The sequence below is a fragment of the Muntiacus reevesi genome, chromosome 5 (genome assembly GCF_963930625.1).
Source record: "Muntiacus reevesi chromosome 5, mMunRee1.1, whole genome shotgun sequence".
NCBI lineage: Eukaryota > Metazoa > Chordata > Mammalia > Artiodactyla > Cervidae > Muntiacus > Muntiacus reevesi.
The window spans coordinates 125378562-125447138 of record NC_089253.1 but is presented as its reverse complement, the minus strand read 5'-3'; the positions used below and the strand labels follow the sequence as shown (position 1 = coordinate 125447138).

General features: G+C 58.4%; 3 protein-coding genes across 7 annotated transcripts; all 3 read right to left on the bottom strand.

Moving 5' to 3' along the window:
* Window positions 1–12011: 12011 nt before the first annotated feature.
* Window positions 12012–22718, bottom strand: TNNT2 (troponin T2, cardiac type). Of its 4 annotated transcripts, XM_065937303.1 has the most exons (14): window positions 22642–22718; window positions 19573–19622; window positions 18810–18935; window positions 18041–18106; window positions 17670–17705; window positions 16795–16828; window positions 15735–15795; window positions 15401–15517; window positions 14930–15007; window positions 14454–14572; window positions 13430–13537; window positions 13003–13093; window positions 12487–12527; window positions 12012–12251 (listed from the first exon to the last, which is right to left on the bottom strand). In XM_065937303.1, the coding sequence occupies exons 2-14, from the start codon at window positions 19580–19582 to the stop codon at window positions 12206–12208; spliced, it is 933 nt and encodes a 310-aa protein (XP_065793375.1). In that variant the 5' UTR covers window positions 19583–19622; window positions 22642–22718; the 3' UTR covers window positions 12012–12205. The 4 variants fall into 4 exon arrangements, with proteins under 4 accessions (XP_065793375.1, XP_065793372.1, XP_065793374.1 ...); XM_065937300.1 differs by lacking the exon at window positions 22642–22718 and having other exon boundaries at window positions 19573–19789; XM_065937302.1 differs by lacking the exon at window positions 22642–22718 and having other exon boundaries at window positions 13430–13539; window positions 14462–14572; window positions 19573–19789.
* A 2717-nt stretch (window positions 22719–25435) lies between these two features.
* Window positions 25436–41910, bottom strand: LAD1 (ladinin 1). 2 transcript variants are annotated; one of them, XM_065937298.1, is made up of 10 exons: window positions 41301–41910; window positions 31057–31191; window positions 29432–30077; window positions 28945–29055; window positions 28615–28658; window positions 26888–26960; window positions 26667–26804; window positions 26338–26424; window positions 26039–26119; window positions 25436–25866 (listed from the first exon to the last, which is right to left on the bottom strand). In XM_065937298.1, the coding sequence occupies exons 1-10, from the start codon at window positions 41336–41338 to the stop codon at window positions 25861–25863; spliced, it is 1359 nt and encodes a 452-aa protein (XP_065793370.1). In that variant the 5' UTR covers window positions 41339–41910; the 3' UTR covers window positions 25436–25860. The 2 variants fall into 2 exon arrangements, with proteins under 2 accessions (XP_065793370.1, XP_065793371.1); XM_065937299.1 differs by having other exon boundaries at window positions 26039–26113; window positions 41301–41907.
* Window positions 41911–49564: 7654 nt separating this feature from the next.
* On the bottom strand, window positions 49565–59163 carry TNNI1 (troponin I1, slow skeletal type). Its single transcript, XM_065936383.1, has 8 exons — window positions 59081–59163; window positions 56330–56363; window positions 54051–54092; window positions 53458–53589; window positions 52152–52241; window positions 51045–51221; window positions 50698–50807; window positions 49565–49799 (listed from the first exon to the last, which is right to left on the bottom strand). Exons 4-7 carry the CDS (start codon window positions 53581–53583, stop codon window positions 50700–50702), a joined length of 501 nt encoding a protein of 166 aa, XP_065792455.1. The 5' UTR covers window positions 53584–53589; window positions 54051–54092; window positions 56330–56363; window positions 59081–59163; the 3' UTR covers window positions 49565–49799; window positions 50698–50699.
* Between the last annotated feature and the right edge of the window lie 9414 nt (window positions 59164–68577).

Genomic DNA, 68577 nt, shown 5'->3' with positions numbered 1-68577 from the left:
TTCCTTCTCCACCATTGCTCACGGGCACTTAATATTCACAAGGTCAGCGGGCTGTAAGTGAAAAACCCCTCCCTCAAATGTTCTAGGAGAGGTCATCAGAAAAACATTGAAAACAGAGCAGGCGTTCAATAAGACAATTTGAATAAGTAAGTTTAATTCACACTGTTTTAAAGAATCACATGCAGCATTCGTGGCTGATCCATGTAGATGTATGGCAAAAACCACCACCATATTGTAAAGTAATTAACCTTCAAAAAAAAAATAAATCAAATTTTAAAAATCACATGCAAAGATGCCAACATCACTAAGTATGAGAGATATGTAAATCAAAACTTCAGTGAGGTGTCACCTCATACCGGTCAGAATGGCCATGGATGGAAACTCTACAAACAGGAATTGCTGGAGAGGGTCTAGAGAAAGGGAGCCCTCCTACACTGACACTGAGAACAGAAACTGGGAGCAGCCACTGTGGAGGACCCCGGGCAGGCTCCTTAGCATTGAAATTAGAATGCTCCCTAACACTATACACAGAGATAAACTCCAAATAGATTAAAGATCTAAATAAAAGGACAGGTACTACGAAGCTCTTAAGAAAAAGAGCAGAACACGCTTTGACATAAAATGCAGCAAGTACTTTTTTGACTCGCTGCATAGAATCATGAAAAATAAAAAGTAAACAAATGGGACCTAATGTTAAAAAGTATTTGCACAGCAAAGGAAACCATCAGTGAAAGAAAAAGACAACACTCAGAATGGAAAAAATTCTTGCAAAGGAAAATACCCGTGAAGAATTTATGTCCAACACATACAAACAACTTGCACAGCTCAATATAAAAAAATTCCAATAAAAAATTAGCCAATGATCTAAATGCACATTTCTCCAAAGATGTCATAGAGATGGCCATAAAGCACAAGAAAAGACACTCAGCATCACTAGTTCTCAGAGAAAGGCAAATCAAACGTACAATGGGGTATCATCTCACATTGACAAGAATGGCTGTGTGAAAAAACCTAAATAAATTCTGCAGAAGGTTTGGAGAGAAGGGAACCCTCCTACACTGACTTCAGGAATATAAATCAGTATACCCACTAGGGAGAACATTATGGAGGTTCTTAAAAAACTAAACATAAAAGAACCAAGAGACCATCAATTTCCTGCCTAGGTGGAGATCCAAAGAAAACCAAAATTTAAAAAGCCACCTGCACCCCAAAGATCGTGGCAGCACTAGGTACAATAACTGAGCCACAGAAGCAAATATACAAGGACAGATGGATGGATACAGAAAAATGGGATACATATACACGATGCAATATTAATCAGACACAAAGAAGGGTGAAATAATGCCACGGTACTAAGTGAAGTAAGTGAGAAAGATTGAGACGAGTGTCATAGGTTATCACTTCCGGTGGAAACTAGACACAGACACATGTGAACTTCTTTACAAAAGAGAAACAGCATCACAGACTTAGAAAAGAAATGCATGGATACCAAAAAAGAAAGGCAGAAGGACAGGGAGCAATGAGCTGGTTCAGATCAATATATACACTTTGAAACAGGAGCTGAAGGGCTCTAAACAGTCACAAGTCTAACAGGGCTGTAAATGACACCTGCCCTCAAGAAATGTCCTGGGTAAATCATTGGAAAAGAATTCCAAACAGGGTCAACTTTCAAGAGGTAAATTGTAATCACAAAGTGTAAAATAAAAGCACACAGAAAGATGCTCCACATCAATAATTATTAAATCAATGGCAATCAAAACCACAATGAGGTGTCACCTCACACTGGTCACAGTGGCCATCATTGAAAAGATCTACAAAGAATAAATACTGCAGAGGATGCACAGAAAAGGCGACCTTCCTACAGTCTTGGTGGGAATGTAAACAGTGAAACCACGATGGAAAACAGCATGGAGGGTCCTTGAAACACTAAACACAGAGGTATCATACAATCCTGCAATCCCATTCCTGGGCTTAGGTCCAGAGAGGATCACCATTCAAAATGACACGCGCACTTTGACTTTCAGGGCAGCATTATTACAACAGCCAAGACACAGAATTCACCACTGACAGAAAAATGAAGACCATGTGGCGCATCTATGCACTGGAATACTCCTCAGCCATAAACAGAGAGGAATACTGATACTGGCAGCAGCAAGGGTGTACCGAGAAATCATCATCCTAACGGGGTAGATCAGGGAGCAAAAGACAGATACCCTACAGGAGCACATACAGGTGGAACCTATAAATTCACCCCAGAGAACTGGTGTACAAAACAGAAACAGACTCGCAGACAGAGAACCAAGCTGTGATTATCAAAGGACAGTCAGAAGGGAGGGGCACATTACGAGTTTGGGATGAAAATAAACAAACAAATAGATACTGGGTTGATAATGAAAAAGGACCAACTGAATACAAGAGGGAACTCTACTGGACAAACTGTAATAACCTATCTGAGGGAAAAACAGAAAAAAAAATAGATATACATCTATGTATAACTGAATCAAGTTCCTGTACACCTAAAGCAAACAAAATATTGGAAATCAACTCTACTCCAATATAAAATAACAAATAAATTACAAATTAAATTACCTGAGCTTGGTCTAGGGGAAACCAGACAGTTGTGACCCTATGAATTGCATATGTGATATGCTACGATATTAATATGACACCACCAAAGGTTTTCACTCAGCAGAACACAGAGCAGCAACCCATTCAAAGGTGCCTGACGTCATGTGAATGCAAGAAAATTAAGAAAACTGACTACAGGTTAATCAAGGCAACACCCTCAATTCAGATGTTGGAAATCTCATCAGGGACAAGACACTGCAGGTAAACAGCAGATATGGGGTCTCTGGATACAGGATCCTGACCCATGTGGACGGGGTGAGACCCACACCATCCCCATACCCTGTACCTGGAGTGGCATGACCCTTGGTTAGGACACCACGTCTCTGCTTGTTGGGTCCTTAAGGCAGAAGTGAGTGGATTTCTGTAAACTCCTGGGATGGTCGAAAGAAGTGCAGGGTCAGTCTTCTCTCCCCACAGTTGTCCCAGAATAGTCCTCTCCTTTCCCTTTGGTTCTGTGTGATGTTAACTACTTTTTCAGCTGTCATGATAATGGTGACCACACCACCTTGGTCTGGCAGGCTCAGTGCTTTCTCATCCCACTGAAGTATTGAGAAAACACACCACACACAGGCTGGGAGCCGAGGGGCAGGTCTGCTCTCTGCTGAGTAAGGACCGTCGACCAGAAGGAGGTCCCAGCAGCAACCTCACTTGCCCTTTGGCTTTTTGCCTGATCCACGTGCCCTGCAATCAATTCACCAGGTGAAGCTACCTCCCTACTCAACCTGAATGTGCTGGTAAATTGGAATAAGTACCAGGTAGCCCACCTGAGGAGTCTCCAGGAACCCCAGACCCCTGAGGAGTCTCCATGGGGGTAAAGAGGCAAACAGGCCCATGCCTGTCTAAAGTGAATACTGTAAAGCATTAATTCCTAAACACAAAAGAAGCTCATGTGTATTCTTCCCTTCTTCTTAGCTTTGAAGGTTTTCAAAATAAAAAGTTTAAAAAAAAAGTTAACGTAAATGGATTTTGGTTCATGGTACTTTCTGAAGTCATTCCACAAATATTATGAGATGTAAGAGATGAATGTAGCTATTTCATGTGTCCACTGACAGAAGAATAGACAAGCAGACCATGGAGCATCCACACAATGAATGTTGTTCACCCTGAAAGGAAGGCGATTCTGACACAGGCTGCAGCGTTGATGAACCCTGAGTGCATTATGCTCAGGGACATAAGCCAGACACGGAAGAACTGGTGATGTCTGAGTCTGCTCATACAAGGCCTAGAGCAGCTGGCTCCACAGACACAGAAAGCAGGATGGTGGGTGCCAGGGGCTGTGAGAGGGGAATGGGGACTGAGTGTCTCGTGGGGACTGTCTCAGTTTTGCAAGATAGAAGTAGTTCTGGAGATAGCGGTCATGGTTGCACACCAGTGTGATGGACCCTGAACACTTCAACAGGGATTAAGATGGCAAATATTACGTGTATGTAACCACAAATTTGTAAAACTTAAAAATAGAAAATAGTCCATGAATGCAATAAGATGTACAACTTTCCTAATAATTGAGGGATTGAAACTATAAGAATAAGCTATGCATAAACTTGCCAGACTGGCAGACAGGAAAATCACAGTATCAGATGCCAGACTGGCAGACAGGAAAATCGCAGTATCAGACACCAGCAGGACACGGAGCAATGGGAAGCCTGGTGCCGCAGGGGTGTGACCACTTCTGAACCTATCCAGCCTCAGACCACAGGGTCCAAGCACACACGGCCCACAGTGCTCCTCCAACCTGAACACAAACCCACGAGCACCACGCCAGGACACACAGGCGTGGACTCTGCACCCTCAGGAGCCAGACCCGAAGCCAACCTAAAGGATGCCATAAGCAACGTAGAGATGAAGCATGCAAGCTCAGATGAGGGAATGCTCCAGAGCTGCCAAGTCAGTTTGTGTTTAAAGTTAGAGTTAGAATTATCTTTAAAAATTTTACCCCCCAGATGACAGAATCAGGGACACATTGCTGAGCCACCCAGGGGGCCAACCAGCACACACGCACAGAGCAGGGCTGGGTGAGGCCAGACAGCATGCCCGGGGGACTACGCGGACAAGACCACCAGCTCAGGGGCGGAGGACAGCGACCTCAGGCTGGGGGAGCAGGCTGCGACCGGAGAAGGCGCTCCTGGGTGTCTGCTCGTCCTGCTCTGTCTTGTGATCTTTATGATTAATTGTATACGTGTATGCAGTGTAATCCTTACTATATAATTAAGGCTAGTCATTTTTCTTTATTAAAAAGTTCAGTTCAGTTCAATTCAGTCCTCTCAGTTGTGTCCAACCCCATGAATCGCAGCACGCCAGGCCTCCCTGTCCATCACAAACTCCCGGAGTCCACCCAAACCCATGTCCATTGAGTCAGTGAGGCCATCCAACCAGCTCATCCTCTGTCGTCCCCTTCTCCTCTTGCCTTCAATCTTCCCCAGCATCAGGGTCTTTTCCAATGAGTCATTCTTTGCATCAGGTGGCCAAAGCATTGGAGTTTCAGCTTCAACATCAGTCCTTCCAACGAATATTCAGGACTGATTTCCTTTAGGATGGACTGGTTGGATCCCCTTGCAGTCCAAGGGACTCTCAAGAGTCTTCTCCAACACCACAGTTCAAAAGCATCAATTCTTCGGCACTCGGTTTTCTTTATAGTCCAACTCTCACATCCATACATGACCACGGGAGAAACCATAGCCTTGACTAGACAGACCTTTGTTGGCAAAGTAACATCTCTACTTTTTAATATGCTGTCTAGGTTGGCCATAGCTTTCCTTCCAAGGAGTAAGCATCTTTTAATTTCATGGCTGCAATCACCACCTGCAGTGATTTTGGAGCCCAGAAAAATAAAGTCAGCCACTGTTTCCACTGTTTCCCCATCTATTTGCCATGAAGTGATGGGACCAGATGCCATGATCTTAGTTTTCTGAATGTTGAGCTTTAAGCCAACTTTTTCACTCTCCTCTTTCAATTTCATCAGGAGGCTCTTTAGTTCTTCTTCACTTTCTGCCATAAGGGTGGTGTCATCTGCAAAGGGGGTCTCCCAAACAAAGTAGAAGGGGACCTTCCTCTCACAGGAAAGAAATGAATGGTTTCTACCCGTGAAATCTCGATACCGGGACCGCGTCCACCACCAAGTCTGATGACAACACGGTGAGCAGGGCGTGGGCACGGCGCCCGGAGGAGACCCCGCCGGTGGCCGCAGTCACGCTTCTCAGGAGCCCCGCGCGCCCGCTTCTCGGCGTCCTGGGAGCACGCTCCCGGCTGGGTTGCTCCGGCATAGCTCGGCGGTCACCGTCGCTGGGAGACAAAGAGGCAGCATGCAGAGAGGAAGGCTGGTCTCAAGCTGACCCCCTGCTTCTGCGGAGATGCCGCCGCGGGCCCTAAGGGAGGACGGCGAGGCCAGGGACCCAGCCTCACGGGCGCTTCAGTCACAGGCTGCTGGGCTCTGAATGATGCCGGCACTGTAAAAATGTCGGTGCGTAACTAATCGAAAATAATTAAAAACCGGGCAGACTGTGAAGAAGAAAACTTCCACGGTGAGTTCCACACACACTGTTTAAAACAAAAACCGTGAAAACGTGCTGCACATCACGGATTGTTAGAGTGCAAATCAAAACCACAAGGGTCACTCTGCACCTTTGAAAGGCCGTCCTCAGCCTACAAAGAATAAACACGGCGAAGACGCTTCGGTGGTGCTGACGGAATGTGAATTCTAAGAATCATTATTGAGAGGAGCGTGGAACTGCCTTTCTTTTATTTGGAAGACAAACACTGATTCCAGCGCAGGCCACTGGAGGACTTAAAACGTGCTCTGCTCAGGGCCTCCTCGTCATCACACCACCAAGGCAAGAGGGCGCGGAACAGCAGGCCCATCTGAAGCTGCCGGACAGCCGCTGTGAGGGGCCTGAATTCCTGTAAACCTTATACAAACACAACACTGGAAATCAGCTCTACTTCACTATAAGATCAAAATGAAATTACAGGGGGAAAAAAGAAAGAAACAGAAAAAGGGACAGGAAGAAATGCTTGCGACGGTTTTCCATAACAACAACATCAAAAACCGTGTGATGGTCACTCGATCTTCACAAGGTCTGCTCGGCTGTGAGTAAACGACAGCTGTCCTCAAGAAACATTCCAGGAGTGTTCATCGAGAACCAGTTCTAAACAAGGCAGATGTTCAAGAAGTCATTGGCAAGAGATAAGTTTCACTCACACCCTTTAAAAAAAAATCACAGGAACTTATGTCAACATTGTTAGTTATCTGAGAAATGCAAATCCAGACTGCAATGAGGTGTCACCTCACACCTGTCAGAATGACCGCGTCGAACACTCCACAGAGAGCAGCGCTGGAGAGGGCGCTAGGAAGTCAGTCTGTAACCAGAACGGTTAATTTTGAATTAACACTGGGTCTGTTTCTGCGACTTTAACCCATATCTTGCGGATATTGTGGGTGTATATAATGGCCTGCCTCAGAGAGACAACCTGGCCCTCCCACCTGTGAAGGACTGTGAGATTCTTGAGCTCTTTGTGTGGCAAACGGCGCCCCTCACCTGCTTACCGCTCGGAAATCCACATTTGGAGAGGACAGAATCACAGATAGCTGTGGCATCTTTGTTTGTTGATATGACAGAAGATGTTCCATTTCACACCACCCATGAAATAACTGTAAGGAAATAAAACTAATACATTCCACTGCCTAAGGCTCGCCATTCTAGGAGATACTTGCAAGGACTTAATGGTCTTTTTACTTTGTGTCCCCACCTCCCCTGTCTCTCATTCGGAGAGCTCCTGGCATCTAGGCCCCAATAAGATGGCTGTTAGGAGACGCTAGTCTACCATCTTCTCAGTCAGCCAGCTTTCCAAATACAGCCGTGCTTCTTGCCTCAACACCTCATCTCTCACATTTATTGGCCTACAGTGTGGCAAGCAGAGTGAGCTTGAACTTGGTAACAACTGGGCGTGCCAGTGCGGGAGCTTTGCTGCTCTTGGCTCACCTCATTGAGACGGGATCCTAAGCAGCTCCTGGACCAACTGTTCTGGGAGTCTTTCCCTCGAGATTCCCTGAAAATGGTGCCAGCTGCCCCCAGCACGTCGCAGTTGTAACAAGGATCTGACTTAATTTGTAGGGTTACGTCTACCCAATTCAATAGCCAGCTCATTTGTTTGTGGTTTGTGTGCCCCTCTGTGTTGTAAGTTGATGAGCTTGGGTTTTGTAGGGTAGATCACTCTGGTGTGCACACTGGGAACATGTTCCTCCCTCGCTTAGGACTTTTCATTTTTGGGATGAGCCAATTTGGTTGAGGTACCCCGTTTGGGGCGGGAGGAAGGTGTTGTTTGGACTATCCAAGTGGGAACTGATTCATCTGGGAGCTAATTCTTGTGAGGCAGGACTAGTCTAGTTGGAACTGGTTCATTTGTTTTGTAGGGTGAAATTTATTTACTTGATTTGGGAGCCAGATCATCTATACCATTGGTGCTGGACTTTGTGCTGTTTTTCTTGAAATTTGTCTACGTCCTTGTGTCTTGGTGTTACAAAGCTTATAGAAATGGGGAGTACTCCATCTATCCCAAAGGAAAGCCCTCTGGGGCATATATTAGATAAATGGGCAAAATATAGCCATTAACCTATGACTAAGAAAGATATAATACTGTAATGAAGTGTGGACATAATATATTTTAGGATCAGAAGAGTGAAGACACCTAAGTGACTCCCCCAATTATTATACAATTTCATGGTTAGAAATGTTCTGCAAAATAGCAGGAAAGAAAGATGAAATTCCATAAACAGAAGCATTTATGCTATTACATTATTACATCAGGAGAACAAGAGTCGAGGACTGCTGCCTTGTGGGGCAGTGACCTGAAAGGAAGCCCAAGGGAAAGCCCACTCCACAAGGGGAGAAGGTGGGAGTGGGGAAAGGTTACGCCAGAGCCTGAACCCCACTGGCTGAGCAGGCTGCGCCACCCATGTCCTCAGCATATTCACCGCTTTCCTTGCCTCCTGTTTACACTGCCGATGGGGAACAGACAGACGTTTCATGGAAACCCCCGAGTCACAGGGACCTGGTCGGGTGTCACTGTCCCAGACCCGACAGGGCACCCAGTTTGGCCTGGGAGTCACTTCAGCAGCAGGGTGACTCCCCTTGCGCCGAGACCCCAGTGGGCCTTAAGGCAAATGGCCAGCCCTCTGGGTTCCTGCTGACTCACACTCCTTTCTCCGCCTTGGATTTTCTTACCTGAGAAACCATATCCTGGCTCACCAAGAGGACCCACTCCGCACAACTGAGCATTTCACCTCCATATCTGCCATTCACCACTCCACTTGGGTGGATAGTCACACGCTTATGGATTTGACATTAACTGAAGAGGAAAGAGGAGAATGCAATGGCACCCCACTCCAGTACTCTTGCCTGGAAAATCCTGTGGACGGAGGAGCCTGATAGGCTGCAGTCCATGGGGTCGCTAAGAGTTGGACACGACTAAGCAACTTCACTTTCACTTTTCACTTTCACTCATTGGAGAAGGAAATGGCAACCCACTCCAGTGTTCTTGCCTAGAGAATCCCAGGGATGGCGGAGCCTGGTGGGTTGACGTCTATGGGGTCGCACAGAGTCGGACACGACTGAAGTGACTTAGCAACAGCAGCAGCCGAAGAAAAAAGAATGGTTATTGACAAATTTAGGGAGGAAGCGCACCAGCTCCATCTGGTGGATCTGAGTGCAACTCACGAAGCTGATTGCAGTCTCCACTGTGAGCCCAACTGGGACCCTAATAGCGGGGGCACCCCACTTCTAGAACATTATGGATGTATTTTAATGAGTCTTCGAAAAGGAGTGCCCAGATAAAACAGCTTAAACAAAATTCAGGAGCTAAAACAAGAACCAAACGAAGATCCATCAGAGTTTCTAGAAAGGCTTTATCAAGCTTATAGGCGATACACAGGGGCACACTCTGAGGCCCATGAGAACATGAGAATGGTAAATATGACCTTTGTCAGACAAAACACCCCAGACACAAGGAGGAAATTACAGAAGCTAGATGGTGCGTTTGTAATGAAACTTTGTCTATTAGTAGAAATTGCTTTTAAGGTATTCAACAATAGGGAACAGTGCAGAAACAAGATGAAAAACAGAAGGCGGCCCTTCTGGCAGCACCCCTGAAGACAAACAGCCTGAAGGAAGGTCAGCCACCGCTGGGGAAGGAGCAATGTACTTAGTGAGGAGAAAGGGCGTTGGAGAAAAGATTGCTCTAAACTGAAAAATAACAAAGGGAAGGTGGGAGCCTCTCTTGGTGAGGAGAGGAACACTCTTGATGATGAATGCAAAGTCTGGGGGCTCCCTTGGACTTAAAACGTCTGATCTTAATTTCTCCCAGGAGGCCCAAGTAACACTGACAGTGGGGAACAAGTTGATTTGACTTTCCAATAGACATGGGTGCCACCTACTCTGTGGTAAACACGGAAGCGGCACAGAAAACATCCCAGTCTATCCGGGTCATGGGGATTTCTGGATAAGTAAAACAACTAAACATTTTTACAACCTCTGGAATGCTAACTAGGGGATCTTACCCTTCCACATAGCTTCTTATATAAGCCAGAGGGTCCAATTCCCCTTGAGGACAAGGTCTCCTTTGTAAATTAAACGCTCAAGTAACCATCTCACCAGAAGAGCTTGACATCAGGGTTCTGCAGGAGCATGCCTTGAGCCTCCAAGTGGCACTCATACAAACCCCAGGAAAGGAAGCAGAACTCTTTCCCCCTGAAGTCTGCCACAAGGTAAAGTCAGAAGTGTGGGCTGATGGCACTCTGGGGAAGGCCATAAATGCAAGACCAGTATAAATCCCACTAAAAATGATGCTGGAACACCTAATTTAAAACAATATCCCCTGAAGCAAGATGCCCAAGAGAATCCGGTCAACTCTGGAGAAGTTTTTAAAAACAGGACTGATTGGACCTTGCAGGGCTCCATATAACACCCCTATCCTCCCAGTAGAAAGCCACTCAGGAGCGTATTGCCTCGTTCAGGACTTGAGGGCTATTAATGAAGGAGTTCACGGCTTACACCCTGCGGGGCCTAGTCCACACACTCTGCTCACAGCTGTTCCCGGAGAACACAGTTGGTTCTCAGTCCTGGACGTGAAGGATGCTTTCTTCTGCACTCCTGTTGCAGAAGAATTGCAGCTGCTGTTTGCCTTTGAATGGCAGGACCTGGAAACACAGCCATTCCAACACTACTATTGGATGATCCTGCCTCACGTGTTCAAAAACTCCCCTACCTTGTTTGGGGAAACGCTGGCTAGGGACCTTAGAGACTTAACGTTGGATGAAGGACTTTTGCTCCAGTATGTGGCTGACATGCTCATGGCAAGCCCTACACACGACTAGTATCTGAAGAATACTGTCAGGACCCTGAACTATTTGGCCAAATGTGGATACAAGGTCTCCCAGGAAAAAGCCCAGATATGCAAACATGCCACATATCTGGGCTTTGTCCTCTCCCAAGGACAACTGGACCTCTTGCCTGACAGAAAGCAAGCAACTACAGGTTTGGGAGCACCGAAGATCCGCGGACAACTGAAAGGTTTTCTGGGAACGGCAGGGTTTTGTCCGATTTGGATCCCAAATTATGGGCTCACAGGGAAGCCCCTGAGACACTGAAGGGACATGACCTTGAGCCTCTTACTTGGAGTAAAGAGGGCCAAACAGCCTTTGCGACAATAAAAAGGAACTTAGTCTCAGATCCAGACTTGGACCACCAGGCCTAAAGAAACCTTTCAAACTGTATGTCCACGACACATTAGATAAGCCTTGGGGTGCTAATCCAAACCCTGGGAAATGTCCCCCAACCTGCTGCCTACTTCTCAGAACAACTAGAACAGCCTGCCAAGGGCTGGTCTCCTTGGCTGTGAGCTGCGGCAGCTACTTGTGGCACGCTTCAGGACTCTGAGAGGCGCGCCCTGGGGCAATCCACGCTGTGTGCGCCTCATCGTGTCCTCCATTTGCTGGAACAAAAAGGGGGCTATGGGCTGCCTTCAGGGCAGTACTAAGCCATTCTCCCTGACAACCCCCGTGTGAGACTCCAGCCCTGAATCCAGCACAGCACTCCTGTTTAATGCTGCGCCCACAGGTCATAGAGCTGTGAACTCCAGCGGACCAGACCTAGCAGACAAGCCCCTGGCTGAGCCGAAAACAGAACTCGTCACCGACGGACCCGGCTCCGTGGACCAGTGTCAGCATGCCAAGGTGTGCAGTGGCGACCCTGACACAGAGGTGGAGGCAGAAGCCCCGCCCCGGGGGCTCAGCTCAGAAACCACTGCCTCGACAGGAGCTCTGCACAGCCCCTGGGGGCCCGGTGCCCCTGGGGCCGCCTCCCCCTGAAGAGAATAGACAGGAGTACGGGGGGCGCAGTGCTTTTATTATGACTGAGGGTGAGGAGCGGGCACAAGTGCAGCTTCCAGCCAGGCCGGCAGCTCCGGGTCTGCGGCGGGGGACGGCAGTGGAGGGGGGTGGCTGTGCAGGGTGCAGACAGTGCAGAGCAGGAGAAGGGGGTTCAGGAGCGGCCAGTGAGGAGCAGGTCCTGGAGAAGGAGGCGCCGTTCTACTTCCAGCGCCCGGTGACCTTGGCCTTCCCTCGGGTCTTGGAGCTGCAGGAAGCAGGGCCCAGTCAGGGGGGACGGGTGGGGGGAAGCCTCTGGGGGGTTTGGGGGTGCTGAGGGCCGACAGACAGGGGCAGGGGCACGCTGAGTTGCCTGTAGAGGCTCAGCCCAAAGCAGCCTCGTTGGGGGCAGGGGCCTGACCACAAGAGTGGGGAGGGGCCGGGAGACCTCAGGGGCTAGGGGTTGGGGGGGAGGCAGGGAAGGGCTGGAGTCAGACACTCACACTTTCTGGTTGTCGTTGATCCTGTTTCGGAGAACATTGATCTGAAAGAAACAGCGGGAAGAGTAGCCCAGGCACCCCCTGCGCTCGGGCCCAGGTGGCCTGGGGAGGCGGGGGTCCCAGAGGCCCCGGGGACTGGGCGGGGCCAAGGGGGTAAGCGGTCCTTCTGCCTGCCTTCTGTGAGGCAGGGACCCTACTGCCTCTCCCAGGACCCACATGGGGCCCCAGGTGAGCAGTGGGGGGAGTGAAGGGGCCAGATTGCTGGTGAGCCCCTGACTCCACAGGAGGCCTGGCCTGTGTGATGGGTCCTCCCGTTGGACTCACGGCACTGAGCTGCTGCCACAGGCCAGAAGTGGGGGCCCTCAGGGCCGGATCCCCAGGAAGTGTCTGCTCACCCCCAGTGACCCTCAGGCTCCAGGAGCACCGGCCCCGGCAAGGGCAGGGAACACCACCAGACAGGCCTCAGCGGGTGCGGGGAGACAGAGGCTGCCGGTGGGGGCGCGGGCAGCAGCCGCTCACCTCATATTTCTGCTGCTTGAACTTCTCCTGCAGGTCAAACTTCTCCGCCTCCAGGTCGTAGATGCTCTGCCACAGCTCCTTGGCCTTTTCCCTGCACAGGCCGGCGGGAGGGGTGGGCGGTAAGAAGGTGCCCGCCTGCCTGCATCTGGATCCTGACCCCCCAGCCCTGCCCTCCTTCACCCACAGGCCCCACACCCTGGCTCGGCCTGCGCAGTGCCCAGCACTGCAGGCGGACGCCAGTGCTGCCAGGACAAAGCCTCGGGACGTGGAGCTGGGGAGCCCTGGTGGGAAGGAGAGGGAGCCGGATGCCCCCTGCCAAGAAGCCCCAGGCCAGCCTCCCGAAGCCTCCGCGGGGAAAGTGAGGCAGCAGCACCCGGTGACACGAGGCAGGACGCCCCCTGGATGTGCAGCCCCGCAGGCGGCCCACCTCAGCTGGTCTTCGTTCAGGTGGTCGATGGCCAGGACCTTCCTCCGCTCAGCCAGAATCTTCTTCTTCTTCTCCCGCTCTGTCTGTCTCTTCCCACTTTTACGCTCCGTCTGGAGAGAGTAAGAAGCAGGGGAGGAGCTAGAGAAGCCCTGCCTTCCCTGCATCCCCAGGCCTGGCAGGGAGACAGGCCTGCCTGCAGCAGGGCCCATGCTCATCTCCCTGCTGCACACCCAGGCCAGCAACGCCCGGCCTCCCCAGAGACACTGCACCCCCCCCCCTCACTTCCAGCCCAGCACGTTGCCCTCCCCAGGCTCCCCAAAGGAGAGGAGAAGGACCTGAGGACCGGAACCTACCTGGGCCTGCACAGCGGGACAGCGGGAGAAGAGCCCCAGAGAAAGACAGAAGAGGCGACAGACAGAGGGAGGGACAGGGACGGAGTGGAGACATGGAGGACAGGCGTCAGCCGCCGCAGGCAAGCCTGCTGCTGGACCCGCAGGTGGGCAGGGCCCTGCTTGAGGGTCACCAGGAGGCAGGGGGGCCCCAGGGGCTAGCCGGGTCCACGGCACAGAGAGTTCAGCTCCCCCTTCCCCTCCCTCCAGGAAAGGGGGGAGGGGGCAACCACACTAGGCCCTGGGATGGGCCCTAGGAGGAAACCAGCCCACATCCAGGCAGCACTCAGCTGCTTTCCAGGGTAGTCTGACCATCTCAGAGCAGGCAGACGGCACCATTAATGCCATCCTACAAACGGAGAGAAAGCCTCTAGGCTGCAGGAGGCCACACCAGGCAGACCTGAGATGGGGCTCCAAGCCTGCGGGCTGCACCAGCCGCCGGGGGCCAGGGCTGGGAAGAGCGCTGGTGCTCTGGACTCGTGGGAGCCCCCAGACTGGCAGCTCCTCCCAGAGAAAGCCAGCCGGGCAGAGCCAGCTCAGGGTCTGGGTGTGAGGACGCGGTCTCCCAGCGGTGGCTGGGTCTTTCTCTCCCGAACCCCCTTAACAGCACGTGTGCGCAGCAGGAGGAGCCGGAGGCCCCCACCTTCTGGATGTAGCCCCCGAAGTGCATCATGTTGGACAGAGCCTTCTTCTTGCGCGCCTCGTCCTCCGCCTTCCTGCGGCTCTCCTCCTCCTCTCGGCGGGCACGCTCCTCCTGGTTCCCGCGGGGAGAGAGTGGGTTACGCTGGGGACCAGACGCCCTGGTCCTGAGTCTGGGCCAGCACTGAGTGCGCGCCCGGCACAGGCCTGGCGCTGGAGGTGCCCGGCGGGAGAAGAGGGTTGAACAGATGGGCTCCGATTCCCGAGGGTCTGCTCCCCTCCAGGCCAGAAGGCCCTGCGGTGGGGGCCCACCTGCAGCAGCGCCAGAGGGGGCTGAGGGGCTCAGCTCCCGGGGGCGCGCTGCGGAGGGATGGGGCGTCTGCTTAGACACTCCGGGCATCTCTGTCTCCTCCGCTGTCAGAGCCGGGACAGCGACCCTGGGCCCCGCGGACGGAGACCGGCAACCACTCACCGCCAGGCGCGTCTGCCGCTCTTTCTCGCGCTCGGTACGGATGCGCTGCTGCTCCGCGCGCTCAGCCCGCCGCTTCTCCTGCGGGGGGGGGACCGAAAGAGTGCGGTCACTCGGGACGGACCTCAGCCCCCGGAGAGCGCCCGGCGGCCTTCGCCGCGACCCCTGAGTGCCCACCGCCCCCGCCCCCGCCCGTGTGGACGCCACCCTGTGCTGGGAGGTGGAGGCCAAGCTCTGTGGAGCAGGAACGGGCGGGGCGGAGGGGCTGGGGGGTGGAGGAGAGAGAATCCAGGCTCAGGGGAACCGAGTGCCCTCCATCACTGGGACGGGGTTGTGCCCAAGGGAAGGGAGGTGGGGGCGGAGATGCCGACTCCCCTCTGCCCTGGGGGATGGGGGAGGGAAGAGAGCGCGGGGCGGGGCCCTGAGGGCTCCTACTGGACCTCCTCCCAGCAGCCCAGAGGGCGCAACACCCACGATCCTGTCTTTGAGGGAGACCAGCTCCTCCTCCTCCTTCTTGCGGTTCTCGAAATGCGCCTCGATCAGCGTCTGCAGCTCGTTGAGGTCCTTCTCCATGCGCTTCCGGTGGATGTCCTGGGGGGGGTGCGGCGGCACTCAGAGGCGACCCCGCCCGCAGGGCAGGAGCGAGGCCTTGAGGTCGTGGGAGCAACTGGGGTCGAGCCCAGGGTGCTGTAGAACACGGTGCCCCTCCCCCTGTGTCCTCCCCCAAGCGTGAAGGCGGGCGTGGCGGGGGGGTGGGTGCTGAGGTCTTTAATGGGGCCGGGGCTGCCCTCCTTGAGTCCGCACTCACATCAAAGTCCACCCTCTCTCCATCAGGGATCTTGGGTGGCACCAAGTTGGGCATGAAGGGCCTGGTGGGCAGAAGGAGGGGTGAGCACCAAGCCCTCCCTGCACAGAGGGGATGTGATACGGGGGTGGGCAGGTCCCTCTCCTCCCTGCAGAAAGGCCGAGACCCAGCCACCCACACGATGACACCAGCATGGTGCCCACCCGGGGTCCCCACGCCCGCTCAGGACTGGGGCGCCTACAGTGTCCTCATGTATCCTCACAGTTACCTGGAGTGGAAACCACTCCTCATTCAGGAAGACAGAGGCTCAGAGACATAAGGCTTTGCTCAAAATCATGCAGCCAGGAAGCAGAGAGGCTTGGCTCTGCACCCTGGCTGACTCCAGGAGCCCGGGAGGCAGTGGTCGGCCTCACACGCCTCACCCACTCGCTGTGGGACTCCAGGATGGAACACTGAGCCCTGCTTTCCTGTCTGCCATTGGGTGTGGGGGTCTGAACCAAGACACCACAGTGTTTGCTCCAATGAGGGGATGGGAAGGGGCTTGGATTGCCAGGCTGGGCTGCTTTTGGAGCGTCTCCTGGACTGTGTGCTGAGGCACCATCAGATCGAAGGGCTGGCATTTCCGAAAACCCGCCCCTCTGCACCCAGAGCTCCCACGTCTGTCTTGTGTGGCCCTTCGTGACCCTCTGAAGCCACATGCCTAGACTGACACACTTTCACTGCTTGGTTTCTCCAAATTTTCTTCCCCCAGGTCCTCCTCCAGCCACCGAGGACAGTGTCCCAGCTCTCCTGAGGGGTCCATGGCTAGTCTATCCATTCCCTCTAGATGGACATAGTGCTGACTGTAGCAGGGCAAGGCATTGGTGATGGAATGTGGGTGGTTTTCAGTCATCCCATCCCCCTACCCCACACACCCAGCAGAGACTCTTATGCAGTGCACAACCTATACATGGTGGTCCGTGCCTGCCGACCGCAGCCTGTGCCCACTGTGCCACGTGCACTTCAGTCCTGTCCCGAGGGTTCTCTCTCATGGGCCTTCTGCTCCCAGGGCTTCACCACTCACCTGGGCTTCGGCTTGGACTCCTCCACCGGGCCATCTGGAGAGGAGGAAAGCACGTGAACTTGGGGTTGGGAGGCTTGGATCTGGCCCCACTGTGCCCCTGATAAGCGGGCACCCATGAGCCTCCGTTTGCCCATCACTAGTGATTCCCTCCCGTCCCGGGGCTGCAGGAGCACCCAGAGAACTAAGCTGCAGAGCTGCAAACCCCAGGCTCCACTCAGGGCTGATACTCAGGAGGTCTCAGGGACGGACGCGAGTGCACACAGGGCTCTCATTCAGCAGTGCCTGCCACACAGGGAGGAGGGGTCGGGGACATGGTCCTGTGGTCCTGGCCCCAGAGTCCACGCCTAAGTCTTTGCCTCCGCAGTCACCCCCCGGACCTGAGGCAGCTCAGGACCAGGAAGCTGATGGGTGTGACTCCAAGCCCCACCGGCTGTCCCCCTCTGGAGGTGTGACTCGGGCCACCTGGGCCCCTGTGAAGGTCAACAGTGCCCACAGCAGTGACCCACCCCATGGGCCATCCACACCTGGGATCTCAGCCCCAGACACCCCACCCTCCTGTGGTTCACCCAAGCTGCAGAAACCTCATGGACAGACATGATGTGACCACTGCCCTGACCCAACCTGGCCCTCTCCCCCTGGGCACCCCCAAGGCACTTTCTCTGGAAGGAGGGGCCCAACCTGCAGACACACACGGTTCTGTGCCTGCCCCCCCAGGGTCTCCCCCTCCCCCCCAGGGTCTCCCCCTCCCCCCAGGGTATCTCCCCCTCCCCCCCTCAGGGTATCTCCCCCTCCTCCCCAGGGCCTCCCCCCCAGGGTCTCCCCCACAGCTGCAGGAGGGGCTTCCCTGCTGTGTCCCAATGGCCAGCAGGCCTCACCTTCAGCCTCTCTACCTTCCTCTTCTTCTCCATCTTCTGAACAGAACATGAGAAAGGAGTCATGGTCCCGGTTCTGAGCTCAAGGCTCTGCCAGTAGCCCCCTGTTCCCCCCACACGTCCTCAGCCAAGGGGGCCCTGCAGGGCTCCAGGTCCAGGATCCGCCTGTGCACACCTGCTGGGGCCAGGCCCGCCTGGCCGAAGGAAGCAGGTGTAGCGTGTACTGACGAGGCGGAGCCCGGCCTGGACAGGGGGCTGCCCAGGTTGCAGAGCATGGTCCAGGGTCCTTCCCGCTGCCACAGGGATGACGCTGTGTCCCTTGCCACCCCAAGCTCAGGCGGCCCCCTCCCCCCTCGCTCCAGGAGGGGCCTCACCTGCGGTGCTGGGCTCCCCAGCCTCAGCCTCGCCTCCAGCCTCCTCTTCCACCACCTCCTCGTGCTCTGGAGAGGTGAACCAGACAGTGAGCAGGCCTGGCACAGGGAGGTGTGGGGCCCAGTGATATCCGAGGTCCCAGTGAATCTGGGGTGACCTGTGTGGCTGACAGGGGCCGCTCTGTTCTTGGTTTAAACCAGAAGCCGCAAACTGGGGCCCAACGGCCTGCAGACCGTTTCTAAACAGAGTGTTCCTGGAGCGGCGGCTTCAGCAGGACCGGGGGCCACAAAGCCTGGAACGCTCCGTGTCTGCTCCTTCAGGGGAAGTCTGCGCAGGGTCCTCCTGTTTGAAACTTGCCTCTCTGGGGCTAGAGCCCCCTCTGCACCTGGAGGCGCCACTGAGGTGGGGCCGCCTCTAGGCCCTGTGTCTGACTCAGCCTGCCTCCCCAGCTTGTTCTCTGACATCACGGCACAGGGTCAGGTAGACTCAGGCCCTGAAGCCCCTTCCTCAGTGTCTGGGACCAGAAAGGACCCATGTGGGTGAGGGGCCGCCCAGCATGCGAGAGGGCCGGGGGTGGGGGGTTTCTATTTTCATCACATGCTGGCAGGGTGTGGCCCCCAGCCTGGTCAGGTGGTAGAGCAGACAGGCAGCGTGGCCCCAGCACAGGACTCTGCCCGCAGATAGCCAGGTGTTCTGGGGGGGCTTGGATCAGCTGGGAGCAGGGGGTGGGGACAGGCAAGATGCTTCCTGGGCGACCCCTGACCCCTGTACCTTCCGCGGCTGCTTCTGCTCCAGGGAGGAGGCGTGAGCGCAAGAGATGAGAGAAGAGACAGTCAGTTTCCATCCAGGCCGTCCTTCCGCCCAGTGAGAGTCGGGGTGTGCTTACCTTCCTGCTCCCTGCAGTGTGAGGGGAGACGCTGTCAGGAACACAGCACACACATGTACACACGCGTGCACACACCCCACGGCCTTTTCCCAGAGACGTTTGCCCCCGTGCTGGGTCCTGGAGTCCGCCCACCCCCCACCCACAGCCCAGTCCGGCCCAGCTCCGTTCAGCTGCCTCCACCCCAGGAAACCTGGCGAGTGCTGGTCCCTGGGCTCTGCACAACCCCTTCCCCGTCCACCCGGCCCAAGTCCACAGGCACAAGTCCTCCACCCATCCCCAAGTTCTGCACCCTCAGTGCCCAGGAAGGGGTCTTCGGGGTCCAAGCTACACCTGCAGTCCTGTCTGCCCTGGGCACTGCCTCCCCCAGGGACGACAGACTGATGGGGTGCAGCGTGCCCCCCTCCCTGGCCCCCAGGACAGGGCAGAGGGCAGGGCCGGCAGCCCCCGGGGCCATGATGCCAGGTCCAGGGAGGGTTTCTGGGCACAGTGGCTCTGTGGCCTCTGGGTCCTCAAGGAAACTCTCTGGTCTTTTCTCAGGAGGCCCAGGCCCCAGCCCCCAGCCCAGCCCATCCCCTAGCTGGAAGCAAGGGTGCAGCTCTCCCCACATCCCTGACAGGTGCAGCCCCTGCCCAGCACCCCAGGACTCACTCATATTCATCCACCGTCTCTTCCACGTCCGACATGGCCTCCTCTTCCCTCTGCAGAGAGAGAGACAGTCCGGGTGGGCAGAAGGCCAGCCACCCGGCTCTGCGGGAAGCACCGGGCCTGCCATCCCCCAGCCCTGGACCAGCTGCCCCGGGCCCATGCCCCTGTCAGGCAGAGACGCCATCCAAGCGGGGCCAGGCTACAGCTCCACGCCCCTCGGCCGACTGCCGGACAGCGGCTCCGAGTCTCTGGCCTGCCCAGGCCTCGCCCCCAGGAGCGGCTCGGTGACAGGGAGGAACCCGCAGGGTCAGCCGACACCCAGGGCCCACAGCCACAGGAAGGGGCCGCTGCGTGCAGTTCCGTCTATGAAGCTCTCAGCGCCACCACGGAGCAGACACGGAGGACGGAGCGGGGCCGAGGGGCCTGTGGAGGCCGGAGGGACACGCGGGGGACACGCAGGGGACATGCTGTTGTGCTGGTGGCTCCACAGACACCCAGGTAAGCGGACGGGGGCTCACCCTCACACACAGTCACACACACACAGCACACCCCAGACACACACCACACATGGGGAGTGCGAGCTGAGCAGGGAATCCAAGGAGGACCACAGATGAGGGAGGGCCCACGTCCCAGCCCGTGTGGTGGTTCCCTGGGGACCCTGGGTGGGTGTGGGGTCTGTTCATCTCTCACAGCCGCCGTCTCTACGAAAAGCCCAGCTCTGTGGAGCTTCTCCAGGGTGTCCCCCATGCTGCACTGGGAACAGAAGCCAGGACCCAAGCTCCCCTCTCGAGGCCTGTGGGGAGGCAGCCCAGGGTCCCACACAGGGAAGCATCTTGCTGTCCCATCACTATGAGCACAGGGAGAGGCCAGAGGGGTGACTGGGAGGCGGGCCTGGCTCGGAAGGCGAACTCCACGCCCAGTGTGTGTGACTGTGGGAAGACCGTTGGCCCCCTTTGCCTCAGTTTCCTCTTCTCCAAGGGGAGGAAGGCTGGGGTGAAGGGAGGCTGCACCCAGCACTGCAGCCACCAACCTGTGACTCAGGCCACAGTGACGATGCCCTGGACGGGGTGCTGATGCCCCCTCACCTGCCCCCCATACCCCGCCCTCACAGCTGAGACCCAGCCAGGCAGCCGTCTGCAGACGTGCCGCGAGCCCCAGCTCTGGCAGATGGCATGGTATCCACCGCAAGGCAGCCCCTTTGAGGCTAAGAGGTGCTGAAGGAGCCCCGCTAGCAGCCCCAGGGGGGGACACCACCTTGGGCGGCAGCCTCAGGCTGGCAGCTCTTCTGAGTCTGCTCCCAGTCATCCAGCCCTGCTGGGTCAGGGCAAGCAGACCTACAGCAGGGCAGGCAGAGTGGGGCTGGCAACGGGGCGCATTGGATTGAAACTGGCTCCCCTGGGTGGGGGTACTCATCCCAGAGAGTATCTAAATGGGGCCTGGGGGAAGAGCGGCAGGGGGACAGCCCCCAGCCCAGGGTGGGTAAGGACTGGCAGGTCAGCACTGCTCAGAGCCCCAGGGGAGCAGTCAGGCCAGGGGCCTGAGCCCCGGGAAGAGTCTGTCACCCTGGGGTGCAGAGAGGCCTCCTGGGAGGGGATTGGCCAGCCTGGGATGCAGCTCTCACACTATCTCCTCTGCAGCCCACCCCCCTGCTGGCTCTGAGCCCCCACACGGCCCTGCAAGCCCCCCTGCTCCTGCAAGCACAGCTCCTAAAAATAGAGCAGCTCAAGAGGCAGGTTGGGGTGGGGGAGGGCTTCCAGGCCAGAGGAGGCGTCTGAGATTGTGTCCAGGCGCTGGTGGCAGGAAGGCGGGTGGCTGGAGGAGCGGGGGGGGCCTTCAGTTGGGAGAAGGGCTGGAAGGCCCACACCAAGTCCCCACCCGCCCTTTCTAGCACGTCGCCATTACAGCCAAAAGGCCAGGGTCACCTTTCTTGGGGAATAAAGCAGAAACCTTAGAAGGCAGAAAGAATACTGGCCGTGCTGTCAAAGACCCAGGTTTAACACCCAGCTTTGCTGTGTGACCTTAGCTGAGTCACTTAACCTCTCTGGGCCTCCATTAACCTATCCATGAAACAGAAGAGCGGAGGCCCTACCCTCAGCCCTGTGCCCGGCAGGCAGCTGGACTCGCCCTGACCGCAGCTGTTGGCCCACCCACAGTGCTGGACCAGGGCAACGCGATCCTCCCAGATTCCTCTCCTGCACAAAGACCCAGGTCAGAGGAGGAATTCGGGAGGTCAGGCCTCCCAGCTGCACCCTGACAAAAATGAGCCTCAAATGCCCATCTCCAGGAGCCAGCCCCCCGTGTCCCTTCAGGAGGGGGCAGTTCTCCCCCCAGAGCTCCAGCAGGCACTCTCCCCAGGGGCGTGGGGGGTGCGAGGGGCCTTGGGCTGGGGGCACTGGACTTAGGATTAACACCCTGACCCAGGGAGCCAGGCCCCCCCAGGAAGCAGGTCTCTCCATGCCGCTCAGCCCATGCCCTGTCCGGGATGGGGCCCAGCCCTGTGTCTGCCTGGAAGGGCCTCCGGGGTCCCTAGTCCCCTGGTCCTCTGGTGGGCAGCCTTTCTCAGCAGTTCTGACAGCTTCTGAACCCCAGGGAGGAGAATGTGGCGGCGAGGACTGTTCTGACTGGTGTGGGCACACACGGCCCGGCTCTGCTCCCCGGGGAGAGGGGAGGACCTGCCCAGGATGGGGAAGGGGCTTCCCGCCTGGAGGGAGGAGGCGCCCGGAGGGGGGTCCCCAAGGGTGAGAGCATCATTTCATTTAGAGGCCTGGCAATTATCTCTCCATCCCACAAATGAGGCAAGAGACCCAGGGAAGGACAGCTATTCACCCAAGATCTTCCACCCACCCCAGGCCTTCAGTGGGAGGTCTGTGACTCAAACCTGAGTCTCCAGCCTCCGGCTAAGGGTCGGCTAAACTAGGCTCAGGGATTCATCTCCCTGGCCCCGCCCTTTAAAGCTCCCGGGGAAGGGGGCCTCTCCCAGCTCCAGCGCCCTGTCAGAGTGGACGCTGACTTGGAACAGAGGACCCAGACGACAGGACACCCCTCTGCTCTTAGAGTCTGCCCCAGTCTTACCCAGAACAGGAGCTGCCAACGGGTCTTGTGGTGTCTGCTCCGCCTCGCGGGGTCTGGGCGAGGGCAGGGGCTGGACAGGCTTTAAGCAGGCCCGCGGCCCGGCGGTGAGAGGAATGTGCGCAGGAGTCACGCCGGGGGTGGCGGGGGCAGGGGGAGGGGGGGTGTTGGCTGCTATTTTGGCAGGTGCCGGGGACAGGGCTAAGGGAGCGTGTACCCCAGGCCATATAAGCCCATGTGGTCGTCCAGTTGCTCAGATAAGCTATTTAAAACCAGGACAGACAGCAGGGGACAAGAGGGAGCAGGCACATAACACAGGCCAGCTGTCTGTCCTGAGAGCCCCGATAAAGTGGATGCCAGCAGTCGGGAAGGCAGGCTGGGGGCAGGGTGGAGTCAGAAGCTCAGCTGTGGTGATGAGTGGACAAGGATGCTTCTAGGCTACTGGCTCCTCTAGAGGGTGAACATCCTTTGTAGGGGAGGCAGGCTCTGGTGGCCTCGGCGAGCACACCTACAGAGCAATCTGCTTGCCCCCCAAGCCACGTGACAAGCCCTCCCCACTGGGCAGGGAGTAGACCCACTGCAGGGGATCAGATTCAAGGTCGAACTTCCAGCCAAGAGTGAGGTTCTCTTCAAAGAGGCAGCTGGTTGAGTGAAGGGGCAGGGAAGATGGTTGAAGTTCACGCCATGATGGCTTTAAAATTACGATCTGCTAAACCCATTAGATTACAAGGTCCACGTGGCCAGCACCCAGGGGCCTCGCATTTGCTTGCACGCCTGTGTCTGCAGCCTCCAGCACAGCGCCTGGGTCATGGAAGGGCTCATGACAAGACAAAAGAAGAGGAAGCAAACCTGGGGGAGGCCTGCTTTCTGAATTCTCAGGGCCACCGTCCTGCCTGACTCCCCCTGGGCCCTGAGCCCCAGCTGTGCCAAGGGCCAACTGTGGGTGATGCACACTCCTCTCCATGGGCAAGGACAGCCTCTCCCCACTTCCCCCCTCGCCTGACCCACATCCCGCCCCACCTCAACTTCGCTGCCTGGGAAGCCCCAGGCCCCATCCGTCACGCGCTCCTCACCCGCTCTGCTATCGACCTGGCCCCGTCTCAGCTGAGGCTGTCCTTCCATGATCCCTGGGGGCCTCTGAGCCCAGTGGCCTGAGTCGCCTCCTCCAGGCTCAGTGGCCCTTCCCACGCCAGCAGATCCAGGGTGGGACCGGCTGAAGACACACCAGCAGCCGGCACCAGGGGACAGTGAGCAGCCAGGCCGCCATCTGCTCTCCTGGTCTGGCCCCCGGGGGCACAGCCAGGCTTTGTGTCCTGGCCCGAAATCTCCTGCAATTTAGGAACTGCTTTTCCTACGGCTTCCCTTAACTTGAATACTTCGGTGAGCACCTTGTAAGCTCAAAAGTCCTTCAAACAGGACAGAATTTGCTTGCGTGGATGCCTGGGAGAGGGCTCTGGCACCCGAGGCCCCACAGGAAAAGCCTGCAGGTTCCTGGCACCCATGGCCTGACTGTGTGCAGCCTCCAGGGACCGTGCTAAGGCAGGATGGACTCAGAGCGCAGGCGGCCGTCACTGCAGCTGCCACAGCTGGCCTGCCTCGGACGCTCTGCCCTTGCAGACGAGGTGAAGTCACCTCCCCGAGCTTACAGCAGAGGAGGGACGAGAATGCAGAGACGGTGTCCTCAGCCCTGAGGGCCTGTGCTGCCCCCGCAGGGAGCCGGGCAGCCTCTCCACGGCCCCTGTCAGGCAGGTGCCCAGGCTGCGTGCTGTCCTCACACGTCACCCTGAGGTCGCCCTGGGCGTGCATCCCCCCCAGAAGGGTGAGTGCAGGGCCTTCGTGTGTGTGATGAGTGAGTGCAAAGGGGTGGGCGGCGTGGTGCTGCCTTCTGCACCCTGCCCAGGCAGCCGCGATGGGCACCAAGGGCTCCCCCCGGGGACAGCAGCACCAGATGCCCAGACCCCAGGGCCAGGTGGGCCAAGACCCCTCGGGTCCCTCTCAGACCCCCATGCTGGAGGGAGGGCTCTGCTGTGCTGGGCAAAGCCCCCGCCACAACCTTCCCTAGTGGAGCAGGCAGGCGCTCAGCACCTCTCCGTCGCTTGCTGACCAAGCTCCTGGTGGGGCAGCCCAGAGCGGGGCCTGCCTCTCTGGGGGCGCCCAGCCCAGCCCAGCCCTCCTGGCTCCGTCCAGCAGCTCCAGGGTTGCACGTGTGGTGGTGGGTGGGGGTGGCCGGCCAGGGCCTCCGGGTCCCACTGCCCCCAGCTCCAGGCGGGCATGGGGCCAGCCATGTAAGACCCCCTGCTGGAGGCGGGCCAGTCTGGGCTCACAGGCGGGGCCCCAAGGCCCTTCCGTCCCTGGCCCCAGGACACGGGACGGGAGCCTCCCTCAGGACCAGGCCCATAGAGGGGCTGGGGCAAAGCGGGTGTGGGGTGTCACTGACTCCAGAGAAACCCACCTGAGAGCAGGATTCTAATGTTAGGTCTAGTGATGGGAAAATGTGTGGACCACACACACACACACACACACGTACACCCCACACATACACACACCCTCAGCCACACACAGCATGCAGGCTGGCTCCGGCTGCTTTGGTCTAGACTCAGCTCAGCATCCCCCTGGCCCACTGAGGGCAGGGGAGCAGAGGACCGGGTTTGGGGGCAGGTGTGCAGGGCTGTGGCCGCAGAGGCTGCTGGTAGACCAATGCCTGCCCCCCTTGGGCCCCTGCAGCCAAAACATTCTCCTCAAGCCATTCAGTCTCCACTGAAAAGCAAAGCTTCCAGAGGAATTATTTTTAAGGTATTATTGGTCACACCTGAGAGTGAATGAGTTTATCATCTCTTTCCCGAGAGTGGGGAGAGGGCACAGGACGGCTTGGCTAGAGCAGCAGGTGGGGCATGAAGGGGAGTGAGGCAGGGCCTGGGAGGGGTCGGCACAGCCCCTCCAGCCTGGCAGGCAGCGCAGGGACGGTGGGGGCCAGCCGGGGAGAGGTGCACAGAGACACTGGTGCGACCCGACGGCCCCGGAGGAAGAGGAAGAACAGGAGTCCACATAGACAGGGTGGCAAGGCTGTGTGCAGACGCACAGTGCCTGCAGCCGGCCAAGGCACGGGGCACGCCTGCCTGCTCCAGAGGGGTGGGGAGGATGCTGGCCAGCGTCCTCCCGGGTCCAGGGCAGGAAGCGGGCGGGAGAAGTGACCGCCATGGCTGCTGGCCTGAGACTGGCTCCTCACACCTGCGGGACCAAGGGTGGTTAGGATGAGGGGTTTCCCAGGGCAGTGCAGGGATGTCCCCTTTTCCCCAGGCCCCCCGCACTGGGCAGAGCCCAGGCTTGCAGTGGAGGAGTCGGCGCCTGCCAGCCCGAATTCTCTAGAAACAGCCACCCCAGCCCCTGGGCCCACGCTCACTTCGGCACCCAACGGGCTCTCTGGCTTCTTCCTCCACTGAGGCCTCCCGCCAGCTGCCGACTCCCTCTGCATCTCCTGGTTCTCGGTGTTGGGATAGAGACCGGGCTTAGGCTACCGAAGGGCCCCCGGGCTTGCGCCGTCCTCTCCGCGCTCTGACCCGCAGGCTTCCCCACGCCGTCCCGCATGCAGAGCATCTCCACTGCGCTCGGGGCTGTCCCTCCCCTGACGGGTCATCCCGCTATGCGAGGCCTGCAGGGAGACCGGGGTGGGGGTGGGGGCGGGGCAGAGGGGCGCGGTACCTGAGGGCCCTGCTGTGCTGACTCCTGGGTCCTGCTGATCCACAGGTTGAGCCGCGACGTCACCACCCCCGAGAGCTGCAAGTTCTCCTGAGAAGAGAGCTTCCACCTTGGGGCTGGGCTGGCATCTCCAGAGGGCCCCCCTCACCACATCCGCACAACTCAGGCCACGGGACCCTCCCCCACAGCTGTGTGTACAGCTGGGCTGGGGGCTCAGCGACAGGCATGGCCGGGCCCTCGAGTCCACCAAATGGATGCAGGAAAGCACGGAGCTGTCCTGTAGACCCCAGGCTCAGTGGCCTGCAGACACCTGGCGGGCCAGAGCCACTTACCTTGCGGCTGGAGGCTGGGCCTTCTCGGCTCTGGCCCACCAGCTCTTTCTCAAAGAGGTGGCGCTTGCTGGCGACATCCACGGGAGCCACGAAGAACTCAGTGCGGGATGGGCTTGCACACCTGACGGACTCTGATCTCTGGGAGCAGAGAGCACAGGCCACTGACCCTGGAGGGTGAGGCCCCGGCACGCCCAGCACACTCCAGGGACTGGCCCGCTCACCTGTATGGCCGAGTGGTATCGCTCCAGCTTTGGGCCTAATTTGACCGAGCTGGCCGGGAGCCTCACGCTGGCGCTACAGGGCAGGAAGACAGGGTGAGACAAAGCAGGTGAGGCTCTGCCCACCCACGGGACACTGGGCCTGCCCCTGCACCCCACCTCACTCTGGCAAAGAGAATACGGCCTCCATAAAGACTGAGGGGTCTCCCTGTCCTCCTGAGACATGTTCCATTCAGCAGGACCCCCCAGACCAGAAACAGCTGCTGTCCCTGCCCCATGGAGTCAGTCCTGCCTCAGACGCTGCTCCCCTCTGTCCACCTTCCAACCCCCCCAGTCCCCAAGGCCCCCATCCCAGATCAACCCCATCCTGCTCTCAGGCACAAGCAGCATGAAAGGCTCACGACCAGGGTCTGATGCCCTCCTGACTTGGCACCCCCACCCTGCTCCCCATTCTGCCATGCCAGCTGGCTGGCCTCCACATGGGCTCCGATACAAGCCCCTCCACTCGCCAACCCTCCATCCAGAGCTGCCTGCAGAGTTCTCCACACCTCATGCCCCCTGATGCCCACTGCCCCGTGTCCTCACCCCGCTCTCTCACAGAGCTCTCCTCACCTCACGCCCCCTGATGCCCGTTGCCCCGTGCCCTCACCCTGCTCCCTGAGAGCTCTCCCCACCTCACGCCCCCTGATGCCCACCGCCCCGTGCCCTCACCCCGCTCTCTCACAGAGCTCTCCCCACCTCACACCCCCTGATGCCCACCGCCCCGTGCCCTCACCCTGCTCCCTGAGAGCTCTCCCCACCTCACGCCCCCTGATGCCCACCGCCCCGTGCCCTCACCCCGCTCTCTCACAGAGCTCTCCCCACCTCACGCCCCCTGATGCCCGCCGCCCCGTGCCCTCACCCCGCTCTCTCACAGAGCTCTCCCCACCTCACGCCCCCTGATGCCCGCCACCCCGTGCCCTCGCCCCGCTGAGAGCTCTCCCCACCTCACGCCCCCTGATGCCTGCCACCCCGTGCCCTCACCCTGCTCTCTGAGAGCACTCCCCACCTCACGCCCCCTGATGCCCGCAGCCCCGTGCCCTCGACCCGCTCTCTGAGAGCTCTCCCCACCTCATGCCCCCTGATGCCTGCCACCCCGTGCCCTCACCCCGCTCTCTGAGAGCTCTCCCCACCTCACGCCCCCTGATGCCCGCTGCCCCGTGTCCTCACCCCGCTCTCTCACAGAGCTCTCCCCACCTCACGCCCCCTGATGCCCGCCGCCCTGTGCCCTTGCCCCGCTCTCTCACAGAGCTCTCCCCACCTCACGCCCCCTGATGCCCGCCGCCCCATGCCCTCACCACACTTTCACAGGCTGAGCTCCCCTGCCCACAAGGGGCTCCGACCCTCGGTTCCCATTCTGAACCCCCAGCACCTCCGTGCCCCATGGTTCTTGCACGTCTCATTCTGATGCAAGGGCAGCGACTCCCTCATCCACTGTGTGCCCCACGCCCCCCGGCCTCGCCCAGGACCACTGGCCTCAGAGATAGTCTTGGGGCAGACAGTGCGGCCTGCGTGCAAGAATCCCCAGTGCTTGACTCAGATGACCCTGGCGCACCCACTCCCCCCAGGGTACCCCCGTGGCTCTGGATGGCCCCTCCCGCCCACCCCCTCCAGGCAGCCGGACTCTCCCATTGCTGCACCTCGGGCCTCAGCCCCACGTCAGACAAGCCCTGGGGCCCCCAGGCCCTGACCTGCGGGTTAAGGCCACCTCTGAGCTGTCTCTCCGGGGGCTCATCTGGAAGGAGAAGGAAGGTGCCAGTGAGCGGGGTCCATGGCAGCCACGGCCTCCGCAAGGGAGGACTCAGCTCTCAGAACGCAGCCTGCCCTGGGGTCTGCCCCCGGTCTATACAGACCCCAGCCACACCCCATGAAAGGCCCACCTCTGGCCTGGGGCACAGCCCCTCCCATCAAGCCAGGTCAGCAGCCCCCCCTTGAGGCCCCCCAGATCTTCTCGGGGTGCCTCCTGCCTGCCTCCCCACTGCCCCAAGCCCTGTGGGGGGGCCCTTGGCAGCCAGGCTCACCCGGAAGGAGATGGTGCGGGGGCTGGAGCGCTGCAGGGCGCTGCTGAAGGTGGGCGAGGCCCGTGTCGGTGATGGGGTCTCGGCCTCAGCCTCCGTGCAGGGGGTCCTCACCTGGACAGAGCAGGGGGCAAGTCATGCGGGAGGACGGGCAGCCTGGAGCCCCCGTGGGCCCGGCTCACCCCAGCAGCCACAGGGCAGGGGCAGCAGGCTGGTCCTCTGCTCCCACCTGCTGCCTGGGCTGTGGGGGTGCGGCCACAGGCCCAGGGCCAGACCAGGAAACAGGGCTTCTAGGGGCAGGGGGCTTCTAGAAGCATCTGAGTCTTCCCTGGAGTCTGGGCCTGGGATGAGAGTGTTGTGTGGGTGCCAGGTGAGACCCCAGCCCAGTCCCCTGTCCTACAGGCGGCAGAGCAGGTGAGGAGAGGAGACACAGCTGGGGCTGGCCTGGAGGGAGGAGGACAGGAGACAGGGAGGCGGAGTCACCGCGCACCTGCAGAGTGACGGGCGGGAGGCCGCACGCCCGGGGCAGAGGCCCCGCCGAGGACTTGGGATCCTTCTCAGGCCCAGCGTCCCGCTGCCTCCTGGGGCTGGACAGGCGCCCCACTGAGGCTGGGTGCTCCCAGGCCTGGGGCCGCGCTGGGGCCACGGCCCTGCCTGGGGCCAGCTGTGTCTCGGGGGCCGGGGTCTTCTCGAAGACAGTGGCTTTCTCAGACACCAGTCTCTTCTCCGAGATGCTGGCTTTGTCTAGAACCGCCCTCTTTCCTGAGACAGCTCTCTCCTCCAGCACAGCGATCTTCTGGGACACGGAGCATTTACTGGGGCTGGGGGTCTCAGGGTCCAGGTTTGCTTCCGGCTCAAGTGTCTTCCCCGCAGCAGACAGCTTCTCAGAGCCCGCAGGCGCCCTGCCCGCCAGGCTCCCCTCCTCCGCGGACCTTCTTTCCAGGCTCGGTCTCCGGCCGGGCGGCAACTGCACCTGCTCCTCAGGCACCGGGGGCGGCTGCCTGGCCTCCTCCTGGGCTTCCTGGCACCTCTGCCTCTGCTCCTGCCGCGTCCTCAGGACAGCCCGGACGTCCTCCTCATCTCTGGGGTCTGGGGCCAGTGGCTGGGGCCCCTCTGCTTCCTCCACGCTCAGTAGTCTGAGTCGGAAGGGAGATGGTGGGAGACAGTCAGTGGCAGGAGAGACCCTGGGAGCACCCGACCCAGGGGGATGCCTCAGGGCACCTGATGCCCTCCCAACCCCTCGAGCCACTGTCCCTTAAATCAGGATCGCTTTCATGCTTTACCCATCAGGCTTCCGAGGTATCATCTGAACAAAGCACAAGAGGCTTTAAAAATTACAAACACCTGTAAGGTGCAACCACTCCATGCTCAACAAACACCTCTCCTGTGTCAGGCCCTGCTGCTTACAGATGAGGAGCAGAGATGGGCAGGGAGCTGGCCCGAGTCACACGGGGACGGGCAGGGAGCTGGGAGTGGAGCCCAGGCCTCCGCAGCCACATGGGTGCAGCACAGGCCGCACACCCCGCGGCCCCCTCTCCAGGAGCCGGGGAGGCACACACGAGGCTGCCCCAAACCCAGCCTGCAGCAGAGAGGCCCCTCCTGCACCTCCACCCGCCCGCCCATGGCTTGGGTGAGTTCACTCGCTCGCTGAGCCCGCTGCCAGATCTGCGAACTGGGCTCATCCAGAGGCGAGAGGAGACGCATCCCCTGAGTGGGCCCTGTCCCCACAGACAGGTGTGTCAGGGTGCTCAGCCTGGGGGCTGATGGTCAGGCCAGTGGCGCCTCCTTCCCGTCAGAAACCACTGGGGTCCACTAGCGGGAAGGGGCCAGGCTGAAGGGGCATGGTCAGCCCAGGGCCCGACAAGCCCCAGGCCCTGCCCCCGGTGCACGAGCCGCACACTCTCTGACCACTGCTCACACGTGAGGCGGGTTAGCACCCTCTCAGGAGCATGGAAGGATGAGCTACGCTTATAAAATGCCCAGCAAGAGTGGCCCAGCTCACCCACATTGGTCGTGACTGCTGTCCTGACCAGGGTGGGGCCGCAGAAAGTCAGCATGCTCCCCGGGCAGGGGTGGCTGGTCTATCCTCACTGGGATCCCACCTCCCACCCGCACCTCTCGGGGGCCGGTGGGTCCTCATCCCGGGCAGGTAGGTCCTCGTCATCCGTGGCGAAGCTCAGGTTCCGGTGTCGCCGCCGGCGTTCTCGTTCCTGTTCCTCCTCATCCTCCAGGGTCCACTGCCGGGTCAGGCTGGGGGGTACAGGGGTCAGTGAGGCCTCAGGGTGATGCCCAGAGTGTCCCCGTGGTTGACATTGGGGGGAGGGGGTGGTGGGCCAGACTTCACCCTGAACCCCCATTGGAACTGGGGGTCTACTTGCCTGGGCCCCCTGCACCCCCACTGCAATGGGGGTCCACCCACCTAGGTGCCCCCACACCCCCACTGGAACGGGGGCCCACCTGTCTGGACACTCCACACCCCCACTGGAATGGGGGTCCACCCGCCTGGGGACCCCCCCATGCCCCCACTGGAACAGAGGTCTGCCCACCTGGCCCCCCGCACCCCCACTGGAATGGGGGTCCACCTGCCTGGGCCCCCACACCCCCACTGGAATGGGGGTCCACCTGCCTGGGCCCCCACACCCCCACTGGAATGGGGGTCCACCCGCCTGGGCCCCCGCACCCCCACTGGAATGGGGGTCCACCTGCCTGGGCCCCCACACCCCCAGTGGAATGGGGGTCCACCCGCCTGGGTGCCCAGGGACATGGCAGGGCGGGTGTCCTTGGCCTGAAGGAGGCAGGTGAACCTCGCAGAGCCCGGCTTTGATCTGAGGCTCTTAGCTGAACAGTTACTGAAAAACATTCCAGCTCCCCAGCTCCCCTGGGACATCCCATTCCCCCAGACACAGATCCCAGATGAACCAGCCATCCCTAAAGGGGAACCCAGCATCACTTCCCTTACCACCTAGGTGCTCCGTCAGCCTCCTTCACCTTCGAAAACCAGCCTCCCCATGTGCAGCAGCAAGGGGCACAGCCTGCCTCTGGCCCCCGGTCACCCTCCCAGCCATAGTCACTCACAGTCACTCACACCAGTCACTCTCCCAGCCATAGTCACTCACAGTCACTCAGTCACTCTCCCAGCCTTAGTCACTCACAGTCACTCAGTCACTCTCCCAGCCTTAGTCACTCACAGTCACTCAGTCACTCTCCCAGCCTTAGTCACTCACAGTCACTCAGTCACTCTCCCAGCCACAGTCACTCACAGTCACTCAGTCACTCTCCCAGCCTTAGTCACTCACAGTCACTCAGTCACTCTCCCAGCCTTAGTCACTCACAGTCACTCACACCAGTCACTGTCCCAGCGACAGTCACTCACAGTCACTCACACCAGTCACTCTCCCAGCCTTAGTCACTCACAGTCACTCACACCAGTCACTGTCCCAGCGACAGTCACTCACATCAGTCACTGTTCCAGCGACAGTCACTCATAGTCACCCTCTCAGCCATAGTCACTCACACTCACTCACAGTCACTCTCCCAGCGACAGTTACTCACAGTCACTCACACCAGTCACCCACCCAGCCTTGGTCACTCACAGTCACTCAGTCACTCTCCCAGCCTTAGTCACTCACAGTCACTCAGTCACTCTCCCAGCCTTGGTCACTCACAGTCACTCTCCCCGCCATAGTCACTCACAGTCACTCAGTCACTCTCCCAGCCTTAGTCACTCACAGGCACTCATAGGCACTCTCCCAGCCACAGTCACTCACAGTCACTCAGTCACTCTCCCAGCCTTGGTCACTCACAGTCACTCACTCTCCCAGCCTTAGTCACTCACAGTCACTCAGTCACTCTCCCAGCCTTGGTCACCTACAGTCACTCACTCTCCCAGCCTTAGTCACTCACAGGCACTCACAGTCACTCTCCCAGCCATAGTCACTCACAGTCACTCAGTCACTCTCCCAGCCTTGGTCACTCACAGTCACTCACTCTCCCAGCCTTAGTCACTCACAGGCACTCACAGTCACTCTCCCAGCCACAGTCACTCACAGTCACTCAGTCACTCTCCCAGCCTTGGTCACTCACAGTCACTCACTCTCCCAGCCTTAGTCACTCACAGGCACTCAGTCACTCTCCCAGCCACAGTCACTCACAGTCACTCAGTCACTCTGCCAGCCTTGGTCACTCACAGTCACTCACTCTCCCAGCCTTAGTCACTCACAGGCACTCAGTCACTCTCCCAGCCACAGTCACTCACAGTCACTCAGTCACTCTCCCAGCCTTGGTCACTCACAGTCACTCACTCTCCCAGCCTTAGTCACTCACAGTCACTCAGTCACTCTCCGAGCCTTGGTCACCTACAGTCACTCACTCTCCCAGCCTTAGTCACTCACAGTCACTCAGTCACTCTCCCAGCCACAGTCACTCACAGTCACTCAGTCACTCTCCCAGCCTTGGTCACTCACAGTCACTCTCCCCGCCATAGTCACTCACAGTCACTCTCCCAGCCACAGTCACTCACAGTCACTCAGTCACTCTCCCAGCCTTGGTCACTCACAGTCACTCACACTCCCAGCCATAGTCACTCACAGGCACTCATAGTCACTCTCCCAGCCACAGTCACTCACAGTCACTCAGTCACTCTCCCAGCCTTGGTCACTCACAGTCACTCACTCTCCCAGCCTTAGTCACTCACAGTCACTCAGTCACTCTCCCAGCCTTGGTCACCTACAGTCACTCACTCTCCCAGCCTTAGTCACTCACAGGCACTCACAGTCACTCTCCCAGCCACAGTCACTCACAGTCACTCAGTCACTCTCCCAGCCTTGGTCACTCACAGTCACTCACTCTCCCAGCCTTAGTCACTCACAGGCACTCACAGTCACTCTCCCAGCCTTGGTCACTCACAGTCACTCAGTCACTCTCCCAGCCTTGGTCACTCACAGTCACTCACTCTCCCAGCCACAGTCACTCACAGGCACTCACAGTCACTCTCCCAGCCACAGTCACTCACAGTCACTCAGTCACTCTCCCAGCCTTGGTCACTCACAGTCACTCACTCTCCCAGCCACAGTCACTCACAGGCACTCACAGTCACTCTCCCAGCCACAGTCACTCACAGTCACTCAGTCACTCTCCCAGCCTTGGTCACTCACAGTCACTCACTCTCCCAGCCACAGTCACTCACAGGCACTCAGTCACTCTCCCAGCCTTAGTCACTCACAGGCACTCAGTCACTCTCCCAGCCTTGGTCACTCACAGTCACTCACTCTCCCAGCCTTGGTCACTCACAGTCACTCACTCTCCCAGCCACAGTCACTCACAGGCACTCAGTCACTCTCCCAGCCTTGGTCACTCACAGTCACTCACTCTCCCAGCCATAGTCACTCACAGGCACTCACAGTCACTCTCCCAGCCACAGTCACTCAGAGTCACTCAGTCACTCTCCCAGCCTTGGTCACCTACAGTCACTCACTCTCCCAGCCATAGTCACTCACAGGCACTCACAGTCACTCACTCTCCCAGCCTTAGTCGCTCACAGGCACTTTCACACCCATCACTCTCCCATCCACAGTCACTCAGTCGCTCACAGGCACTGTCTGAGCCATAGTGACTCTCACACTGAGCCCTGTCATAGCCACCCCCCAGAACCCCCCTTTCACCGTCCCGCCTCCAGCACCCTGCCCCAGCCTCCCACCAGTCATCCTCACCCACCTGCCCAGGCACCTACCTCCCCCCAGCACCCCACCCCTATTCTAGTCAAAGAGCAAAGAACCTCTGAGGAACCGAGCTGGGCCAGCCTCCCACTGGGAACTGTGTGGCCACAGATCCACCCGCCAAACACCGAAACAGGGAGGTGAGCCCCGCTCTGCACCAGGAGGGGAAGGGCTGGACTTCAGAGGGGGGACAGGACAGCCTGGAGGCCAGAGGCGGAGCCTGCAGGGAGGGGGGCCGGGGGCGGGGACTGCGGGGAGCGAGGCCAGGCTTCCCCTGGAGAAGCTCCAGGCCGTGTGGGCCGTGGGCACCTTCCAGCGCTGTCTGGGCCCCGATCAGAAGGGTCCGGGGAAGGCCGCCCTCTCGCCTCCCGGCATCGCTGCAGGGTAGTAAGGCCCCCGCCTGGTCAGCGCCCAAACCTGTTCCCCAGCCTCTCCGCCGCCCTGTTTCTACCGTGGCCTCGCCTGCCTCTACAGAGTCTCATGTGCAACCACGGAAGAAGTATCACAAGAGGAGCAGGCACGTTTCCAGGGGGAAACCCACAAATTTTATCAACTGAATGACATATAAAACCTATCTAAGAAGCTTCCTAAAGGAAAGAGCCCCCCAACCCTGGGGAGACTTCTGCAGGGCCAGGTCAGACAGCCTGCTTGATCCTCCCACCTAAGGGGGGTCACTTCCCTGCACCTCCCCAGTCCTCCTCCCTAAAAGGGGCAGGAGCCACACCACCACCCTGACCTCTTCATTCAGGCCCAGTGTCATGTTTACTGACCTGGTGTTTGGTAAACTCATGTGTTTTGAGCAGGGTCTACACACAAGCGGGTTCCAGGGCTCTCCCACTCGTGAACAAAAGGACAGGAGGGACCAAGGACAAGGGGCAGCAGTGCTGGAGGGGACAGAGCTCCAAGGAGCAGGGTGTGCTGGCGGAGTGTGAGCCCACGCCTGCCAGCATGTGCAGCGTGGGGACGCGGGCGCCAGGGTGGGTGCTTGGGGACCAAGGAGACGCGGGTTCACTCCGTGTGTGGGTAGCCACTAGGAGACTTAAGTGATGGATCTGGGACACAATTTGAAGGCAGAGTTCACTGGGTTTGCTGGGGGGCTGGATGGGGATGGGGGGCCAGCGAGGAAACAAGAAAAATGAAGGAAAGCGGGCTTGAGCAGCTCCTGTGATGCTTTTAGAAGGCTGGGGGCCATCGGAGAGGGAGGGGTTCAGTGAGATGTCTGCAGCAGTTGTGGGGGGAGGGGGGCAGGAAGACATGAAGGGTGAGGAGACACTCACTCAACGGAGGAGGGAGGAGCCAGCCTGGCGGACTGCAGGAAGAGGATATGCTGGAACCGCAGGAAGGGGCCCGCTGAGGCAATGCTGGGCAAAGAGGCTCCCAGACCCTTAGAAAGAGCCCGACTAGACAAGAGACAACCAGGGGCTCCAGAAGGAGGAGCTGGTGATGCCCAGCATCTGAGAAGGGTTAACAAGAAGCGGCATCAGAGATTTGCAAACAAAGTGTGGAGACTTGTCCCACGGGGAGAGAAAAGGCCATAGGACAGGGAGCAGCCACCACGGTGCTCAGAACACACGGGCCACCAAACATGGTGCCAGGTACAGGGGGCAGGGCGCTCCTCCTCGCGGGGTCACCAGATCTCTGCCTGACATGTGGGAGCACAAAGGGACAGCACACCCTAGGCCCCACACTGGCACTTGCCCACACCTGGCCGTCAGGCTCACTGGCGGTGCAGACCTCAGCACCCCTGCCTGTCAGGGCTCGACTACCCCTGAGTGGGTGGGAAGGGCTCCAGCCCAGGCCCCACGGCCTTGATCACGGGGTGGAAACTGGACCACCCCAGGCTTCTGCCCTCACCCACTCCGCGGGAACCCACGGCCCCTCCAACCAGGTCCAGGTGATAAAGGCCCCCTGCACGTGGCTTCCCCTGGGTCCACATGGTCAGCCCTCCCCCTGTGGACCCTCCCTCAAGTCCACAGTTTGGGGTTGGCCATGCACTGCAGAGATGAGGGACCACCCCCGACAGGGAGACTGGCCCACAAAGCCGGGACTCCCCCACACACCTGTGGCCAGGCAGGGATGGAACGCCCAGGATTCCTTGGGCCTGAGCGAGCCTGTTCCCACGCAGGCTGCTCAGCCCTCAGGGGAGCTGCTGGTTTGTCAGTGGAGCCTGGGTCAGACAGCGTGTGATCTGTCGGAGCCTAGTCTCAGGAAAGTGACTCACCCCAGACAGCTCCTTGCCCGTAGGGTGTCAGCCCAGGTGCCCTGGAGTGACCCCCAGCTGTACATCAAGACCCCTGCTCACCTCGGTGATGTGGTCACCCACCCAACCACACCCCCCAGCCCAAGAGAAACGTTATCTCCACCAAACAAAGAGCTACCCTTCTTAGGAGAAGGAAAGGGAAAGAAGGACAGGAGGGGTAGAGGTCAGGCTCCCAGGGGGGCAGGTGAAGCCCCAGCAATGAATATACAGTACCCAAAGGCCCAGGGCAATGCCAAAGAATGTTCAAACTTCTGGACAATTGCATTCATTTCACATGCTGCTAAGGTTATGTTCAAAATCCTTCCAGTTAGGCTTCAATAGGACGTGAACTGTGAACTTCCAAATTGCGAAACTGGGTTTAGAAAAGGCAGAAGAACCAGAGATCAAATTGCCAACATCTGCTGGATCATAGAGAAAGAAAGGGAATTCCAGAAAAACAACTACTTCTGCTTCATTGACTACGCTAAAGCCTTTGACTGTGTAGATCACAACAATCTGTGGAAAATTCTCTAAGAGATGGGAATACCAGACCACGATGTTACCTGCCTCCTGAGAAACCTGTATGCAGGACTGGTTCAAAGTTGGGAAAGGAGTACAACAAGGCTGTATATTATCACCCTTATAACTTAAATGCAGACTATAACTTATATGTCTGTAACTTACATGCAGACTACATCATGCAAAATGCAGCTGGATGAATCCGAAGCTGGAATCAAGATTGCCGGGAGAAATATCAACAACCTCAGATATGCAGATGATACCATTCTTAGGGCAGAAAGTGAAGAGGAACTAAAGAGCCTCTAGATGAGGATAAAAGAGGAGTGAAAAAAACTGGCTTAAAACTCAACATTCAAGAAACTAAAATCATGGCATACAGTCCCATAACTTCAAGGCAAATAGATGGGGAAAAGGTGGAAGAAGAGACAGATTTTGTTTTCTTGGGCTCCAAAATCACTATGGACGGTGACTGCAGCCATGAAATTAAAAGATGCTTGCTCCTTAGAAGGAAAGCCATAACAAACCTAGATAGTGCATAGAAAAACAAAGACATCACTTTGCCAACAAAGGTCCATATAGTCAAAGTTACGATTTTTCCAGCAGTCATGTATGGATGTGACAGTTGGACCATAAAGAAGGCTGAGCACCAAAAAATTGATGCCTTTGAATTATGCTGCTGGAGAAGACTCTTGAAAGTCTCTTGGACAGCAAGGAAATCAAACCAGTCCATCCTGAAGGGAATCAACCCTGAATATTCATTGAAAGGACCAATGTTGAAGCTGAAGCTCCAATACTTTGGCCACCTGATGGGAAGAGCCAACTTATTGAAAAATATCCTGATGCTGGGAAAGATTGAAGGTGGGAGGAGAAGGAACGACAGAGGATGAGATGGTTGGATGCCATCACCAACTCAACAGACATGAGTTTGAGTAAGCTCCAGGAGTTGGTGATAGACAGGGAAGCCTGGCCTGCTGCGGTCCATGGGGTCACAAAGACATGACTAAGGGACTGAACAACAACAAAGGGCCCAGAGCAGTGCTCAGCACTCAGAAGCACACATGTTTGGTGAATACAGTGACCAGTAAACCAATAAATAACAGAAGCAGTGAGGGCTCTGACATGTCTCTAGACAGCACCGGGTGCTCACAAGCGTGACTGACAAGAGGCCCCCACAACCTTGAGGAATGCGGGGTGGGGGGGGCACCTCCATTCTGCAGATGAGGCTTCCAAGGCTCGCAGGATCAGCCACGTACCCAAGGCAGGATGGCCAGTAAAAGAAGGAGCCGAGGTTCCCAGCCACGGAAGCCTGTTAACCACAAGGCCCAGTGCCCGGGAAGGATGCCCGGGGAGGCTCCACCTTCTCAGGAGCCCAGAAGCTGAGCAGTTGGAGGGAGTGGGGTGCCTGAGAGGGGCCAGAAGGTGTAGGACTCCCCAGCTCGGTTTGCGCTCCGGTGCAGCCTGGGGAAGCAGGTTTGGGGAGACCCAGTGGCCAACAGTTTGTCCTTTAGAGCATCAGGGTCAGTGCGCGCCGACACCCGGGGGTGCCAGCCACGGCCACCAGCTGAAGTTCCACCAGCCGCCCCCGCCCCACCCCCCACCACCTAGCCGGCACTGGGACACGCAGCCCTCTCCACTCCAGGCAGGCCTGCCAGCCCCCACGCTCCATCCTTAGAGGAAGGGATCTCCTGTTCCCTTCTGTGTTTCAGGAAACTCCCTGCCCACTGTGCAGGGAAGAGCCGGTTCGGCTCCCTCCCCCAGACTCTTCTTCCTGAGTCTGCCCTGCCCATGGTCAGCAGCTGAGGGCAGGGGTGTCCCTGCAGGCAGGTTGACCAGCAAAACCCTTCCTTCCTAAGGGAATTGCACAAAGAAGTCCTCTGTGCAACAGGTCAGGGCTCAGCTGCCTGGGGAGGGTTAGCAGGGGAGGGCACAGTGGCCACCCCAGGGCATTCCGTGGAGGCCCAGGCTCAAAGGGCAGGACGTGCAGACCTTGGGAGGGGAAGAGGGGGTGCAGGCCTGACACCAAGCCCTGTGACCTGGGGCTGGTGTGCTGCGGGAGAGGAGCTGGCCTCCCCATGAGAGGGGTCGCTGTGGGTGGTCAGTGAGGTCCCCTCCAGCCCTGACGGTCTAAGGAGAGGTGCCAAGGAGAACCAGGTGGCTTGGGAGGTGGCAGGGCTGTAGGAGGCCAGGCGGGGCAATGATTAACCCCCAACCACTCTGTCCTGGGCACCCGACCCACCCTTGCTCCCCGCGGACAGGGCCCCCCCTCCCCCCCTCCACTGCCTCATGGGCAGGAGAGGGCCAGGCACCAGGCACCTATCCAGGGCCGGGCGTCTGCATTTCAACCTGGCACCAAGGATGGGGGGCATGCCGGCCCTCCGCTGCCCACCTGGGCCTGCCTGGAGCCACGCTCCTCGCCCCCTCCTCAGCACCCCCCACCCTTGCCTGGGAAGCTTGGTTGACAGTGACTCACAGCCCTTCCCTCTGCCAGCTGGGGCTTGTTCCCAGGAGCAGGGCGGAGGGTCCTGGCTCCAGCTGCCTCCTGGGCAAGCATTGCCAACAGCTGCAGCTCCCCAGGGCGCTGAGGAGGCAGGGCAGCTTCCCCAGGACACTCAAGTCCACCCCTGCAGACACAGGAACCCGGGGCCTCTGAGCAGAGGGCCAGTGAAGACCAGATCCTGCACCGTCGTCCTCAATGGACATCTGAGCAGACGCGAATGCCCAAAGCCCAAATGGCAATGTCAGAACCTCCCACCCACCCAGACTTCTCCGCACTATGCACTATGCAGGGCCCACACGTGCTTGTGCACACACACCCGAACACAGACAGGCCCCACCTGGAAGCATAAGACACTCCCGCATCAGACCCACATGCAGAGTCCAAGACCTTGACCGCCAGCCCCACCCTCTGCACAGAACCTCCCTGGGTGTGACTGGCCTCTGAGACGCTGGGCCCCCATCCAGAGCACCAAGCACCTCCTTTCTTGGGTCGTATCCTCCCCTCTCCAGACCCCACAGGCCTCTGCTGCAGAGCAGTGAGGACAGAGAGTCCAGGGGGACCCCAGCCCTGGGGGGTGCTGCCATGGGGGGGTTCCCTGGAGCTTGGGGCCCTTGGGGGGTGGGGGGGAAGGGAGGGTCAAGGTCTTGATGGGCAGAGCTGCCCACACCTGCAGAGGCAGACTGGCCTCCCCACCCAAACACCCACCTGGAGCCAATTTCTACCAGCAAGAGCCTTCAGGTCAAGGAGTAGGGACCCAACTCCTGCCCATCCACTACATGGGCCTCAGTTTTCTGGGGGTGGTGTTGGGCGGGGGGCCAGGAGATGCTCTTGGGGGGACCCCAAGAGAAGTTCAGAGGTCACCAATCTCATGGGGCTGCTGCCTCCTGGACACCCACCCCCCCAGACTTCTCTGACCTGACTAGCTGTCCAGCAGACAAGGATGAGACACCCAGGCCCTGGACCCTTTGAAGGCCCCACTGGTGAGTGAAGACTGAAGCGCAGAGAGGGGAGTGCCAAGCATGAGCTCTCCCAGCCCCGACAGCACCCCAAAACGCTGTGCCCAGAACCTGAGCCTCATCCCTGGAAAGGCACCTGCCCCGCTTGGCCTACTCACTGACCCTCTGAGGTGGTGCAGCGGCCTTCTCCCGGAGGGGCCTCTTAGACTCTCCAGAGAAACACAGGCAGTCAGGGACGGCTGGAAGCTGAGACTTGGCCATTTACCTCCCGAAGCCTCCCCAGCCCCCAGAGCGGCCTCTCCGGGCTGGACAGCCCTCCGCAGGCAGCCTGCTCGGGCCTGCGTCCCCAAGGAGAAAGGAGGGCCGGAACCACGGGGGCCGTGCGGCGTGGCCCCGACCCTGTGGCCCCCGGAGCAGTCAGGACCCCGGCTCACCTGGACAGAGCGGCCCAGTTCTTCCTGTTGACCGACATGCCGCCGGACCGCCGCGCGTCCCGTCCGCTCCGCGCCGCCCCGCGCCCCGCCCGCGGTGCAGGTAGGCTCACCTGGCCTCTTATCCCAGGCCGCGCCCTGCGCAGCCGCAGCCGCGCAGCCGCGCCGCCTGCCGCCTCGGATTGGCCTGTGGGTGGGGTCGTCGTGGACGGAGCCTCCCCGATCCCCACCCCGGCCTCCCGGCCCCGCGCCCTAGACCGGTCGCCGCACTGAGGGACAGACGGACGGATGGGCCGGCGGACGGGCGCCCAGGCCGCGCGGGGCGGGGCGGCCGCCCAGGGTGGGGACCGAGACTTCCTGCTCGGAACCTGTCGAACCAGCCCGCCGGGCCGCCCCCTCCCGCGGGTGCCCGACTGGCAGTGGGGTGCCCCGGGTCAAGCCCGCTCTCCGCCCGCCGACCGGCTCGACCACGCGAAACCCAGTTGGGAAGCGGGTGGGCAGGCGCACATCTTGGATCCGGAGCCAGAGCTCTTCCCAGGAGTGCGCGGGGCGCGGAAAACTGCGGGCACGCCCCGTGCAAAGAGCGCCCCTCCAGAAAGAAGAGCCGGGATTCCTTCTGCACACGGAGCGCTCACGGCTCCGAAGAAGCCAAGGCTTCGGAGGCGCGCTCGGACTTTGGGCTGGCGGGGCAGGGGGTTGAACCCGACCGGCTTTCCCCCGGGGCACAGCGAACAGGGGACTAGAGCGGAAGTTCTGGAGCGAGTGAGGTACCACCTGGCTCCCTTTAGGTGCACGTCCGGCTGCGCGCGCCTCCCATGCTGCAGGACCTCAGGGGACCAGGGAGGGTCAGTGCCTAGCAGGGGAATCTTGTCTTCCCTGGGCATCAGACTGTTGCGGCTCCCAGAGGAAGAAGGTGCAACCCCCGGCACCAGTAGGAGAAGACCGGGGTAGGAGGGCTGGAAATGACGCGGCCTGCTGGGTCTCGCTGGCCAGCCTGGCCCCCTTGGGGCGCTGATCCGGAGCTGGAGGTCTCTACAGTGCCTCCCAGCTCTGAGATCCCCAGTGAAGGGCAAGCCTGCTGCTAAGCAAAAAGCCTGGGCACACAAGGCAGCCCCTTCCCCAAAACCCCCTCCTCCAGGGAGTCCTCCTTCTTGGCTAGAGGAGCTGAACGACTTTCAAGGAATGAGAGCTGGAGACCAGGCTTTGGGCACTGGCATGGATGAGCCATGTGACCTGGGGACAGTCACCTGTTTCCTCTGCCGGGTAGTAGAAATGACACTTTACCCAGCTTCCTTCCAGGTTGTGGGGGTCAAATGAGTCTGCCGCTGAATGCGGGTGAACCTGAGGTGAGCAGTGAGAGCTGCCCAGGTCCATGCGAGGCCAAGGCAGGCAGGCCACTGACTCCTCCAGGGAGAGAGGAAGGGGGGGGTGGCAACAACCCGGCCCCTGTGTTCTGGGACTTGGGGCCACCCCTTCCGGGGTGCCTGCTGTCCCCAGGGACCCAGAAAATGTCCTTCCCTTGGTTTTTCAACTGAGAAAGAAAAGTAACCCTTGTCATTGGAAGCCCAGCCCTTCCAGGGACACTCTGTGAAGCCAGCAGTTTGGAGTGTCTCCAAAAGTTCAAACTCCACCACCGGCACTGTGGACACAAAACCGAAAGACACGGAAGGCTGGTGTGCAGACCCCTCCAGAGGTGCAGGAAAGTGAGCTTCGTGCGTGTTAGGGCCCTACAGTCTGCTGAGGGCAGACCCTTTCTGCGTCCCGGGCACTCGCTCTGCGTGTGCAGCACCAGTGCTGCAGTAACCAGTGTCACCGGCTCAGTGGCTGCAGAGCTCAGGTGTTTATATTCTCACAGTTCCGAGGGCTGTGGTCCCTCAGCGGACCACGCTCCCCCAGAGACCCTGGGGCAGGATCCGTCCTGCGTCCTCCTGCTGCCGGTGGTTGCGGCAGCTCTGGGCCTGCGGTTGCGTGACTCCGTGTCTGCCTTCAGAGGCCCGGGGAGCCGTGCCGGCCTCTCTGCGCCCGCGTCCAAAGTCCCCCTTCTATCAGGACACCAGTCCCTGCCCAGGGCCCACCCTGATCATATCTGCAGAGGCCGGCACTCACAGCTGGCAGGGCTTAGGGGTTGCCCACGTCTTTGTGGGAGAACACAGTTCCTGTTGCAATCAGCAAATGGTGTTGGCTTGCAGTGACTCAAAGATACTGGGGACTCGGTTCCTGACTCCAAAACACTCCCACTCAGGCAGTGGAGAGGCACACACATGTGCTCCTAAACTTGAATTTGCACAGACACGCACAAGCGTACCTACTCACATGTATGCACTCCTCCGTGATGCATACAGCATGCTGTGGTCACGACTGGCTGAGACGGAGGGGACACACACATTCCTATGGTTGATTCACATTGATGTATGGCAGAAACCAACATGATATTGTAAAGCAATTATCCTCCGGTAGAAATAAATTTTTTAAAAGACAGGCTGTGATGAAAATCGAAATTGTTGTATGACAAAACCCACTGAAATGTTGTAAAGTGATTGACCTCCAACTAATAAAATAATATTTAAAAAAAAAAAAAAAAAAATTCTAAAAAAAAAAAAAAAAAAAAAGAAAATCGAAATTGTATCATCAGAAGAGATTAAGTCTAACGGAGTGACTGGGGCACCTTGAAGGGCAAGGACACCCGGGTTGGGCTTGAAGGCTGAGTGAAACAAATTCACTCGTCAGAGAAGGTGGCAACAACCGGCTACAAGACGGGGTGCAAGTGAAGATGCAGGGCTGCGAATGGGAGGCGGTAAGGCAAGGAGAGGCGCTCCTGTCACAGCTTGGCTGTGACCCCGCAGAACAGGGAGGGCCTGAAATGAAAAGATGAACAACGTCTGAGTGGGAAAACCCCTGAGACTTTGCGAGTCAAGAGGTCAGGTTGAAGAGGGGAGGCCACCTCGGAGGGGTTACTTTTAAGTCTATAAAAGAAAGAAGGGGCTTGAGCACCGGCAGCCCAGAGGAGGGGCAGCGGCAGCAGTGGGGCTCCAGAAGGCCGAGCGGTCACAGGGCTGGCCATAGGTGGGGGGCAAGGCCGGGCACCCCACCCCCACAGCTGCAGTAGGGGCAATGAGGGCAGGTGTCCCAGGGGCCTGAGGCTCGGCATCTTGAGACCCAGGGCCTGAGAGTGCGCAACACGGGGCTGTCCGCAGCCCGTGAGGTCAGCAGCACCCCTGGCCAACCCGCTGGGCGGGGAGGCCGTGAGACAGCGGGGAGCTGCCCAGCACAGGCTCGGGACACAGCCCCCGGGGCACGTGCAGGCAGGGGCAGAGGGGACACTCACGAGGCAGGGACAGTGTTCCACTCATCCGTGCCATGCCGTGCCCTGACACTCGAGCGTCCTGAGGAGAGGGGGATGCCTCCTTCACCCGTGTCTAGGCTTGGAGAACTGCAGTAACTTCCTTTGGGAAGGAGACCAGGAAACCCCAGAGGCCCAAGATCGCCTCCACTAGCCAGAGGACTGGGTCGGGTCTCTCAGCACCCAGGACCCATCTTCTCCAGGCTCGGAGTGGCCCTGACGGTAAGTTGCTGCGAGAGCATCTGTGCCACAACCCAGCGAGGGCTGCTGGCCCAGCACTGTGACCGCAGGCACCAGCAGGACTCGGAGCAGCACTGGTTACAGTCGCAAAATTCTGGAGACCACCCAGAGTGTCTGTTCACAGGAAAATGGGGGAGTAAGTGTTGGTGTTTTCTTGTTTTCTTCTGTTACTACAATCTCTGCCTCTGATGAACTTCAAAGCAGAGAGCATTTATGTCTAACTGACAAACAAATACAATGTATTGTTTCAGGAACCAGAAGCACAAAGTACCAGGGGAGTGAAACACACAAGCTGAGAATATGTTTGCCTTTGGGGAGAGAAAGGGCTGTGGTTGGGAAGGGATACACAGGGGCTTCAAAAGCATTTGCGATCACCTGGTTTTTTTAATCAAAGTATAGTTGATTCGCAGTATCGTGTTAGTTTCAGATATACAGCAAAATGATTCAGTTACACATATATACATATATAATTACTTATTTTCTTATTTTCTGATTATTTTCTGCTCTACGTTATTATAAGATATTGAACTGCAATCCCCTAGTTCATAAAATTAGAGGTTGGTGCAGGTTGGTGTGAGCCTGCAGTGGCCACTTCTCCCGGGGAGAATCCAAGAAGACAGGGCTTCTCAGCCCAGGAACCCCTGCTCCAGGGCAGAAGTTTTCAAGACTCCACAGCCAGTGGGAGGGGGAGCCCCTTTCTCTTCCCCTCCCAAGGAAGATGTCAGGCTCTGGAATTCCCAGCCCCCAACTCCTGTCTACACAGGACATAAGGAAACTTCTTTTTCCCCAGGAGCCAGAGTGGAGATTGGTGGGCCCCAGGCCAGGAAGGTTGTGAGTCAGCCTGATGTGTCGGTTCCCACATGAGAGGTAAGACCCACACCCTAAAGAATCCAGGGCAGTGGTTCCCTGACTTTGGATTTTCACAAACTAATACTTTTTAAAAATATGAATATACCAACGGTGTTACCACCATATTGTTCTTTGAAGTAAGAAATTAAAAGACAATAATGACCACCTCCTGTACTCCCACCCGATAAGTAAAGGGTATTTGATACTAAAATAATAAAATTAGGACATGCATTACTTTGTCAACAAAGGTCCATCTAGTCAAGGCTATGGTTTTTCCAGTAGTCATGGATGGATGTGAGAGTTGGACTATAAAGAAAGCTGAGTGCCAAAGAATTGATGCTTTTGAACTGTGGTGTTGGAGAAGACTCTTGAGAGCCCCTTGGACTAGAAGGAGATCCAACCAGTCCATCCTAAAGGAGATCAGGCCTGGGTGTTCATTGGAAGGACTGATGTTGAAGTTGAAACTCCAATATTTTGGCCACCTGATGCGAAGAACTGACTCATTTGAAAAAACCCTGATGTTGGGAAAGACTGAAGGCAGGAGGAGAAGGGGACAACAGAGGATGAGCTGGTTGGATGGCATCACCAACTCGATGGACAAGGCTTTGGGTGGACTCCAGGAGTTGGTGATGGACAGGGAGGACTGGCGTGCTGTGGTTCATGGGGTCACAAAGAGTCGGACATGACTGAGCGACTAAACTGACTGACTGATGCATACTTTGAACAGAGGAGAATCCTTTTCACTGAATACACTAGCTTTAGGGAAACTTCAAGCCCGGGTTTCCTGGCAAGCCGCAGAGCAGTAGGAGTTGGGGCAGAGATCTGATCAGAATCACCATCTGGGAAGTTCTAACAGGAGGAACACGTGCCGTCCATCACACTCGGGCAGGCAAGCCACTGCTCTCACAGGTGCGTGCACAGGGGCACACACACCAGGCTCACCCCTTCTAATGGACACACACGCGCGCACACACATGCTCCTCCGTGGGGCTCCAGCGTGGGAATGCCTGTCCTGGTGCCCAGCTGACACCAGACTTCTCTGCTGAGCCCAGAGCCAAGGGTGGGCTCACCCCGCCTGTGTGACCGTGGAGCCCAGTGGTGTGGAGCCAGAGCCAGAGGGGCCGCCTGCCGAGGCCCTTGGGCCCTGACCCTGCCGCCTGCGGTGAGTCCAGCCCCTGAGTCTCAGCCCCGTTAGGCCCGTGACCTTCAGGGAACCGCTCCCTCTCTGCCTCCAGACACCGCAGGGCTCGTGTTCTCCGGGACCCGCAGATCCGCCAGGAAGTGTCCCAGGTGCGGGGCTGTCCTTCCCTTGTGGTCGCAGGCTGCTCTGGGGGTCAGGGAGGAGACCGCCGCCCCTTTAGTCCCAGCTGGGACAGCAGCCTGTTCACCCACCTGGAACAACTCTGGCCAGCCCGGAGCCCTGTGGGAAGCCTGCCTCCCTTCGTAGGGGGCCACTGGGGCTAATGTTTAACGGCCTCCCTCCTTGGCGGGCCCTTCAGTCCCTGGGGCCCACCCGCTGTGAGGGGGGCTCCAGGTGAAGAGTGGGCTCAGCCTCCTGCCCCGTGAAGACAGAGCCCGGGGTTGGCTGGAGCGCACACAGGAGGCGTTCCACCCAGGGGTCCTCAGGAGGAGCAGCTCCACGCCCCCCACCCCGCCCCAAGCCGCTGCTGCAGGTCTGCATCCCTGCTGGTGGGGGAAAACCCTTCGCCCGTCGGGTGCATTTGTATCTCATTTGAATGTTTTCCCCTCTGTGGGAACAGGCAAACTCCAAGGTTTGCACTGCCCTTGGTCCCTGGCCACGTCCCTTCTGGAAAGTTACAGGTTGGGCTCTGTTGAGTCTGAGCCCAGAAAAGGGTGACCCCCAGATCCCTGTCCTCAGTCTGCAGCTGCCAAACCCCAAAACTTGTGGGGAATGACTTCAGCTCTCCAAACCTCTGTCTCCTCGTGTGTGAATGGGTCTAAAGTAACAGAATCTGAGCATAGGTTTCTGTGAGTACATAATGAGTGATCCTGATGAAGCATGTTATCAATCGTGACTAAGAGTCTGGGCCCTCACAGACTAGCTGGTTCAGTCCTGGTCCCTCACTCAAGAGCCGTGTGACTTCTCTGCCTCCGTGTTCTCCTCTGGAGAACGGGAGTGGTGATGGTGCCTTTCTCAGGGGCTGTGAATGTCTGAGGAGCTTATCAGGGGCAGAGAGAGGTGCCTGGCGCAGAGTGAGTGCTGCGGCCGCTGGTCTGACCCCAGCTCGGCACTGCTCATGGCCAGCCCGGGTCCCTCCAAGGTGAGCAGGGCCTGGGTGCCAATGTGGGCGTCTCTCCAGGGACCATGCCTCCTGCCAAGTCCTTGCTGTGGCCACAGCCCAGCCCGCCCCGGTCACCCCCAAGGAGCCCCGTCCAACCAACACGGGACGCGGCAGGTAGGCAAGATCTGGCCCTGCTGTGAACCAGAGGTCTGGACGTCCCCCAGAGGCCCCTGAGCAGGCTTGGGGCCACCCCGGGGCCCCATCCTGTGGGCTCTCTGCACTGGGTGTTTGCTCTGAGTCAGGCCTGGGTTTGTAGGGCAGGGTGGAGCCCAGTGCCCGGGACCCAGCTCAATAGTCAGCCGCCAAACTGAGAGCTGCCTCTGCAACCCTGGGCCTCCAAGGGCAGAGGTGGGGGCCACGCCTTGGACCCAGGCTGTCTGCAGGGTGCCCGGGGCAGGGAAGGGGCGCTGGGACTGCCTGGGCGCAAAGCACAAGCCACGCTCTGTGGGCTCTGTGGTGTGAACCAGCCCTGCCTGCCAGGCTCTGCAGCTGGGAGTGTGTGGGTGTGCGTGTGTGTCTGGGTGTGTCTGTGCCTAAGGGTTTCCGTGTTGTAGGAGCTGTTTCTTTGAATATGTCTGCCTCTCTGCCCACCCAGCTCTTTGCAGCCAGGACCGAAGCAGGGTGCTCCCCAGCTACTCCGGGCTGCTGTCCCTTGGGTGCTGCTGGGCAGACAGGAGCCAGGCCCTGCCCCAGGGCCCCGGGCGCCGCACTTTGCTCCCAGCTTCGGGCAGTTATGGCAGGTGGCGCACTGGGAGCAGAGGGCAGAGCAGAGAGCCACAGGCAGGCGGAGGGCTCTGCACGCAACCCAGCCCCTCCTGGGGCCAGTGCTGGGCGGCCAGGGTGCCCAGGGCCAGGGCAGGGAGCAGCCACTCCCCGGAAGGTACAGCTCAGGACTCACGTGACACTGACCCTGTGAGCCCAGACGCTGGCCCCCACTCCATGGGCCGCTGGCCCCCGTGTGCAGGGGTGCCTCCTGACCCCACTCCATCCCAGCAGACTTCCAGTCCACGATGGACTTGGTCCAGCTGCCTGAGGGATGGAGAAAGGACCTCACCTAGAGAACAGACCCCTGACTGCCCCACCTTAGGAAGAATCAGTCCCGGAGTACATGGCCCATCAGAAGTGTGAAGCGAAATCAGGCGGTGATTCTGGGGGCATATGGCACGCTGGCCAGGGGTCAGGCTGAGTCCAGGGCAGTGTGCGGAGGGGGCCCCCTGGTGGCCAGGCCTAGAACTGCGGGGCATCCCCTTGGCTGGGCCAGGGACTGGCCCCGAGGGTCAAAGGACACTAGCGCACCCGGAGAGGTGGCCTGGAGAACGGCCCTGCGGAGTGGCAGGGCCGGGGGCTGGAGCGGGGAACCCCTGAGTTCTGTGCTGACGGCCGGAGGTCAGGCTGCACTGAGCTGAACCCCCGGGGTGAGGCTGCGCTGTGTGCTATTCCCTTAGCATGCCTCTGTATGTGTCTTCCCGAAGGAAACCCAGCACGGCCTCCCCGCCTCCCCTCCCCCGGGTATTCACAGCCACAGCCGCGGAGGATCGGGATATTGGCTTTAATGGGGAGGGCGTGACGCCCGCGGGCGGCAGGCACGGGACGGGACCCCCCAGGCGCCCACCCGCCAGGTGAGGTCTTCACCCCAGCCCTGCCAGGGGTGTTCAGGCAGGCAGGCAGACGTGGACCAGGTGGGTGCTCCGCGGCGCGGGGCGGGAAGGCGGCGAGCAGGGCTGCAGGGCGGGGCTGGCGGGGAGCCCGGAGCACAGCGGGGCCAGGCGCCTGCAGGGACAGAGGGGGAGGTCCTTCAGCGCCAGGCTGGGCCTCAGCTCTCACCCAGCCCGAAGCCCCTTCCACAGCCCCTGCCCCACAGGGTCCCCGCCCCGCCCGGCCAGAGGCAGTCCTCTCCACGTCTGGCAACTCATCCCCAGCGCCAAGCTCGGCTGCACCGTCAGCCCCTGACGTGCTCTCCCTGGGTCTGAAACCCCCCTTCGAGGACTTCATCCCTCCAGGGGCCTTCTCCAAAGACGGGGCTGCGGACAGACCCTGCCTGTCGCATGTACCCCCGGCTCATCCACGCAGGGCGTCACCTGGCCTAACTCCGTGCCTTCTCCAGCATTTTCCTGGGAGAGTGGATGCCCTGTCTCTCTTGGACCACTGCTGGGCACTTTGCAGGACTCCCCAGGAGGCATTTAAAAGTGCTTATACTTTTGGAAAATCAGAGCCAGAGGGTCCTGGGGGCCACTGAAGCCCGGGTTCTAAGCTCTTACATAAGAGTCACCCAGGGGCTGCCCCACCCCAGAGTCTGGGGTCCAGGGGGCCTGGGAGGGGCCAAGTCATCTGCACCCAAGGTGGTGCTGGGCGCACACCTGGGCAACCATGGAGCTGACACAACCCCATGCAGGTGAGGGGGCAAGGGCCCGAAGCAGGAGTGACGTGCCCAGAACATCTGGGGACCAAACTGAGCCCACTTCAGGGCTCCCTCCTCAGACCACATGGCCCAGCCCGGGGGCGCTGGCCTGGAGTCCCGGCTGCCCTGGGGGCGGGGCCGGGAGCTGGGGGCTGGCCCTGGTACCTCTACTGGGTGGTCGGCGGAGTCCCTGCAGCCCTGGGGGCGGGGCCGGGGGCAGGGGACTAGCTCTGGGGGCGGGGCCAGGAGCAGGGGGCTGGCCCTCGGTACCTCTACTGGGTGGTCGGGGACTTGGCGGCATCGAACATCTTCTTGCGGCCCTCCATGCCAGACATGGCCTCCACATTCTTCCTCCAGTCGCCCACCTCCACGGGACGCTCCTGCGTGGGCCACACACGAGAGACTGAGCGCCAGCCCGCCAGGCGCGAGAGAGACTGGGCGATGGGCAGGCGGGGCAGCCCCAGCCCTCCTTCCCCCAGAACAGGGCGGGGAGCCCCGAGCCCCCAGCCCCCAGCCCCCAGGCCCAGTCTCCCAGGGGTTCTGGAATGTTCTGCCAGGGGGCGGGGCTCCCCCAGGGACTGCAGAGCCGGCCGCACTGGGTGCGGGCGGGGGCTCACCTTCTCCGTGTCCTCCTTCTTCACGGACTTGAGGTTGGCGCGCAGGTCCATAGACACCTTGTGCTTGGAGCCCAGCAGTGCGCGCAGCATGGCGTCCGCGGAGACGCGCACGCGCCGCAGCGGGGGGCGCTTGAACTTCCCGCGCAAGTCCAGCACCTTGAGCTTCAGGTCCTTGATCTGCGGGGAGCAGGTGGCTCAGGGCTCCGGGCCAGGCCCCCAGGGACGCCCGTGACCACCGCCACCTCGTGGACAGACACCTATGTTCCATCCAGTGCTGTTGGCACAGAGGTGGGTGGATCTCGGACAGGGAAGGCGGTCAGCCGTGGTGGTCACACACGGATGTGTCCTTTGGAAGCCCCGTTTGGATTGGGGGGATGGGCACGTCCTCCTATTCCCGCTTCTAACAAGTCCCTCCCGGTGAGCCTTCAGGGCAGCCCAGTGAGGGCAGGGCCATGCCCCGAGGTGTTTCCAGGGTGCACCCTCGGAGGGAATTCTGGGGAGATTCATGACCCGCAGACCGGCGGTCCTCCTCCGGTCCCTCCCCACGCCCCTCTGGACAGGTTCGCGCAAGCCACCCACCCCAGGCGCAGGAGCCCTGCCCCCTGCATCCCACCCACCCCCCTGGAGCTGACGCTCCCACGCCCCAAGCTGAGGGAGCACGGAGCGCCGGAGTCGGGGTCAGGGACAGGCCGTCCCAGGCCCCCTGCCGTGTGACGCGGGCCGAGGTTTCCAGCCTCGCTGAACCTCAGCTCAGGGCCGTCATCTGTCAGGTGCAGATAAAAGCGCCGCTTCGGGCACAGGTGCGCAGGGTGGTCACAGGCTCAGTGCACAGAACGGCCGTGCCCAAGGGGAGCTGTCATCGCCAGGCTGTGACGATGTGTGTGGGTGAGCAAACGGGGGCTGCTCTCCCACCGAGGAGCCCGCCTGGAGGGCTGGAGGAAGTCCTGCCTTTCATCAGTGAGACTGTCCTCCCCCGCCATCTCCAGAGTCCGCAGTGGGAGGGGGAGCCGGTCCACACCTGCCAGTCAGAGTGCACCTCCCTACCCAGCGGCCCCCACACCGCCACACCCCCCACCCTCCCAGCCCCTCCGGCTGCGCCCCCCTCACCTCCCTGGTGTTGTGCAGGCACTTGGCCTCAATGTCGTATCGCTCCTCGTCCACCACCTCCACTTTGGCGTGCAGGTCACGGCACAGGTCCTGGGGAAACAGGGAATCCAGAAGGAAGACTAGGAATGCTCAGCCCCCAGACCCTTTTCCGCCCCTTAGCCTGGGGCCCTTGGCCACCTCCCACCCTCAGCGAGACCTGAAGAGGCTGCTGGACCCACCCCCCACCCCGCCACTGTGAATGGAAGCCCTTCGTTTTCCTTTCTGAATGTACTTATCGCCAGAAAGTTTTCTTATGATAAAAAGAATATGTTATTTGTAAAATTTTGAAAACTGTGTATTAACCAAAAATAATAAAGTAAGAATAATTAGTACTGCCACCAGTTGGAGGGAACCATGGATGACGTCTTGATTTACAGACTGCTGTTTAGTCGCTAAGTCATGTCTGACTCTGACCCCATGGACTGTAGCCCGCCAGACTCCTCTGTTCATGGGATTTCCCAGGCAAGGATGCTGGAGTGGGCTGCCACTTCATTCTCCAGGGGATCTTCCTGACCCAAGGATCGAACCCACATCTTGAGTCTCCTTCATCAGCAGGCGGATTCTCTACCACTTCACCACCTGGAAGTCCTGGTTTATGGATGGTCTCTGGTCTAAGGATGGTTCAACTTATCAGTGGTGAGACACTGATGCACGTTCAGTAGAAACCATCTTTGGAATTCTGGATTTTTACCTTCCTCGGGCTGACATGCGGTGCCAGCAGGGCAGCCCCAGGCTCACCCAGGGAACCATCAACACACTCAGAGCCATTCATATCAGACAACCACTAACAGGAGATAGTCAGTCTTCATCATAACATAGGCTTCCTGTGAGCTGATTTCACCCAACTGTTGGCTGCGGGAGTGCTCTGCACGTATTAAACTGGGCCAGGCGAGCTGTGATGTGCAGTGGGTGAGGGGTAGACCACGCACATTCACACTTGGATATTTCACCTGACAGTGCTTTATCAGTTCACAGCCACGTCCTAAGTCAAAGGAGATCTGTCCCCTTCCAGCCCCTTTGCTCTGCAGTCACTGGTATCTACCTTCTTATTAATGTTAGGAAAACTTTAAAGCCGTCTGCAGGGGAAGACAGGCAGGCCTGGAGAAGGGGCCTCCCCAGCGTGCTGCCCACCTGCCTGCTGGGAAGCATGGGCTGGTCTGCCCCCCCTCCCGGTCACCTGTCGGGGCCCCCGGACCCCCACCCCGTCCCCGTCCCCACCCCCACCCCCCGTCCCCGCCCACCCCCCACCCCCCACCCACCCCCCCACCTGCAGGGCGCTGAGCGACAGCCCGCGGGTCTGTAGCGCTGGGATGCGCTCCGCAAGGTAGCGCTTCTTCTCAGCCTCGCGCTCCTCGTGCTCCTGCTCCCAGCACTCCTTGGCTTTGGCCAGCATCAGGCTCTGTGCAGGACGGAGCCCGGATGAGAATCCGGGCACCGCCGGGGAAGGCGGGCCCCAGGCTGAGCCGGCCCTGGCCCCGCCCCCGAGGAGGCACGTGTGCACAAGGCACGTGTGCGGGCGTGTGTGCGCCACGTGAGGCCAGACCCTGGGACCGCATCTGACCACGTGGGTGCTCGGACCCTGGGCCTGACTGCCCTTCCACCTTCCTCTTATCATTTCCCATCCTTGGGGCCCAGAGCGCCTGAGAGAGAAACCCTTACCAAAACAGAGGCAGCCCTTTGTCCCTACGAGGGGTCCTGCCTCCCCCCAGGCCCCGAGCTCAGGCTCTGGTCTCCACTGGCCCCCTCCGCTGCGCCTCCGTTCCTCCACCATCTCCCCCTCCCCCGTCACCCCAGTCTCAGAGGAGCCCTGCACCCGTCTGCCTCCCACGCTGTCTCCCCCAGGGCCAGGACCCGGCTCACCTTCAGCAGGAGTTTGCGGGAGGCAGTGATCTTGGGTTTTCTCTGAGAAGGAGGAGGAGAGACAGCTGAGGCGGACGGCACAGAACCAGAAATCTGGACCAGCACTGCCTGGTCACCCTCAGCACCCAGAACCCTTGTCTCAGGGTCCCTTGAGTGCCCGTCTGTGAATTAACCCCTCAGATTCAGAGACTCAGCTCCCTGAGCAATGAGGTGGATCCTTCAACACACGGAGCGGCCCTGGGGTCTGCGCACCCTCCCTCATCTGTGAATCAGGGTGCCGAGACACTCCCCCCGGCCAGGCCGGCAGAGGGACTGTAGACAGAGTGAGGTCTGGACAGGCGCAGGCCTTGGGCAGCAAGGATGGCCCGCGGCTCTGGGGGCAACTCCACCTCACGTCAAAGAAGCAAGCTGTGAGTTCCTCCGTGAAGAAGCTTATCTCTTCAGTCGTCAAACTTTTTGTTGATGTCAACACCATCCACGTAATTGCTCTCAGAAAGCAGTATTTTCTCATCTTATTAAAAATCTTTGGCATCTCTTGCTGACTAGATAGGTTCTAATAGGTCTCAGCCCTGTAGGTGCATTCTCCAGGAAAGCGAAGGGGTCAGCTCTCCACCTCTGACTCCCAGGGCTCCTGTCCCCTCCTGGACACAGGATCACGAACCCCACTCCCACCAGCAGCTGCTGGACTGACCCTGGACCACAGCTCGCTTTGCCATTCATGTGCATAAGGTGGAAGTGATGGGCCATGAGCAGTCCCCATGGGAGTAAACGAATGGGCTTTGGAACCTGGAGCAAGCTTCTAATCTGCCGTTCAGTGTGGTCTGTCTCCTCCTCTGGGAAAGCCTTGGGTCTGACTGGGGTCCAGTCAGTGTGGTTGCCAGGGGTGGACTGTGGCTAAGGTCATCGCCAGCCTGAGTGTCCACTGTCCCTCACCCTTGAAATCGCTTCCCAACAGTGCTGTCTCCCCACCACGTGGGGAGCTTGGGGCCACCTTGCACTCTGTCAGTCACCAGGGACTCACATTCATACAAGCCTCAGCAACACTCCGAGATTCCCACAACTGCTGAAAGCCAGGCTCTCCGATTCTCACTGAGAACCTCTGCCCAGCGCCCGTCCATCCTACTGCTGATTTCTGTCGGCCAGCCCTGGGTCCACAGCTGCCCACCCTGGCTGAACAGAGCCTGTGTCCTTAGCAGCCTGAATGGACCAGGACTGCCGCGGGGGCGGGGCAAAGACCTGAGGGGCGGGGCAAGGGCCCTCGCTCCTCCCTCAACGTCCTGTGGGTAGTGGGGGCGGGGCATGGGCTAATCCGAGGAGGATCTCCTCCCACCCTGCAAGTGTGGCTTTGCTCAGGACCTGCTCTGCAGGGACAGGATGGCCCGCCAGGGTTGGAGCACTCTCAGACCCGGCGAGGCAGAACTGCTAGGTGTTCAGTGTGCGTGCAGTCACACTGGTCCCAACCTCAGGACCACCTTCAGGGAGGGGCGTCGTGCACAGGGCCCCCACCCCCGGACCTTGAGGCGCCCCACATCCAGCGAGTTTGCTCAGCCGCTGGACTCCCCCTCCCCAGGGGTGTCCCCAAGGGCTTCTCCCAAGCCCTCTGCTCTCCCTAAATGCCCACCCCACACCCCATCACCCAACTGAAGACACAACCAGGACGAAGATAGCCCGGGTCTCACTCACCTCGCTGCGGGCATCCGTCACAGGAAGGCCAGGGGCAGAGAGGAGCAGAAAACAGAGTGAGTGTGGACAGTGCTCAGCTTCCATGGGGACAGACCACGGGGACAGGCTGGGACAGGGCCGCTGGGACAGCGCCCCAGAAAGAAAGCAGACACCTCGCAGAGGGGCCACTCCGAGGAGGAAAAGCCACAGGCTCCGGGGGCTGCTGCATCCCCTCGCTGGGAAATACCAGTCATCTTACGGTGGGGAGAATGGGGTCCTCGAGGGGGGCCGGGCTGCAAAAGCTTCCGTCCTGGGTGCTCAGACGGCAGCTCGGCCGGAACCTCCCCAAGCTTTGTTCATCTACTGGGTGATATTGTCACGGCTTATGGTCCACCCATTTCACCAGCACAGACGGGCTCTGAGATGCAGGCAACCTGGAGGAGTTCTGCTCAAACCCTGGGAGCACTTGTGGGGGCCCTGAGGACCCCAGCATGCAGCACTGTCCCTGTTTTAGGATCTGGCCTCCCGGGGAACTGCTGCAGGGACTGAACAGATGATCTGAAGTCTGAGGCAAAAGGACACGCCTTCTTGAACCCTGGGAAGGGGCAGGGGACTACTTACACTTCTGGCATGGTGATGGACGGTTGGCACCTGGGGCGGAAGGAACCACTGATGAGTGAGACGCACCATTCCTGCCCCACCCGCACTGGCTGGGCCTGGGGCTGTGTCAGCCGCCCAGCCTGGGAGAGAGAGTCCACAGCAGGAACAGACATACCGCCCCCCAGTGGGTCAGGAGGCGGCACACACTTGTCCATTCACTCTTTTTCGGTCTACTCATTTCCTCGTTCATACACGAAGGACAGAAAACTCATGAAGGCAAATAAGTAACAGAAGAACCAAAAGCGGTTCTGCTGGGTGGGTGTGTAGGGTCAGGATCTGCAAACCGCAGCCCACAGGTCAGGAACGGCCTGTTTTTGCTTGAAAGATTGTAAAACAAAGAATATGTGACAGAACTATATGTAACATACAAAGCCTAAAGTGTTTCCTATCTGCTCCTTTCCAGAAAAAGTTAACTGATGCCTGTGGGGGCCCGAGTGGCATCCAGGGAAGAGGTGTTTGGAGGGCGCTCACTCAGGGGCCTTGGATGACAGGGTGAGACAGACCGTCCTGTGGGCAGCAGGTGGTCATGGACGGCTCAGAGAGGGAGGGTCTGCGAGAGTGAGCACAGAAAACCAAAAGCTGCCGCCTGGCACACGTCCAGGGGGCGCCATTCATGTGGACAGTGATGCACCCAGGGCAGGGCTGTGGGGGGCACTGCAGGTCAGGTCAGGGGGAAGGGCAAGCCCTGTGTCCCACTTTGGTTTCACCCTGAGCCTCTGCAGGCCCGTTTTCCTCTGCAAAATCAGGGATCAGAGAAGTTATTTTCCACTCAAAGTTTAGTTCTTGAACCCATTGTTCAAGCTAAATCACCAGAGCAGCCAGCCCTGGTTGGGGGGTGGCAGTTAGCCCAGGACTCCCATGCTCCACAGTGGGGTCCTCTGCCTATGGAGCACAGTTTGAAGCCCCCTGACCAGTGATCCTGGAACCCCTTTTAGCCTGACAGTCAGATCCAGGAAGGAGTCCTTGAGCCATAGAAGGGGCATGTTCCAGCCGGGCTGTCCACACTCGGGGCCAGCCTGAACAGAGAGAATTCGGTGCAGGGGGTGGACACCGGGCAACAGATTCAGGGACGACCGGGGGGGGGGGGGGGGGGCAGCTGCGCAGGACAGGTCGGGAGTCCTGAGCTGGGTTGGAGGGGGGAGGATGGGGGGAGGGGGGCTGCCACAGGGTCGGGAGTTTGGATTCTGTCCAGGACCTGGAGTGAGCGGGGGAGTGCAGCGGCCATGGGATCTCCTCCAGAGCCGTCCACCTCTGCCTCCGTCCTTCCTGCTCCCCTGTGCCCGTGACACCCAGGTGGGGGCTGCCCCCGCCGACTCCCCCGTCAGAAAGTCTGTGGGCCCCTGCCGCTGGGCTGCAGGAATGTGACCTGAAGCCTCAGCTGTCACCTTGGGGCACAGAGGGGAGCGGAGCAGCCTGCACATTCCCGAGATGCTTGGCTGAAGTTAGATTTTATCGCCAGCTGTTTATTCTGGGGCCTCTGAGGAGGTCCAGAGCGGAGGGCGGCTGGGGAGAGCACCCCCTCCCTGGCTGTCATCCATCACAGCCCCCGGTGAGCAGCCCCGGGGACACAGAGCCCCCCTGAGGTGGACATGCCCACGCCTCCCAGGGGCCCACTGCCTGCCCGGCCAGCCACAGCCCACCCCCAGCCTGCCTGCTGACAAATGCCAGGCCGAGGGACCTCTGTGCGGCTCGACACCCGCGGGACGGGACTCCTTGACAGGTCCCCTGGAAAACAAGCGGGACCAGTGATAAGAACTGCGGAGGAGGCAGCTCCGCGGTGGGGGTCGCATGCCCGGCCCCCACGGCGGGGGGAGATAAGGACCGCGGGAGCGGAGGCTGAGGCTGCGTGTCTGTGGCCATGAGGCATGTGAGTTGCGTGTGCGTGGCTGTGCACGTAGGGGAAGGACTGAGCACTCCCCTCGGGCTCGTGTCCGCCCTCAACCCCGGCCTCCCTAACCTTGGACCCCAGCTCAAGGGCGCTGCAGGGCTCCAGGCCCCCAGCGAGGTTTGTGCCGCTCTGCAGCCCCCAGCACTGAGCAGGAAAGCCCGCCCTCAGGGCCTGGGGCAGGCTCCCGGCCAGCGGACTTCACGCCCCGCACCCCAGTTAGAGAGCCCACCCAGGTTTCAGTCCCCATGACCCCCTCCAAGAGCCCCCTCGGGGCCCTCTGCCTTCGCTCTCTGCCCTGGAGCCGGCTTGGCGCTCTGCCTGCTCCTGTTGTGTCCACTGTGCAGACAGCAACGGGCTCTGAGCGAGTCGCCAAAGACGAGAACAAAGAGGCGCTGGGGTTTCCCTGGTCAGCGGTTGGGGAGGGGAGGGAGTGCAGCCTTCCAGCGCCTGGGTCCTGCCCCCACCCCCACCCCCACCCCGGCTTCTCTGCCTCCCACCCACAGCGTCGCCCCTGCCCTTTCCCCAAGCTCTCCGTCTGCGCCCTCTGGCCCCAGAGCACCCTGCTCCTTCCTGAGACCACAGACGGGGTGACCGCGTGGAAACTAGTCCTGGAGGCTCTGCCCTGGGGCTCCCAGGGGCCCGGAAAATCCAGCTCACGGCTCCCAGCCTAGACAGCCGGCGGGCTGTCCCTGCAAACCCATCTCGGGCAGTCCACCAATAGCCCAGCTGCGCAGGCGGGAGCCACCCTCCTCGATGTCCAGGCACTGGCCGGTTCCAAGTCTGAAGCCCCAGTGCCACAGCCCAGGTGGGGGACACTCACCTTCCTTGGTCTCCAGGGGTGAGTCTGGCTTGCAGCTGACTACAGACTGTGGGGGCAGAGCGGAGGGCAGGCTATGAAAGCTGCGCCCCGCAGCCACTGGCCGGTAAAAATAGAACAGGCCTGTGCCCCTCCCCTGCCTGCTGCCCCTGCCCACCACACATGGCCTCACAGACAGGCCAGGGCAGCTCACGGCAGCCGGCAAGCTCCAAGACGCTCGTGTGCCAGCTCAGGGGCACATGGAGCCCGGGCACATGGCACCACACCCAGGAGATGAGAGCCCCAGAAAGGGGGAGCCTATAGACCAGAGGGGCTCCAAGTGGGAGTGGGGCCCTGGGGAGCTGTCTCGCTGAACCCACATCCCTTGCAGGGACGTGTGGAAACTAGGCCCCGGCTCGGGCTCCAGGAGGGCCAGAGGCTTGCTGTTTGGGCATCACCTCAGACTCAGGTATGTGCCCCAGAAGGGTGTCTGACCCTGGGGCTTAGGTCATCAGGGCTGGGGGTGCACCGAGGAGCCTGGACCCTAGCTGACCCTCGGGCTGGTGGACTTTGAGGGTCCACAGACGCTCCACACCCTCTCCTGGCAGGTTTCCCAGATGGCTCCCCACACCCGAGCCTGGAACTTGGTGGTGCTAAACCCCCTCCCCTGGCCCCCCACCCCCACCCCGCTCCAGTCACATGCCAGCAGCATGGGGGGGAGTGCACCTGTTTACTGGCTATTTTTAGAATGATGGATGAACACCTAATACCCACCCTCTGGTCAGAGGAAGACAATGCCTGCTATGTTAATCCAGTGGCTATTATTGTTGGTCACCTCATGGGCTGAGAGTCCAGGCCAGGGCAAAACAAGCAGGACACTGACCCTCGCAGAGACCAGGAGAGCCTGTGCCAGCAGCAGGAGGATGGGAACAGAGCTGGTGGGCCGGAGTGTCCTTGGGGACATCCCCAAGGGCCACGGCGGGTACAGAGCCCGCCCTCTCAGGCCAGTAGAAGTGACTTTGATTTATCTTTTATCAGGTCACCTTCGGGAAGCCTCCATGCAAGAAGGCTGCCAGGGAGAGAGCCGGGGTCTGGGAGGTTATGTGGGGTCAGGGTTCCAGGTAGAGCGGCCTGGGTGGAAAACAAAGGCAGGCGCCTGCCAAGGAGCAGCTGGGGTCGGAGAAGGAATCTGGGAACTGGGGGTGAACTTATTGTGTGGGTTTATCATGCTTATAACTTTTGCAATAACTTTCATACAAAACCTTAACATGGGCAAAGACAAAATGAATTGTCTACTTGGATTACCCTGCTTTCTGAAAAGGAAAAACAAAGAGAACAGACTGACAAATAGAAGAATGGAAACAGTCAAAGCAACCTAAAAGGTCGGCTACCAGGTGACCTCAGAAAACGTGCTGACCGCGATCCCTCCATGGTCCCTCCCCTGTGGTGCCCCGGAGGGGCTTGATTCATTCTCAGTCTTCGTGCGAACCCCTGTCCCGGGCTCCAGAATCCCACGCCCACCCACACCCTCACCCCACCAGCCTGCAGCATCCTCAGCCCCACAGTCTCGGGCCACCCGCCGCCCACACGGTGCTACAGGGCCTGGCCTGAGGCCGCAGCTCCGAGGCCCCGCTCTCTGCTTCCTGTTGGCGCCTCTGCGGCCTGTCTCCTGCCCTTGCTTAGAGTTACCCTGAACAAGCCCCTTCTTCTCAGGGTTCATCTGCCCAGACGCCAGGTCCACTGCCCCCCCACCGCCTGCACCCCACCTGCTGACAGCACAGCTGTCCCGGGGCTGTGAGCCTGTGAGGCTCTGGTGCACACGTGTCCCTGGCCAGGAGGACCCTCCACAGACACAGAGTCAGGACCGGTGCCCTCAGCCCAGGAGGGGTGCGGGCAGATTCCCTGTGTTGGCTGTGCAGTGCCCCTCCCCACCTCCTACTCCCCACCAACGGCTATACCGATGAAAATGGAAACATGCCACCTTCTCGGCCAAAGGGGCTTTGGAAAATGTGATTAACCAAAGTGTTGAGTCCGGGAGATTCTACTGAATTGTCTATGGGGTCCCCACCCAATCTCATGGTCCTTGAGAGCCGGAGGGTGAGCGGCAGCTCAGGAGGAGGGGTAACAAGGAGGCAGAGGTCGGGAGGGAGACCCCGTGAGGTTGGGAGTGCCTCCAGAGCAAGCCTCCCAGGGCGCCCAGTGAGGCTCAGGTGGGCTGTGGAGCTCTGCAAACGTTAGGACGCTGAATTGTGCGGCTTTGGGAGCAGCAGGTAGGCTGGGCCCATGACTGGGGTTCAGGTTGCCCTTGAGGCCCCCAGGACCACATGGGTTCCGGGGCTCCGAGAGCAGAGTGGCCCAGGCACAGGGGCCCCAGAGCGCAGCAGGCACCCAATGCGTCTCTGGCCAGAGCCCAGCCTCAGACAGGGGTGGTCCCGCTCCTCATCCCCCGGCGCAGACCCCAGGATAAGGTGAGGACCCCGCAGTGGGCCACTCACCCTGTGACCCCCTCTCAGCCTCCCTGCATCCACACACTCGGCTCCTGGGGCCACAGAGGCGTCTCAGAGGCCTTCTCTCAGTCCACTTGCCTCCAAGTATTAGAGGAGCATTGCCTCTCCCAGGAAGTTGGCTCTGACCACCCTGACTACACTTGGAGCCTCCTCCAGCCTCCACAGCCCCAGTGCCTCCTTCTTTCCCTGCACATAACCTACAACACGGAGGTCATCTACCAACTCGTTCAGAGAAAACTGAGTGTCAGCTCCACGTGTATGTTCAACACCCGGCACAGTGCCTGACACACAGTAGGTGCTTAATCCATGCTCGTGGGGTAAATGAGTGGACACAGTGCCTGACACACAGTAGGTGCTTAATCCATGCTCGTGGGGTCAGTAGTGGACACAGTGCCTGACACACAGTAGGTGCTTAATCCATGCTCGTGGGGTCAGTAGTGGACACAGTACCTGACACACAGCAGGTGCTTAATCCATGCTCGTGGGGTCAATGAGTGGACACAGTGCCTGACACACACTAAGTGCTTAATCCATGCTCGTGGGGTCAGTAGTGGACACAGTGCCTGACACACAGCAGGTGCTTAATCCATGCTCATGGGGTAAATGAGTGGACACAGTGCCTGACACAGAGCAGGTGCTTAATCCATGCTCGTGGGGTCAATGAGTGGACACTGTGCCTGACACACAGCAGGTGCTTAATCCATGCTCGTGGGGTCAGTGAGTGGACACAGTGCCTGACACACAGCAGGTGCTTAATCCATGCTCGTGGGGCCAATGAGTGGACACAGTGCCTGACACACACTAGGTGCTTAATCCATGCTCATGGGGTCAATGAGTGAACACAGTGCCTGACACACAGCAGGTGCTTAATCCAGGCTCGTGGGGTCAATGAGTGGACACAGTGCCTGACACACAGCAGGTCCTTAATCCATGCTTGTGGGGTCAATTAGTGGACACACTGCCTGACACACAGTAGGTCCTTAATCCATGCTCCTGAGATCAATGAGTGGACACAGTGCCTGACAAACAGCAGGTGCTTAATCCATGCTCGTGGGGTCAATGAGTGGACACAGTGCCTGACACACAGTAGGTCCTTAATCCATGCTCCTGAGATCAATGAGTGGACACAGTGCCTGACAAACAGCAGGTGCTTAATCCATGCTCGTGGGGTCAATGAGTGGACACAGTGCCTGACACACAGCAGGTGCTTAATCCATGCTCGTGGGGTAAATGAGTGGACACTGTGCCTGACACACAGTAGGTCCTTAATCCATGCTCCTGAGGTCAATGAGTGGACACAGTGCCTGACATACAGTAGGTGCTTAATCCATGCTCGTGGGGCCAATGAGTGGACACAGTGCCTGACACACAGCAGGTGCTTAATCCATGATCCTGGGGTCAATGAGTGGACACAGTGCCTGACACACAGCAGGTCCTTAATCCATGCTTGTGGGATCAATGAGTGGACACAATGCCTGACACACAGTAATTGCTTAATCAGTGCTCATGGGCCAGTGAGTAGACAGCTGCGAACTTGGAGAGGAGCCTTCTGACAAAAGACGGTGCAGGAGATCAGCTCTGGGCTCAGGAGGTCCCGCTGGTCCCTGGGGAGCCCGCGGCCCCAGTAGGGTCGGATGGGAACTGCTCACTCAAGCTCTGGCTCCCAAGCGTCCAGGCCGCAGCCACACCCTCTCCCGGGGTGGGCAGTCCTGCCTCTCACTACCCTTGACACAGGGGCGAGCTGCTGTCCCTCCAACAAGGAGCTCAGAAAGGCAGAGGGGCAGCGCAGGGCAGCTGTGCCTTTGTTGATGTGGCACTGAGTTGTGCCGCCCTGCACCCCGCACCCACGCCGAGGTCAGGAGCGCCTGTCGGACGTGGTGCCAAGGCAGACAGAGGGCCTGCCGGTGATAGGCGAGCACCTCCTCCCTGCCCGCCAAGCCTCTATAACATAAATAAATATTTTATGTTGTACAGTCTTGTTATGTAAACTTATCTGGGCTTACATAAAAAATGTCACATGGGCTTATTTGTATAATTATTATGTAAATTAATCAATATTAATTTTTTCCATTTCCATTTCTAATATAGTAAATATTGGTAATCATGACCAACAAACAAAAGGTTTTTAGAGTCCTCAGTAAATCTCATAAAGAGTTCTTGAGACCCAAAAGTGTGAGAACCACTACTCTTTTTTAAAATTTTTTATTGAAATGTAGACGATTTACAATGTTGTATGTTTCCAGTGTATAGGAAAGAGATTCAGAGAGAGAGAGAGAGAGAGAGATACCTATATATTCTTTTTTCACATTGTCTTCCGTTATCGGTTATTACAAAATACCGAGTATGGTTCCCTGTGTGACACAGCAGGTCCTTGTTGGCTATCCATTTTATATACAGTGTCTGCATATTTTAACCCCAAACTCCTCACTTATCCCTCCCCCTCAGAACTGCTATTCTGTTTTTAGTAGATTATTAATACTATTATCTTGGCTAATTTACTTTATCTATAAAATAAAGATAAAAAAACAAAATGATCAATAAAAATGTGAAGTATGGTTTTTAATCCTGTCAAGTGGCAACCAGAAGCAGGAATAATCAAGAAATTATTTTTAAAAAGTTTTTTGATGTGGACCATTTTAAAAGTCTTTATTAAATTTGTTACAACATTGCTTCTGTTTTCTGTTTTGGTTTTTGGGCCATGAGGTATGTGGGATCCCAGGTCTCCAACTAGGGATCCAACCTACATCCCCTACACTGGAAGGCAAAGTCTTAACCACTGGATCACCAGGGAAGGCCCAGGAAATTCTTTAATATCCAAGTTATACAGTGTGGACTGGCCATTGGTAATCCGGGAATTTTGTGGCTTTGTGGTTTCATAAAATGCCCCTGAAATGACAAGTTAGGGAGACTTGGAGAAGGAATCCTATGAAACTGGGGTTTTATTTCAGATTTTTGGGTGAGAAAACTCTGTCCAAATTCTAACTCTTGGAGAGTGTGTGTGTGCCTCATTCGTGGCCCACAGACCAGTTCCTGAGCGCCTTCTCTCCATCCACCCAGCCGTCCTCAACCCGGCCCAAACCCTTCGCCTGTGAACCTTCCCTGCTGCGCATACCTGTCCACCCGGGTGGGCTGGGCCCGTCTCAGCACTAGACCCAGAGAGGACAAACAGCTCATCTGGCAGAAGCACTTGCAATGCAGTCACCGTGACCCCCATGTCGCTGCTTTGACAGTGGTTTATCTTCTTTAAAGTCAGGCCCCTGATTCTGAAAGTCCTCCTAAGGCTCTAAGTGGTTAAGGGGTTCTTCACTTTGGGGGGCTTAGAACTTTCACTGAAAACTTTTGAAATCTGTAACTTGCACACACATCATTTGGAAGTCATCCCTTTCACATGCACATCGAGTGGGAGGCTCTGTGACCCTCTGAAACCCACTCCAGGACACACAGGGGCTCTGAACCAGTGGCGTGTCCCCAGGGACTCCTAGTCCTTCAGGGAGTGCGGGAGCCCTGCGCCTGGCTGGGGTCAGGGGTGACGCTGAGAAAGGGCTGCAGGGGAAGTCAGCAGCAGAGGGCGATGCTGAGCAGGGCGGTGTGGGGGTCGGTTCCTGACACCCAAGGAGAAAGAAGGGGAAGAGAATTCCTGCTGCTTCTACATCGAGGATACTAAGGTTCCGGGAGCCCTCATGGAGGCCAGGGAACCATGGCATTTCAGAATCTGTGACAAAATGGTATTCATTCTCACTGACACCTTCCCCCATGGACAATCACCTCAATAATTCAGGGGGTTCACGTGAGACACACACTTGCTACAAACAGCTGTCATCCTCTCTCTGACTTCGATAAACATGAACGCATCACGATTCAGACTAAAATCTAGACAGACGGGAAGTCTTCCCCTACTGCTTTGTTGTTCACATGAATATATTAAAAACTCCCAAAACAATTGAAATAACGTGTGTGCTTTATGAAAAAACTAACGTGGTGTGATGAATCCTGAGAGGAAACTTAGCTCATTGGGAAATATAGAAAGGAGTTCATCAGGCAGCCAAGGAGAAAGGGCATTGCAGACCCAAGGTGTCTGTGTCTGTGTCTGAGACAGACACAGACAGCGGCAGGAAGACTTGTGGGGCAGCTAGGATTACTAGCAGTTTGCTCTCACTAGAGTGTAGAGGACTAGGCTGGGGCCAAGCAGGAGGTGGGCTGGGAGAGGCTGTAGGGTGATTGCAAGTCACAAAACCTGGTGTGCACCCACGTGCCAAGGAGCCTGAACCCTGTGCAGTCAGCAGAGGTCCGTCAAAGGGCTGTAACCCAGAGTAACGCAGGAAGGCGTGCATTTGAGAAAGTTCATGCAGGCTGCAGGATAAACCTGGACCCGAGGGTGGAAGAACTGGAGACCAAGGGACCAGTTCAGAGGCAGTCACAGTAATAATAATAATAAGCAAATATAGCAAAATGTGAATATAATATAAATCACATTCAATACAACATGCTCAGTTCCTCAATCGTGTCCAACTCTTTGTGACCCCACAGACTGTAGCCCCCCAGGCTCCTCTGTCCATGGGATTTCCAAGGCGAGAATACTGGAGTGGGTTGCCATTTCCTTCTCCAGGGGATCTTCCTGACCCAGGGGTCAAACCCATGTTTCCTGTGTCTTCTGCATTGCAGGCAGATTCTTTTACCTCTGAGGCACCAGGGAATCCCAACAGTACAATACTAAGAGTAACAGGAAAGCAGGTGCTGGGGAGGGAGCAGCGGTGATGTGGAACAGAGACAGGAGAGTCCAACTGAAGAGAAACACGCCACCTCTGTGTTGCGAGTTGTTTTATTTGGGGACCTTGAAGGTTGGGCTTCCCAGGTGGCTCAGTGGCAAAGAATCCGCTTGCCAATGCAGAAGATGTGGGTTCGATCCCTGGGTCGAGAAGGTCCCCTGGAGGAGGAAATGGCAACCCACTCCAGTATTATTGCCTGGAGAATCCCATGGACAGAGGAGCCTGGCGGGCTACAGTCCCTGGGGTTGCAAAAGAGTCGGACACAACTTAGCAATTAAAACACAACAAACAACTGAGGGTTACAGTCCGGGAGACAGTCACTCAGAGAGTGCCAAAGAATTGCTCTGAAGAAGTAGCGGAGGAGCCAGGATACAAAGAAATGTTTCTTGGGGAATAAAACCCCAAAACCCAAAAACTTGTAGTTAAACATCAAAAGGTTCCTGCTAATCAGAGAAACCAGACATTTCAAGTCAAGGACTTTTGCCTTTCTATGAATGGAAAGATATGAGCATCCTTGCTCGTTGCCATTACTCCTGAGACATGCATCTCAGCTAGACGGGTCAGCGACCTGGGCCCTGGGGGTGCCCCATAGGAGTGACCGCTGCAGCGGCCGCTGGCTAGAGGGACACGCTGTCACAGGAATGTCAGGCAACATTTTTTGTGAGGAAGACAGACTCAAGAAGCCATCGGGAGGACGATCTCCAGCTCCAGCCGCTGACCGGTGTGCATTGGGGGTGAGGGCAGAGGCCTCAGGGAGGAAGAAAGAGTCTAGACTGATTCTCTGGCTCAGTCAACAGCACAGCTGAAAGGGTCCACCCTGGAGAGATGGCGCCTGGGACACTCAGGGGACGGGCCGGGACCTGTCCGGCAGCTGAGGGAGGGGTGGATGTACTGATGCAGAGCTCAGGGGACACGGTGCCTGGAGATGGGCAGGGTGTGGGGACAGGAAGTGGGGGAGAACCCCAAGGGTCAGGCGTGCAAAGGGAAGGGGGACAGAAATCAGAGGAGGGGAAAGAGATGGACGTGGGCAGGGTGAGGTCAGTAGGGGCCTAGACGGCAGGCGGGAGGACAGCAGTCATGGACACAGGTTCAGTCAAGAGCATGGGCGTCTTACCGGGACCCAGGATGGAGCGAAGCTTACAGACGGAGGGTGACCCCCCACTTCTGTTCTGGAAACGCGGGCAGCCAGCCTCAGATGGGCCCAGAAGGAGATAAAAATTCTGACCTGGGAAAGGGGGCCATCTCCAGGAAGCATTGACATCTGGGGGCTGCAGAGAGGCTGAGGGCCTCCAGCCCCAACCGCAACCCCGAGCTTCCGACGGCCTTTGCATGCTTCCAGGTCCTATCTGTAAATGCACAGTGAGGACCACCACATGTCAGAGGAAAACTGAGAAACAGAATATCTCTGCCATATCAACAAACCAGGATGTCACATCACCAGGGAATGCAGCCTCCGCAGACAGCGAGCTGGCAAGCCCTGAGGGACGCAGGGAGGAAGGAACACTGCCGACCAGCAGCCACCAGCTGCAGCCACCCCACGGTGAGCCTGGAGGAAGCTCAGGATGCGAGGACACTGGGCGTGGAACTCCCCCAGCAGTGCAGGGGACCACAATCCACCTCTCTTCTGTCCTCAATGCAGGGAACGTGGGTCCGCCCCTGGTCCGAGACAGGCCCCTGTGCACCACAGCTCCCGCGCCCACGCTCCAGAGCCAGAGCTCCTCCAACAAGCAAAATCCTGCAGTGAGACACCCTGCACAGAAACAGAGTAGCCTCTGACCTCACAACGGGAGAAAGCCTGAGCAAGGCAAGGAAGACCTGGCGCAGTCAAAAATAAATCAATAATTTCTTAATTAAAAAAATACACAAGATACTGACCACAGATAGGTGAGGTACATATCAAAGGAGTTTCAGTGAGCCCAGTCTCCTACATCTTCCCACATGTAGAAAAGCCCTGCATTCCTTAACTTGGGATATCTGGTTTCTTTAATTAACAATAAATTTTGATGTTCAGACTACCTGCCGTTTATTGCAAAACTCCCGTATAACCTGGCTCCTCCCCTCGCCTCCTCGGAGCAGTTTCTCAGAACTCTCTGAAGTGCTGTCTCCAGCCCTGATTTTGCCCCAAAGGAAACTTAACTTGAAACTTTCATGTTGTGCAACTTTTTTCCAACAACATCTACTGTGAAAGAGAACTGAAACACCCAAAAGTAATCTGGAGAAAACACAAAATGCAAGGAACAGAGCAAAA

Coding starts and splice junctions, on each gene's coding strand:
- TNNT2 (XM_065937300.1), bottom strand. CDS start 19,753: ATGGCGTCTCTGCCTGACAGGGGCATGGGCCCGGGGCAGCTGGTCCAG. Junction 16,829..17,669: donor GGAAGGTAGAGAGGCTGAAG/GTGAGGCCTGCT, acceptor CCTCCTCTCCAG/ATGGCCCGGTGGAGGAGTCC. Junction 13,538..14,453: donor TACATCCAGAAGGTGGGGGC/CTCCGGCTCCTC, acceptor CTCTCTCCAGAC/GGAGCGTAAAAGTGGGAAGA.
- LAD1 (XM_065937298.1), bottom strand. CDS start 41,338: ATGTCGGTCAACAGGAAGAACTGGGCCGCTCTGTCCAG. Junction 31,192..41,300: donor AACTGGGCCGCTCTGTCCAG/GTGAGCCGGGGT, acceptor TGTACCCCCCAG/CCTGACCCGGCAGTGGACCC. Junction 29,056..29,431: donor TCCCGCCCGTCACTCTGCAG/GTGCGCGGTGAC, acceptor TGCTCTGTCCAG/GTGAGGACCCCCTGCACGGA.
- TNNI1 (XM_065936383.1), bottom strand. CDS start 53,583: ATGCTGGCCAAAGCCAAGGAGTGCTGGGAGCAGGAGCACGAGGAGCGC. Junction 52,242..53,457: donor TGTCGCTCAGCGCCCTGCAG/GTGGGGGGGTGG, acceptor CTGTTTCCCCAG/GACCTGTGCCGTGACCTGCA. Junction 51,222..52,151: donor GCCTGCACAACACCAGGGAG/GTGAGGGGGGCG, acceptor TGCTCCCCGCAG/ATCAAGGACCTGAAGCTCAA.